We start from the raw sequence: 71332 nt of genomic DNA, 5'->3' as shown, positions 1-71332 counted from the left end.
TCCTTCTTCTTAAAAAATATGTGACACTTCAAATTTTATTTGCTATGCACCAGGATATTCCATTTTTTGCAGCTCTCATAGTTGGAATTACCTGGAAAACATAGTCAAATCTGCATGGGCTTATGAGCTTGATTTAAATCAATACAAGGGTCCCACAAACAGCTTCATGTGTATATCAGTAGAAACCAGCTACCTTACTTTGTTAACACAGATGATGAACATTGTGAGAAAATGCAATTAAAATGTAACTGGTAAGAGTCAGAAGAAACTCCAATCCTTATTTTGCATTTCTGGTCTTTAAAAAACCAGAAGATACATTCCAGAGTCAGACCACGTTTCAATATTTTTGCTTTAAAAAGTGTCATTCACGACAGGAGAGGCTCCAGTACTTAACTACGTTTCAACTGTTGACAAAGAATAATGTTCAGTTAAAATGTTCTTGAGCTTATCTAAACAAGTATGACTGTTTTACATCTGAAATTGATTCAGAGATCATTTGTTTCACATTCTCACAGATGGATAAGACAATTTTATTCTGATGTTACCTATAGATTGTCTAGAATCTAGCTATTTAACAGCTGAAGATATTCAACACAGTTTGTAAAACATGAATAGGACAATAATTGCTGTGCTCTCTGCACTGTCATCAGCACTGATTTCTTACATAGCTTCCAATAAGGAGAGAAAGGGAAGAAAGGTGAGAGGAAAAAATAAGGGAAAACTAGCTAAGATATTTATACTTCAGAGCATAACATCTCACCAGGAAGAGAGCTGATCTTGTTAGAAAAACTCATTTTAGCTTTGACCATAATGTTACATTTGCTTCTGCAAACTGACCCTTCAATTGGATGTCAGTTAACACAATCTTGACTACGCAATTCTGCAGGACAGAGTTACTAAAATTTTCTGTGGTGTTCACAACAAACCTAGCTCTACTTACATACACATGCAGGCAGACAGTGTTCCATGATCCAAAGAGTCTTTAGAGCAACATGTAAAATAGCACATGAAGAGAAAGGCAAAGGGACAATTAAAGTGCTGTGTACTACTGGAGTATATAAGGCTCTATTTGAAAAATGCTTACACATGTTTAAATACTTAAACATGATGGGAGAAAGCTGCTGGCCACTAGACCCTATGGGAGTTGTTCTCATGATGTTAAGGCTCATGGAAGGATAAAAAAAAAAAAAAAAGGAATATACAGTAAAAAGGATGACAGTTTGTACATGACAGATGTAGCTTTCTCATCATTACTACAGTGGTTAGCACTGTAGGAGGTATCATTACATACTGGAAGATTTTTATAACTTATTTCCCTGTCTCCATTGCATGAATAACTCTATTTACAGCTTCAGGAGATGGAGAGAGCTGGTAGCAGGGGTGGGAAGAGAGGGCACACTTCAGGTTTGAGCAGCACACATTCAGCTCTGCCTTTTTGAGGTTTTGTGTGGGTCAGGTTTCATGTGGTTATTTTGGTGCTCTATGGAGGTATTGGGTACCGCAAATTTAGCCCATCTCCAGTGGCTGGCACTCAAAACTTAAGAATAACTTCTTTAGGGTAGTAAAGGAAAATATCAGAAGTGTTTGCTAGCAGACAGGCATAGTGTGCTTAACCAAGAACACAAATATATAGTATGTTCTGCCAAAGTTATTACTGATATCATCTGTACTTGTCTTACTCCAAGCTTTAATCCCTACAAAGCCTTGAACAGAGCCTTTTCAAGATTTACAATTTCCTTCTTTTAAGGAGAATGCAAAGGGAAAAGGAAAAAATCTGCTTACAGGAAACTGCTTTTTAAAGTCCTGCTGTAATATTTTCATGTTTTAATTGATAAACCTTGCAGAAGCACAAAGTTAAAGCAAGAGATATACTCAGTTCCATGCTTCTGAAATAGTGGGAACTTCGGGAAGAAAAAGAATAAAAAGAGGAAGTTACTTTAAGCAAAACTCAGCATAATATTTCTGATTAGCCTTATCTGGTAGGATCAACTTAGATTTTAACTACTAATCAGCAAAATAATCATGTTAATTTTCTTGAAATCATCTCATGATGTTTATTTTCCCTGGAAAGCATTGACTACAATGAAGTTTCTATTTGTTTCATCAGTTTCTTGATCTACATTTTTTTTTTTTCTTTCAAAATGATAAAGCTGCCAAATTAAACAGCAATGTGGTGAAGCAGAGTTCCAGTAAACAAGCAAAAACCAACTTCCACACGTACAAATTAAGAAGCTGAATGGGATTAATGATACCCCAAATAGCAAGGTATTCCTGCTTTCTTCAGTGCCACAAGCCGTCTTCAAACTCAAGACCAAAAAGTAGACTTGCAGAAAAATTGAAAGGGAACTCTAAGGTGTGACACTGATGTAAATATCTTGAGGATTTCCTGTGCTAAGGCAAGGTTGCCAAAAGAACTATTCATTTCATTCAAAAGTCCTTTGTGTTTCCCAATACCTTAGTTATTCAGTTCTGAAGCAAAATATAATTCACGTTCTAACTCCATTCTTTGCTTCACATACCTCTGCAAGTGCTTCCAGCCTTTTCAACCAGACTGGTCCCAGGGAGAGCTGACCACCAACTGGTCCCTCCCTGTGTCAGTAAGTCCTGTTTCTCTGCCAGTATGGGTGGAGCACCTGTATAAAACAATCTTCTCCCTGTGGGAGACTGTACCAGCCTTTGTGAGGGTTGCATGACTGACCCACTTTCTTTGGAAAGACCTCATTACAAGTCCTGCAAGCAAATTCCATCACTCTCTTGGTCCTTGTCTACCCAAGAGGCATTTCTCATCCTGCCCACACTGATCACTTTCTGGGCCCTCAGCACTTGCTGCTACTGAGCCTACTGATGCAGAGGCAGTTCTAAATACTTGGCAGAAACCTAGGGTTTGATTTTCAGCTTTTGTCATGTGTGAGATTAGGCACAAAGCCAGACGTAGTTTTTTCAAGTAATAGCAAAGTATGCCAGATGCATTGTGGAATAGAAGACCAAATAATTTTCCAGATATTCATCAACGGTAACGAAAGCGCCACTGATTATGTAGTTGGTAAGCTCACAATGGCAAAGCTAATTGATGAGAACTCAATGTGGGCCTATCAATATTCCAGCCAATACCATCAGGCACTATAGGGCATCGTGCCCATCCTATGTTTGCTGGTATGTTTACATAGTAATGCGCATCAGTGAACGCCTCCACTCTGTGAATTTAAGAAAATCCATAAGAAGGCCTTGTGTACAAATGCTGTGAGAGAAGAAGATGGGAATTAAAAATAGCAAGTTATAGAAACTTTTGTTTCCTTCAGAAGTTTTTCTGGTGATTATAGTTCACTTTGGATTGAACACCTCAGTGTAATGGCTATAAATATGTATGCTGTTAATTCAAGAAATTTTCAGGACTGAAAATGGAAAAACATTCTCCCCATTTAAGTACAAGACTGCTCGTAAGTCCTGTTGGTTACCCAGTGTAATTGTTTCTCATTTTAATTGCATGAACTGCCTCAATTTTTCTATTTAAGTGTTCTTCAATCAGCTTATGTGTGAACTTGACTTTTTCTAAGTATCAATTTATTCCTGAGAAAAGGGAATCATTCTGTTAATGAAATGGACCAGAAAAGAATGAAGTAGACTAGGACATTCTGGGAATATAATTCAGAACTCGAGATATGTTTAGAGAGGCTTAGGCCTTATAAACAATGGCTGGAAGTGCAGTATGTCAATGGATGCAAAGTCTGAGAATGTAAGCTCCTTAACATAAATCATAACATTTTTCATTCTAGAAAAGCTCTGTTTTCCACTTTGAAGGCTTAATTGAAAGTTGGCAAGGTTTTAGATACAACTTCAGCTTCTGAAGAAGGGTAATGGAAAATACACATCAGAATATGCCCAAAGTTTTTCAAGTCCTTTCTTTTTGCAACCAAGTTCCTTGCAACCAATAATCCTTTTGTCCACTAAATACACCTAGCCATCTCAGTCCTGTTCAGTATACTCTGTTTATCTCTTGATTCATTCATTACTAAAAGAATTAGCCTTGAAATAGTGTAGAAACACTCAAATTCTTGGTAGGTACAGAAAAACTTGCTGTTAATCTCACAGTCACTAGCAGGAACTAAGTCCAGAAGTGAAAAAATGCTAATTTCCAAAACAGTGGAGTCATATATTTCTTGCTTACAGCACGCATCTTTGCAGAGCAATGCAACAGAGCTGTTGCAGTAATCGCTGTAGCTTTTTTAATTTCTGTTGTCTTTGACTCATAAAGGAAGAAAAGTACTGAGCATGAGGGTTTGTTTGCTAGATTCTGCATAGTTATCAAACTGGTTTTCCTGTCTGTGTCATTCAAGTGAACTCTGTTTTTTAAACTGTTGAGTCAATATTCATAATTCTGTGGAATAAGTAGATAGAGTCTCTTAAAAAAAACAAAAACAAACAAAAAAACACAGGGAACATATATAGCCAGATGTAATCAGGGAAAATATATGCTAAAGGATACAGGCTAGGAAAGCAGATGCAAATTCACGGCATAGCATTTTTGCTTTTAGTACAATTAGAAAAGTTTTACTGTTTACGTTATTTTAATTGTTATTTCAAATATCAATGTGGTTTCATCTCCTCCTGACGGTGAGTAAAGTGTATACATGCATACAGAAAACTTAGGAGCAAAAAATGATATCGTATAAGATAATGGTAAATGTGTTTCAAAAGATGGAAACCCTGCATTTTGTCAAAGAGTAAAATTTGGGTGCAAGATAGAAATGCAGACTGGCAATACTGTTAAACTGGCTTTTAGTTAAGCTAATTGATATCATTGTCTTTGCACTTGAGAAAATGTGTTTCTTCATTGATTTTTCAAAAAATGTTAAACATGAATCTGTTCTCTGACACTATGTGGGATTTTTAAAGATCCCTTCCAACTCTAAGAATTCTATGATTCTTATTTATTTATATATTTGCTTGTTTGCTAGTTTGTAGTGGAAGACAAACAATAGGACACTAATTTTCATTATGGTCCAAAGACTTAAAGGGAAGAAAATGCTGAAGCAAGTATTCCCCTGCAATGCTGGGAAATACTTTCATGAAAAGAGTCAATAGACACAAAATGGAGGAACACAAGTTCTGTCAGGAAGCACTTATTCACTGTGTAGGTTTCTGAGCAATGGAACAGTTTTCTAAGATAGATTGTGGACCTTCCCTCCTTAGAGATATTCTAAAGCCACATGGACACACTCATAACTCATAACCATGAGTTGGTGGCCCTACTTTAGCAAGGCAGTTGGACCACATGACCTCCAGAGGGCCCTTACAGCCTAAACCTTTCTGTGATTCCATGAACAACTATTACAAAGCAATCATTTCATAAAACCGAGATCACAGTTGACTATGTGAGAGGCATGTAAGAAACACTGTTATCTCACCTGCCAGTTATTACGTAGCTTATCTCAAAAATGTATATGGTCTCCTGGCTGGTACTTTAGCTTACTGCTTAATGTACCCAGATTGGCTCTCATGAAGTTGTTCAAGTTTGAACTGTTTCATGAGTCTGAGTATTTAAGTAGCCCCTTCTCCTAAAAAAAAAAAAAAAAAAAAAAGCTTAAGCATAATATGCTTTGTAATTCAGTAGGCACATAATGCATAAATTCTCTGAATTTTAGAGGCAAAATAACTCTCAATGCAACTAATAAATAAAAGTAAGTTGTTTATTTTTTTTTATTATTTTTTGTTAACTATGCAACAAAAACGATCTTCCATCACATGAATTTGTGATGCATTCCAATTTAAGAACTGCTGGTTCTGAATATTTACCTCCCATCCGTCAAATCATTTGGGAGGCTTCTGCCATCAAACCATGTTTGGATGTTTGGAGTGAGGGAGATTGCAAATCCAATCTTCTTAAATTCCGTGTGCTTTCTGTAATTAATGTGGGGGTAGTATTCAGCATCCCATTCCTAAATAATCTCAATACACTTCTGTTTTCTAATGTTTTCTAATGCTGCTATAACCAATCAGTTGGAATTAAGCTGGTCTGCTTGTTTTGTTTTTTTTTTTTTTTTTCTGAAATAAGGCCACTAAAGCATGTTTCAAAAGCCTTAATTCATGTTTTAGTTTCAAGTGCCCCCCAGTACACAATCTACTGGCAATGGCTTCCTTTAATTTGTAAATTCTCAAATGGAAGTTCTCACTAAAGAAATCAGGAAAACTTTTATTCCACAACTCGTGATACAACTTAGAGACCTGTCTCCTGAGTTCTGCAGGCCGTGTTGCCCACGCTTGAAAAAAATTGAAAAAGAAGCTGTAGCATGAGCTAAGAGACAAACTGATTAATGCTTCACAGGGCTCCCGTGAGCTGTGGGTCTAGATTGCCTTTTTCTGTCACTAACCAGTTTTGCCAGTGCTTCCATGACAGACTCTGTCTTCACTTTAAAAAATGCTAACAGGCTCCTTGTGGTTGGGATCAAATGACTGCCCTGTTCCCTTCACCTGTGAAATTTCAGAGACTACTTGAAAAGGGCCATTGTTTCACAGGAATGCCAGGCCTAGTCCAGGAAAGAAAGTCTTCATTTCAGCAGGAATTTGGAGTCTGCTTGAGAAGGCCTTGCAGTTTGTAGGTGAAAGCCATGGCACATTCATTAAACATCTGAGCATTTATAGTGACTGGGCCTCACCCTTTCTGGGTTCTTTTGCTTATTCCTGCTGAGTGGGTGGGAAGGAGAAGGAATGGTTCACCACTAAAACCATCGAGTTTGAACTATGATTAGCCCTCCAGACACAGATTTCTCTGTTCTTGTCTCTATCCTAAGCATTTGAAGCACTTGTATGCTTTCATGTGAATGGACTTGTATGTTTAATAAGCATTTTTTAAAAGCACTTCTAGAATATATTTGTACCTCAATACAAGGAAAAGATACAGGGAATGTACTTGAAATCAGACAGATGATTCCTACTTCAACAAATAGGTGAAAACTGATAATACAAACTGTGAGAATATTCTCTTTAAACCATTTAAACACAAGCACACAGGTGAACTGTTTTTACAAAAATCTACTTGGGCTGGCCAACAGTTTTACTGAGAGTCCTACTAGCTAAATCTCTGGGATGTTTTCTACAGAATGAGTTGAGAATGTTGCCAGGATGGATTGATGACTCTAACAAGCTGTATAGCTTTTCATAATCCATGTTAGCAGTACTTAGTCTAGTGTCATGAAACCTTTAATACATTACACAGCAATTACAGAACATGCAAATGTGAAACATAAAGTAAGGATGAATAATTTCAGTAAATTTGTAACCAGATTGGGTGAGGGGAAGAAGGGAGAAGTCTTCAACGGGTTTTTCAACCTGTTTTTCAAAGGAAGGAGAAATCTGACCTGAATATGAACTAATGATAATAAGTACTGTGCTCAGTGAGCTGAAGCTCTGAAATTTTTATTTTTTGTATAAATATATTTATTTATACATACATACATACAGTTTTGGTTTCAGACTTCATTTCATCTCAAAATGGTAACATTTCATTGACATTAAATTTTCAGGATATAATAAACTGACTGTTTTCTCAAAGTATAGACCAGAACGCAGTGCTAAAGCTAATAAATAATGTATCTTGAAAAACTCAGGAATTTTTATGACATTTTAGATGATTTTTTCCCCTTTCTTTTTAAAGATGTTTCCAGTGATCTAGCTAAAAAAAAAAAAAAAAAAAAAAAAAAGTTGCAGCACTGTGTGTCCTTAGACCCTCGTATAGATGGCACACAAAAGGAAGCTTGTCCTTTTGGGACCTGGCTCTGAATCAATTACAGACGACAGAAAAATACTCTTTTGTGGCTGCTAAAGTTCAGGAATGAATTTTGGCAGGCTTAGCCAATTCCCTAATGCAGCATCCATGTTACCAACATCAAATTGGCAGCTTTTGCCTGTCCCACTGGGGATAGAGTAATGAATGGATTTAGTTAAGGTGTCCTGACTCATCTACATAGTGCCTGGAATATGTACCAAAGCTCTCCTGTATAACTTCCAAAAAGCTGTCATTCAGAGAAAAATGAAGTTTAGAAAGTTTGCTGGTTAGCACTAGCATAGCACACGACTGGGTTTCTATCTGTTCTGAGTGCCCTAAGAAAAGCTGCTGCTCATTTTCCTTTTAATTGCTAGATGCTAAAGCACTGTAAGAGAAGTACATCTGTCATAGTCTATGATTTATTTTCTGTGTATTTTATGCGAGATAATTTATTTATGATCTTCCCACTTTCTTCTTTCATTATCTCACCAAAATCATCTAATTAATGCCAAAAGACTGGCCTAATGAAAATTTGAAGTGATTTTTTTCCTAGAATAAGATGCTGTCATTCTTGAGTTCCTGGGAAGTGTGTTTAGAAATTTCTAGAGGACAATATATTTATCTAGGAGAATCTTACCTCTACCCATATGGTGAAGATTGACAAGGGATTGAAAATCAAATGCATCAGAAAACACGAAATCCAGACTGTACAGAAATGACCAACCCGTTATCTTTTTTCCCACGTGTCTTTAGATACCTTCTCTCTCTCTCTTTTTTTTTTTTTTAATGGCCTATTCTTAAAATTTCATAATACTTATTGTTACTTCAAATGCAAATAGATGGGGAAAATTCTTAAATCCACTTTTATTTCATTTTATCAGTCTTTGCTCATGTTCCTAAAATCCATACCAACTCTCAGTGGGGAAAAAAAAGTGATTAAAAGGAGAGTGAGAATTAATTTCCCTATATATATTTTTCTGTTTAGCCTTACATTTGCCTTCACTGAACAAAAATAAAGAGAATAAAATGACCAAGGTAAAGATTTTCCTTTGATTTTCTTTATCTTGGTTGCTTCAGAAAATATTGGTAACATTCCTTAACTGTGAAGGCACATGTGATCAGGTGTAATAAAACAATATATATATATATTTCTATAATAACTTGATACATTAGAATGATCTATTCAACCCTTTCATTTAATATGAAATTGAACTCTAATTTTTTGAAGGGCTTGTGCCAAGCAAATTAATTCTCATCCTCATTCTACAGTAAGTCAGGTTATATTTCACTGCACAAAATTGCATTAGATTGGTGTCATATTAGTAGGGAACTGAGTCCATGCGCACATTATAAATGCATGTACATATGCATGAATAGTTTCTATAGCGTTTGTTTGTTCTTTCAGTACTTTCAAACAAATAGATTTGTTGCTATGCATAAGTCCCTCAAGGAATTACACTAGAGAATAATTTAAAATATTTGCAGAACCTCCCAAGCAGCACATGTAAAAAATGTTAAATGTCCAAAATGATATAGAAGTATCTCCTCGTTTCTAACGCCAACTATGATAAGAAATATGAAAAAAGCAGACAGAAAAAGGTCTCAATAACAGAATCCACATTGAAAAGTTAGGCACTTTGAACTTTCCCATCACCTTACCAGTGTTTCCCCACAGGCTGTCTAAAAGACAACTCAGCAATGTCTGAATGGAACTGCACACAATAGCTCCTTCACAAGTCGGTCTTTAATTGATTACGGCTGTGTTTATAGAAGCAGAAGAGAATTTACACAAAATGACAGATTGCCTTTAGTGTTAAAATAGTTTGGTAATGTTAATGGTAAAGGAGGTCCCTTTTACCTCCTCTTTAGCTGCATGAAGTCTTGAAGATGAGCTTTTTCATACCTCAGCCTTCAGTTGCTTTTTCTTTCCTTCCCCTCCCCACTTTTTATGTCTTCCAAAGCAGTGATATTCTTAACCTACTGAATTGCACGAGCTGTGCAAATTCACAGAGGATAACAACTAACCGGCTGTTTCAATGTTAAAATACTCGAAATTGCAGATTCAATAATCACATATGATAAAGCAGAAGATAAACAATACAAACCTACAGGAATTCATCCTTTCTGCACCCCTGCCTCTGTCAATTTGCTCAGATAATCACAAAGGCAGTGTTTGAAAGTACAGTTGAAAGGTTAATCTAAATCAAATACTGGGAATAAATACTTTTTTTCTTTTTTTTTTTAATTTGCATTAAAATACTCCCACCTAACAAGTTAATGGAGCAGTGGGTGGATGTGGCTCAGAACCCCGGGAGCCCCCTGGCTGCTGGCAGCGCGCCCCGGGAGGGTCCTGCTGGCCCCTCGCAGTCTGATGACTCACTCGCGGCCCAGGGACCAGCCCCCAGATCCGGCTGGCTGCGGCCGGATAGCCCCGCGTTAACCCTGTCTTGCTTTCCTCTGAGGAATCTCTTACATTTCCCTGTTAATAGTGACCTCTATTGGTTACGTGCTTGGGTATCACAGACTTTTAAATACGAAGGATAGAAATGGTTATTGTCCCTTTGTAATACCAGGATACTGGTATAACAAAATAATACTGTCCTTTTGTTTTACCAGGTTTAGTCTTTTTCTTTTTGTGTCTTCTAGTCTTTCTGTGATGTGCATCACAGTGCAGATTTAGAGCAAATCCCCGACGTGTTAAATTATTCTGATTTTACAGAAATTGAGAAGAAAAGGTCTGGGTTCTTCTTAATGACATTTTTAGTACTACTTCTGGGTTTCCAGAAGGGGGTCAGGTATTTATGAAAGGATTTCTTCTCATTAACTAGAGCTATATAAGACTGAAGTATCTGAGAAGCTATTTATTCATATTACACAACAAATTCTCTTTGACTGTGCTCTCAGCCTTTTTGCAACTGCTTCTTGTAATAGAAGCCAAGTGCATTTAATATTCATTCATGGAAGCAGCTGACTTGAAGCGAGTATTAGAGAATACGTGGAGTAGCCAAAATTCTTTGCACAAACAGGTTGAAAGTGAACTTAGGTTATGCAACACCATCAAATTCAAGGTGGAGTGGCAGACTCTCTTCTACTAAATGGACTCAGTTTACTGGAGAATTAATGGACAGCAAAGGGAGAAAATACATTGGAAATGTTATGTAAAAACAAAGCAGCAGTAGGCCAAGGTCTCTTCAATTCGTTTCCATACAATTCTTGGCATGAAGGTGTTACAGAAGGGATGGAGTGCTTGGGAGATACAGACACATCAACAGGAAAGGATGTATGGCTTCTTTTGCCAGAGCACCCTGCCCCTGTAAGATCAAGCCTCACGTGAACTGCCAGCCTAAGTGCTCAAGGAAGCAATTTGGAAATGTGAAATAAACATTGCTAGTAACATAAGAAAAAATTTGTAAGCAACCTTAGTGTTCTGATACTGCCGTACTTAAGCTCCCTTTACATTCAGAGGAGAACTAGGTAGCCCAGAAAGGCCCAGTGAAGAAGCATTACTTATTAATCTTAGGGTAAGGCTGTAAACCAGCATACAAAGGTAAGTTCTCACTTCTCAGCTATGCACTACAACACCCTACAGGAGACATCAGTGGTTATAAAGCCTTCCTACCTCCTGAACCATGGTGCCAAGAAAGCAAATACGAACAGGCTGCGTACAGTCTTGAATCTTGACTCTTACAAGACTGTTCAAGAATGGAACCTTAGTTTTCTCTTTCTTCATACTCCATTAATTTGGCTGAATTTTCTGCAAGGAAATCATACTTCCTATCCCACTTCTGAGACTGCATAATTTTTTTTCTGAAGACTCAACAAAGAATAGACCTAAAATTTTATTTATCTTTTTTTTTTTTTTTTTTTTTTTTTTTAATATTTGCCCTTGCCATTTTCAAAAATACAGATCATCTGATGCTAATAAAATCATGGACCCATTTGATATATGTGAGAATGCCAAAAGGAAACATTGTCAATCAAGAAATATTCTTATTTCAGTCTCATAGAGAGCATGTATTCATGCAAGAAATTTGTTACAGAAACAATGCATCCTATGGAAATTCAGAGCTATAAATATATGTTCTTTTTAAGCCACAGGAAATGTCATACTTGCCATTTCCCCATGCAAAACACATACAGAAATTCTAAAATAACTTCATGCAACATTTGCAAATATACATCGCATTCTGGAGTCAACTGAAGAAAAGTGAGATTAATCCTCCAATCACCAAAAACTGGATAAAGCAGTAAATGAAACATATAGTTGATAAGCTTGCTCCTGAATGTATGAGTTAGTGTGGCTCCATTACTGTGGTTCCATACTGTTGAAATAAAGTAATTCTGTTTCCGTTTTTGAAAAAAACAAACAAAGTTGTCCTTACTTTTACCTGTGGTCAGTGTAGTTAATAGTCCAGAAAAGGACATTGGCCCTTGATTTCTAAACATTTAAAAGGCTACTAAGATTTTGTGTCTAATGTGTAATTAACCTTATTCACCAGAATAAGCTCCTGTTCTGGCAGATGTGGAAGGAGAAAGGTCAAGCTCAAAAGGGATAACACATGCAGTAACATTTGCTAGGACAAAATTTATAATAAGGTCCTATAAGGAATACATTTCTTCCCTTGGGCAGAAATATGGGTGTTTCTTACACCATTACACAATCTGATTCTTACTACTTTTCTTCAAAACTATCATAGCTGGATACAAAATAGTTAAGGAGATGGACAAATTAGTCTGCTTTTTGTTAGACATTTCTTACATTCTTTTGTTGTTAGAAAAAGTGGGGTGAAAGAAGCACTGAGCCTGGGGCCTGTTTTAAAATGCAGTGAAACTGTTTTAAGTCTTCAAATTACTGCAGTGGATGCTAGATCATGTCAAAGCTGAGAACTGTATTTAGAACATTAAACCTTACTTTAATATATTTGGTGTAGTACCTTCTGTGGAGTTTGCTAAGTGCACCAACAGTGTAACAGCTGGTGAGATCTTTCTGAACAACTCTTTCTGTTACATTAAATATATCAAAGGCAGTAAACATCAATATACATGCAAAACACATAATTTCTAAATTTTCCTTATTGTATCTTATTTAAATAAGATAATATCAAACAGATATATCTATGTAAGACATATATTTAAATATTTTAGTAAATTTATCTATAAGTTCTATGGACTTATTTGAATTTCTCTAAGTGAAATTTCTGTTTGACCAGCCAGGTTTGAATGCACCAGTATTTCTGTGGTATTTTCTTTTAAACTGTACTTTGAAAAAAGTATGGATGCATTGTTGTGCTCAGTGCTGTTTGTAGAATATTTAATAAGATTTTAGTAAGAATCTTCAACAGTGAATTGTAAATGTACGTAAATTACAGGCTGTAGATGCAGGAGTAGTTTTACCTAAAGAAAATCTGATATGATATAGAGCATCCATAGCAATTACAGGTAGTTTTTCGTTACAAAATCTGTAAGAACTAGTGAAATCTGAATACTTGCTGTGATCTCAGTTAGCAGGATATGACTAAGCAGAATTTATTTGTAATAGATTGATAACAAAGGTGATCAACTAAATATATTAAAGGTAATGTGCTAACTGTGGAGGTATGTTAGTAAAAACCAGTAAGACAAAACGTATTCAGCAATTATGTACTCACACTATCTTTTTTTCGTTGCAACTTCACATCTCAAGTGCATATGATGGTCAAATCTTCTAAAAAGAAAAAGATGAAAGACAAAATAGACCATAAGTATAGCAGAACTATAGATCAGAAGGCAGTAGTGAGTTGACACAGATTCACGGACAAAACGATGTCAATGCATAACAGTACTGTAAATCAGCTGAGTGCCTAAGATTTTAAATTCAAATCAGTAGAAGAATATAACTGACTTTCTTTATGTTCCTTTCTTACTTTGCTTTGGTTACCAAACATTATAAAATTAACACTCCTGAAGCACAAATGGCAGGCAATATACTTCATGTATTCTATTTTTAATTGATAGCTACTATGCATAAAATTATGTTATTTTTCTGCTGGTTACACAAAGTGGAAACAAAGCAGGAAAGTTATATGTTACACGATGACTGAGTTTGGTTTGCACAATGTGAATAACATAATTTACTAGATTGATACTCATTTTATATCATTAGATCTGGTGATTACATTACATTTGAATTCTGTAGCTGAATGTGTGAAATGATAAATACAACTACATTTGAGTCAAACCACCTAAAAAACATGACACAGGAAAGGCTTTTTCAAAATTAATTAAGTCTTCCCATTCTACAGTCCCAGAAAGTAATAAATGTTCATTTATTAGTGCCTATAGTATCGTTATTATGAATAAGTCTAGGAATTAAAGCTCCTTATTTGAATTAAATATTCAAAAGTGTAGATCTTATGTCACAGACTGCCATACGTAGTAGTAAATTACATTTAGCAGCTAGTTATATTGTCTGGAATAAGCGCAAAAGATAATCAGTGTGATTTCAGCAGAGTTTCATATTTCTGACAGGGCTCCCAACTGCTTTATTTTCCTCACAGTTCTTCCCATCAAAAAGTGGACATAACACTGGAGATACAAACTCCATGGATTATACTGTCAAGACCTCCACTAGGCTAGGATTGAGTCTGGACAGCCAGCTCAAGAGGTAGACACCTATATTTAGCCAGACTGATCCCACTCAAGAAGTCCTAACCTTGCCTCCAATCTTTTGCAGGTGAAGCTTTACCCGAATCTATTGCCCGCTTGGGATTAATTGAGAAATCACATCTCCATTACACATCGATCTTTTCTTTAGGCATTTGACACAATGCAGTTTCAAAATATTCAACCTAGTAGTCACCTGAAGGCAAATGAAAGTTGAATGCAATTCTTAAAGCTTCTAATGCAAAATCTTCCAAAGTTGAAATCAAGACCGGAAGACTAGTCCTGTTTGGATAGAAGGGATTAGTAGGAAGTTCTACCTCCAAACACGGGATTACATCCTGAGCAGAAAAGACTATGAACTTGCTCTTTGGACTTATGGGAACACACAAGGTTTCTGTGCACCTAAACTCTCTCCTTAAGCAGATAAAATGCCCAACAGATGGGTAGGAAAACAAAGAGAAATCAGTGGTTTTTAAAACTTAAGGGATCGTTCTGAAGCAAAAATATGAGAAGGGTCAAACTGTCTGAAACTGAACCTAAAAACTAATACAGATCATATAAAGGTAAGGCATACAGAGCATATAAAGAGGTCATTCAAGGTCAGAAGTTTATTCTCTTATTCTGTGGTCGATAAGATTCTCATTTTTGGATCAGGAGAACCACTTCTGACAGCCTGTCAGTCCAAATAGTCTAGGTAAAGAAATTTGACTTCTTTGTCATTGTGACAGAAATAAATCATTTTCTATTGTCCTCAAAGTCGCACTCTACTAAGTTGAATTGCATAAAATGAGAGCATCATTACATCTTCCCTAACAGGAATCATTGTTCTGCTGCTACTAAACATACATGATAGGACCCTTACTAAGAGGGAGTTGGAATATAAAAATTATAACATACAACACTCTGTGTTTCTCTACAAAAGAAAAAGACTTCATAACAGAAAATAATAATTATTTATTTGTTAAGACAAACGGGCAGAGATAAACATACTTATGCCACCTGCTCAGATAACTGCATGCATGCTGATGTTTAAAATGCATTATGCCAAGTTGATTTTTCTCTCTTAAAACTTTATTGCTCAGTTTTAACAAAAGAAGCTTTCAGCTTTTGGAATATGTGTGAAATCAGAATAGTTGAACTTGAATCATCCATAAAAGTGATTTGTGCATATGTCCTTATGAAAGATTATATAACAGATGCAGACTAATAATGAACCTAAAGAAATAAATGAAGTCAAACAAAGCTAATACAGGATTCTAAAGTGAGTAGAACACAGAGGTGTTGCCAGTTGAGGAAGATACTGGGGAATCTTAAAATCAAGCCATCCTGCTTTAGTCTACTTCTCCTCCACTTTCCGTGCACTCCTCTCCTTTGGATTTTTCACCCCTTGCTGCATTAGACACCACAAATGCCAGAAACTACAGTGTAAGCAGAAGTCTAAGAACCAAGAAATGCAGATGACCCTGTTCAAGGCTTGGACAAGTCAGCAAAGCTGTTACTGTGTGCTGTTCTGCTTGCCTATAATTTGGCACAATATGGAAAACAGGTTTGTGACGTGTTCCAATAATCAAAAATGCTCTGGCATTCCATGAATGACTGTTTTTGCCAGTCTTCCCACTTTTGCAATAGGATACAGTATGCTCTTATGTGCTCTGCAGTATCAGCCATTAGCAGTTAAACTAAGTTTGAGTAAATCAGAGGAAATTTAATTTCATTTTCTACCTCATTTGTTGGCTCAAATGCTGAAGAGATATAATGATAAATATTTAAAAGAAAACTTCACCACTTTACAGAGTGGAATTGCACACAAAAACTGGGAAGATAAGCAAGCCAGAGAGTAGAAGGCCAGGCATGAAGGTGGGCTAGATATGAATAGAATTTACAGGTCAGAGTTATTTTTAAGTTATATGTAAAAGAAATAAACTAGTGATAGCATCAGATTTAGCTACCTGCCTCATGGTACTGATTCCCTGCAAACTTGCTTATAGGTACTTGTCCCAGTGTAAACTGGCTTTAACTATATCGGATTTGACGAATACATTTTACTCGCAGTAGCTGTTTTCAGATTACTGAGACATATTTGATCCTTACTTTTCTGTACCCAGCCAGCAGAAGACAAGCAACAGCAAGACAGAACTTTCTTAGCATACTTTTTAGCTGCTGCCACATTTTAGAAAATGGTATCTGTTATGTCTGGTTTCAATCAAATAACTGCTTCCTGATGCCTTCCCTAGTTCTTAGATCTGACGTTAGTTTAGGCAAGTCCACACACATAATATCCTGTCATTTCTGGATGCCTTCAGCATAAAAGAAGGGAAAAACAGCTTTTTTTCCTGAGTGGAATGAACATAGGAATTAATTGAATTTTTGCTGCAAAAGCAGCAAATTTCAGCGATGATTGAGTTGCATATTAAAACAGGACAAATGCCTACTAGAGAGTTTGTTTTGATGACATTACTGTAGGATGATTTTGTTGAAGAATGGGAACAGAGACTGTTTTCTGAGAGTGTTTTCAAAGTTACATTACAAAAGTACTGACTGTACTAGACACTGTAGAGTAGAACAGCTTAGCACAACCTAATGATCATGCAAAGCATAGCTGTCCAAGATCATTAAGAAAATCCTAGCAGATCTGCAGCGCAGTCAGTCTGCAGGGTGGTCAGGACATTGCAATGCTATGTCTGAGGAGTGATCATGTTCACGCTTCTGCCTTTATACTTTTCAGCTGAACAGTATCCATAATCAAGAAGCAGAACAGATTACCAAAAAGTCTGGAAAGAAATTAATCTTGGATTTACTTTTATGTAAACATAACCATATTGGAGCATAATTATTAAAAACAAAACAAAATAATATAACTATTTTCATTATACTTTAATAAACCAAGCAAACTTATTATATTTACCAAAATTGTGTATTGATGGTAACATTTGTATCTGCAAGTCATTCCTTCTTTTGCACAGAGCAACGGTGTTAAGAGCCAATGGCAGATTTATTTCACACTATAATATACCAGGGCATTGTTCCAGTTCAGTGATATTCACTGCATATTATTCTTTTTCAGTGGTAAAATATTTAAATGTATGTGTATTGTGCCACATTAACTAATAAGATAAGCTTAGTGCTAACTAGTTGATGTCACTGTCTTATTAGTACCGTACCAAGACACTCCTCAAGAAGACAAATGACCTGAATTTGAAGTATAGGGCTTGGATTTAAAAGATGCAAATTATTCTAAGCCTGACAATGTTCACAGTGTAGTGAGTTTTCTCTATTGTTGTTTTATTTGTTTGTTTGTTTTAAATAATGCTAGAATAAAGCCAAATGAGTGGATTCTTAATGGGAGGGCATGAATATATCTGTAGTATAGAGGGGGTTGGCATGAAGTAAAATTATGCCTAACACAGACTCTTCCTTACTTGCATAGTTTGTTGGGGGTTTTTTTGTTTTGTTTTGTTTTTTTTTTTTTTGCTTATGTTGTATATGCATTGCTCTGAGAGAATATTTTTTTTAACTGAAATTAATACAGCTTGTAAAAATATGGCTGGTGTTTCTGTAAACACTTTGAGCGTATCTAGTAAAGGCTATATGGTTATTTTCTGAAGCACTAGTAATCCCTTAAAGCCTACTAGGGTAGCAGAAAACAACAAGAGAAGTAAGTTCACAACTAAATTAAACTTTTCAGTTTCTCTAAGATGAATGACATGCTGTCCTTTAGATAGATATAGAACAAAATCAATGAACAATTATGTGTCATGGTCAAGTACAAGACTGCCAAGTTCATAAGTGGGTCATATCCACAGAATTCCAGCAACAATTTGATCAGTTTTTATTATTTATTGTTTGCCGTTCATTAAAGAACACTTGTAGAGAAGTGGAAGGTTACCTCAGCTTTTTACTTCGGACTGCAGGACATCTTCACCATCTGGGAGACATTAAAGTTTAACAGATGTCTCCCAGATGGTCATCTGATACAATCACACATAGAAGCCCGGTCAGCAACTTTGGAAATGAAATTGAATTCACAGGAAATATTTATTGTTGATTCAGCATGCAGCAATATGGCCTTTATTTATATTTAAGGAAATACAAGAAAAAAGGTTTACATACTAAGAATAGAAAACTTAATCTTAAAAATATCATGGCAACTTTAAGTTTGGCATTCTGAAAGCCTACTCAAAGATAAAAGAAAGAAAAAGTTTATTGTGAACTTTTGGTCAAAATATTAGAGAGATTTTAGTTTGCTACAAAATATAAAAAGAAAAAAAAAAAAAACCACCTAAAAAATACCATATAATGATATCCACTCAAAATAAGCTGAAAAGGATTGTATAAGACTTATGAATTGGAAAACAAAACAAAACAAAAAAACCTTATTTCACATACTCTAGATGCCAGCCTATAGTTACTCTATTATTTCTCAAATAGCCATTCAAGCCCTTTTGTGTTTTGATACTCAGTGACTTGTTATTTCTATCAATTAATACTCCATAGGTAAAGAACTGCCCTTCTTCATGAATGGAATCAGAAATTCAATGCATGAGAAGAGCAAACAACTCATCTATTCAACTTCAGTGGAAAACTGAAACAACTACCAAGGACCAAATGACATCAGCATGAGGTAACTTTATCTTAAAACAGCTTTCTGCTTTTTAACATGTAGCCACCTCACTTAGTCACTTACTATATTCAAAATCAAAATATTAATGTTCACAGTTGGCTGTTTGAGGGATGATTCACAAAGTCTAATGTTATGTTTCCTAAAGTCAAGGTAAAGAAAAGCTCCTAACTTAGATGTTGTCTGCACTATCCTCGGGAGGAGGTGTTTAGGTCTTCACTGGCACTGAGAAGCTCATTTAGCAGCAGAGGCATCTCAGGCATGTGCCTACAGCTAATAACTCCTTTACTATCAGGATAGCTTTCAGTCAGATTAGCAAGCAGAAACATCTAGCAGTACAACCAAATCAACAGTCTGCCAGACCAGGGAAGAAAATGTGGCCTTGAGTGGTGGGAACATCACTTCTGACAGCAGCATTAGTGAGCTTAAGCTGATAATCACACTGTAACTCTTTCTTGCCAGTCTGCCAGACAATCATCCAAACTGTGCTACAGTACTTCTAGGTACTACACTGGAACTTTCAACATTAGAAATCTGGATGTACTTCTTGATATAACATTTCCTTTGCTTTGGATTGTATATGAAATCTCTCTTTTTCTTCTGGCAGTTTGTCACTATTCTATAGAATATTTCATATTATTCATTTTAAACGTTAAAAAAAAAAAATAAATATGGAAAAGATGGGCTGCAAGTGATTTCCAAGGAGGATTCTAATACCAGTTTTTAGTTATTCTGTGCACAGTATAGTTTATTTCAGCCTCCTATGACTGCTCACAAAAGCATTTATTAGAGTACTGCTAATGGTGTAACCTTTTTCTATGAGTAGCATGCCGGTTTGAAGCTGTGCATTGTACTGCAGTGCTTTCCTAGCCACAAAAGCTAGCTGTGCTGGATCTCAACTGGGCACCTTAGAGAAAACGTCTTAGCACTTTCAACACTTTTTAGTTCTAAATTGACCTTAGTCCTTTTTCAGGTTTGAAATCATTTAATGACATTTTTGAATTACAGTAGCTGCTGAGCTGCTTTTAATCAAAAAACTTTAGTATGCTTAATCTGCCTTTATATTGAGGCTAGAACACTTTAGACAGGGAACCAGTTTCACAGTTTATCCTTGTGTATTCTTTACTTGTGTAAAGTGAAGCAATCTGCTTTCTAGGATTCAGATGGAGTCTTCTACCTTCCCAGAGTAGACCATCTGGGTTTTGTGTCATTCTGTAGGTCCTAGAAAACCAGAAAGACAGGCCATGCCTGGGTGATGATATAAGGGAGGTGGTTGTGTCATGACTTCACACATTCTTTTCCCTTATGAAGAACTCAGATTAGAATTACCACAGAGGCTCAAAAATCATTAAGAAATACATGTGCTCTAGATTTATACATTGTAGGTCCAACCCACTAGTATTATACAACTTCAGTGACAATATTGGCTGAGTAAGGAATGAAGTATATAGCTTTCCATGATATGCTTGTAAGGTGATCATGGAAGACACAAAACAAATGACTAAAACTTCCACTTTGGGGCTGTTTCAGTCACTCATTACTTCATTTTAATGACGTCTGGTACGTGCTTAATTTTTTAGGATGTTCTGACGCATTGTTGAACACCATATTAATTTTAAATTGGCTACAGTAGTACACGGATAGTAGCGTCTAATTTAAAAAAAAAATAGTAATTGTAAAGTGGATTTTCATATCCTGAAGATAGATGGGGTAGATGGTACCATTTAAGTGATTTACAAATGTCAAGGTCATTTAAGATTTTGTGTATCAAAGTCGGTTTGGAAGTAGAGCATGTTTTCCTGACGGTGTTACAGTTTTTGAATTGAGATTTATCTTTGATGTTGCAAGGTTGTATAAAATTGAAAGAAAATGAAAAAAAGTTTACTTCTTGACAGCAAAAGCTTGACTCAGGAGCTTTGTTACACTGTCAGTTTCAATTAATTTTTCTTAGCATGGGTGTTCCTTGAAATTTAAAATACAGATTATTATTTTTATATCAATTATGATAATCTTAAGAAAATCTGACATATTCCATAATTAACTAAAGGTAATATTATTTTTGAGACTATTAGCATTAAGTGGCAAAAGAGTTACTTGTATGGCATTCAAGTATAAACATACTTTATAACCAAATAATACTGGTTCTGCATTTCCCTACCGTAAATTGCAGCTTTCTTGGGCTAGTTTATTTCAAGTATCCTTGAGAATCTTGATTTGTGCACTCAAGTAGAAAATATCATCTTCTAAAAAAAATATTATGACTTGTACAAAAAGCATCTTTTCAAATCTGCCTGCCCAGTGCCTCTTCGGTTCATGCAGATGACATGACCATTCTGCAAAACTGAAGTCAGTCTACTATTATCCAGTACAAACCACTCCTCGGTTCTGTTACCCTTGCATTTACGTGTACAGTCCAGTAATGCATGTAAGAATGTAATGGCAACATGTGTTTTACTACATTAAAAGATCCACATATATCTCAGAATAAATGAGTTTAGAGTTACAGACAAAGGCTCAAAATGTGCCTAAAGATGGGTATAATATATTTCTAATCACTGCAGAAATGAAAGAGGATTAACAGCTGCCAAACTTTTCATTTAGAAGTCTAACTGATTTCCACGTACAGCATTGGTAATTGTCTTTGAATGAATACACAAATATACTGAGAAGCTTGAAGTTAGTAACATGCAACGATTCCCCAGTGATCATTGTAAGTACCAACCATGTCAGTTTTTACTTAACAGTTTGGCACTTAAAAAAAACTAATAATCTGTGTCTTAAATCACAAAGTAAGGCTATTTAATAAAGAGTAGATTTACTATGAGAAAGATCCAAGAAAACAAGAAAATGTTATTTAAAATATAGGATTAAGTATGTCTCAGTGAGCAATGTAAGGAATCATACAACAACCACAGTGGGAAAAGACATAGTTGGAAAAGATCACCCAGTCAAACCATCCACTTACAAATAACATTTCCCCATAAACCATGTCCCTTAGTACATTCAAACGTGAAAGTGGCCAAAACAAACTAAGAAACCAGAAAAATCAGACCCAGCCTATGCAGTTTTAGGGCAATAAGCTATCTTACAACCGCGTACATGAAAAATCTAAAAAAAAAGTGGATAAAACTTTTTAGTAGAATACAGAAACGAAATAAATATTCCATCAGAGCAATTCACACAAAAACTAAATAAAAGAACTTCCTTCCTTTAACATTCCTCTTCCACTTCCCTCTTAGACAATATTTTGACAAAGCTTATTGGAGGAAAAAAAAAAAAAGAAATGAATGAGTAAACAAACCCCAACAAATTACAGCATTCTGTGAAATTTTCCCTTGATAGAATTTCTTTCCAAAACTTCATGCATGACACTTGTACTGCATTGACATGAAACTCATGAGATGACATGTAGAAGGTATCCATGCAGCAGTACATTGTCAATAATACTCTCTATTTTCAACTAACCCTTCTGTTATTGGACTGAATTACAGCTTCTCACACTCTCATCACACTCTCTTTAGAGAAAGACAGCCCTGATGGCACTAATGAGGCTTTAAAGGCCCTTACCAGCCTCAGCTCAGGCCTCCGCTCATATCCCTTGCACGTGGACCCAGGAACACTGTCTAAACTCAGATCCCAGCCTCTATGGGTCCTCATGACCCTGGAGGAGGAGTGCCATTTACTATTAGTACTTGCTATACTTGTTTCATATAGTATTTAGTTTCATACAGTATTTAGTATAGTAACTAGTATTAGAACTTGCTATATACATGTGTAGCCATGGAGCTCCTTGTTTCAGGCTGTGACCTACAGACTTCCTGGCTTAACCTTAGAGCGTCATGTTAATGTGGATGTGCATGGCAGCAACTGGACCTGGATTTGTCCTTTGGATTGACTCTCTTCCTTAATTGTAGACCTACCTCATCCCAGTAATTGTGTCCTGTGGTCTAGACTTCGTGTTGGATAGCCACCATCTCTGTAAATGCCCTTCTGACCTTGCTCAGGGCCCTGGCTGGTGATGTTGGTTTTGTTCTGCACTATTTACGTCCCCTCAGTCCCCACAGGCAACAGCTAGTCTGTGCTGCCCTCTTATGCTTACTTCTGTAGAGCTTGTCTGTAGGCTTGGATATGCATTCTCATTATGCAGTGACAAATAATCCTTCTTAAAGTTTTATCTATTTTTTTCTTGCTAGGTTTTCTCTCTTAATTCTTGTTATGCTGGCTCTTCCTTTCACATCCTTATTCTCAGGATCTGATAGATCTGGTTCTCCCTTGTTTTTCACTGGGAAATCTCTATTCAGTAACTTCAGTAGAACTACTGCATGCTATGCTCACAAAAGCCAAATTACATTACTTGATCTGTCCCTCAATCAATAAATATGACTTTATCACAAGATGTATCAGAATCATTTTATGGAAGTGAAAAGTGAGAGAAGGATCTCAAGAATTATAAGAAATAGCTTAGCATAAACTCTTAATGACATCTGAGCTGGCTAAACTATCTTCTAGATAGCATTAGATGTAAGAACTCCAAGCTCTACCTATGAAATTTTATATATAAGCCTTATTATTCTAGTGGCATGATGGTAAAGGGACAGAAAGGAGAATGCCAACATTTTCTTTGGGGTTGAGACAATGGAATGAGTAATGAGCTGAAAGATTGATCTGCAGTAAAGGTAGTGTTTGACAGAAGTAATTTCAGCGCTGACAAAAAGCTTCTTCCACTAACTGAACCTTATGCAAAGTGTAAATCACGATTTGTTTGCCAAATACAGTGGTTTATCTTCCACACTGGTGAAATGATCTGTAAACAAAAAAAATGATGGACTCTGACCGTATTTGGAAAATGCGGGGCTTTACCTTAGCAAAGCTATCAAAAGTAGCAGCTCTGAGCACTAAAGAAGCTTCAGCACATCATTCTTGTCACAGTGGCAGCCATCTTATGAAGAAAATTTTTTTCCCAGTGCTTATGACTTGATTGTTGTATGTTTCTGTTTTGCCAAACACATAGTCACGTTATTCCATTTGATTAGGTAGAGACAGTGAAAATGCTAGGTATTTCAGTTAAAATCCTTTTTCTTCACTGTACAAGGAACAAAAGCACAGCATACATCTTCACTGCTCCAAATCTTTTCAAATTCAGATCCTCAAAATGACTATTTTTCCCCTTGTGATTACTGTGGTCCCCTTGTCCATCACTGTGGTCCCAAGACTGTGCTCAGCAGTGCCTTGTTCCCTTTTGTTCCACTGCTTCTGTTTCCTTCTGACTCCCCACAGCAGACAGGAAGTATAATTCAGTCATAAAGGCAGTATGCCCATTCTTCATCCTAAATTAAGGAGCCAGGTGTAGGAAATTCCAGGAGTTCCTTAAACAAGGTTGTGTTGTGTGCCATGAACACACTCTCCTTCAATGTCTAGTAAGATTTAAATTGTGGTTTGCCCTGTGGATTTTAGGTCTGAGCTATACTGAGTATTTAGATCTTCATCCAGCCAGTAATTAATAAGCTAACATGATTACAGTTTGTGCTGGAAGTGCCTTGTTTGAGGTAGTGCTCACCACCACGCACGTAGAAGCTTTGGCAAAGAGAGCAACCAAGGTGTAAAACTAAAAGCTACTATTCAGTGAAACTGAATGGAATGTTCTTGGCCTAAGGTAGCCTAATTTAAGAAATATTAACCTCACAGGGGAGAAAGGTCTAGAAAGAGAAGCATGAACTGAAAGGAAAATCTGTATGTTTTTTTCACTTCTGCCAGATCATTCTGAAAGCATTCAGATGAAGACACTGTAATGCTTTGCTGTGTGAATTTCATCAAAGTTATGCTACAAAAATGTTATTGTAAATGTATCAAATGCTTTATTTCCTTCCACAGCACTTAATGTGCAAAAAAGTTTGTCTTGAAGGGAGAATACTTAAATATCATCATATAAACAAAAATAATTTGCCGTGCAAATTATTTGCTTTTATTTTTTGCCAGAAAAAATAGATGGATTTATGAGAGTGACTGTGCACTTGAAAGCCTTCCAGAAGAATCATGTTCTTATTCAGTAGATTCAAAACACTAAATAGAAACCCTATTTAGAGAACAAAAAAGAGAACTTAGAGTGAAGTACAGTCTGTTATATTGTCTTACATGAAGCAGAGATGCACAAGAACTTATCTAGATATTCTTTACTGGGAAGAATCTAACTTCTAGTGACTACTCCTTTTATTTTTTTATTCCTTTTATTTTTTGGATCCCAGCATGGCTAGCAAACTCTTTCAGTGAGGGCAAGATAAACTTTATGTAAACTTCTCTCAAAGAACATAATTTTCTTGCTTACATATTGAAAGTAGGATTCAGATCTGACTGCCAGGTGTATATCACATGCATGTCTGGAAAGTGGAAAAGCTGATAATCAAGCTAGTTTAGCATCTCTTATGCTTGAACCGGTGCTGTCATAATTTACAGTGTGAACTGCAAAACTTGATTTGATTCCCATATTGTTTTTCACATGGACATCCAATGAATGGAGATGTGCCTCTAACATTCCTGTATATGGAACAACTGGTTGAATAATTATGCTTTGCATGCTACCAATTTAACTTTGTTGCTGTTAATATTTCTCACAAGATGGAGGAATTAATGAAAAAATCAAACATTTGTAGGACTCGATGAAAATGACGAATAGTTGAAAATGTTTCTCATGAAAAAAACACTCTTATTTTGAGACCACTTTGAGAAGATATCAGTGAAATTGTGCCATCTTGAACAGTCTAATGGAGCTCTTAGCTAAGAAAGCTAAGAGCGGATCAAACCACTGCACTCAGAACTCTGCTAAGGAGATGTGATCTCTGTGGATTTGTATAGAATATAGCTGGTCTATTTAAGGTGCAACTACAGTATATGCCAGATCAAGAAAGAAAACTGACTTTATTTATAAAAGATGTTGCAGGGTTCTACAAAATGAGAGCAACAAAGATTTAGCAGAACAGCATCATCTGCAATTAAGTTACAGCAACATCTAGCGGTCAAATATCAAAAGCAGAATTTATCCATTGTTTTGGTACTTTGTTCAAACAGAAAAACTAAAAGCTACTTACATTTCAGGAAAGAGATTACCCTACTTTTTTTCTTTTCTCTTTTTTTTTCCTTCAGAATCTACTTTCTCATTTCCTTTTCACAGCAATGTAATTTAATAGAACACACAAATAGAGAAGATATGAGGGTCTCCTATGCACTCTAACTGTACTCAGATATACTTGGAATGGAAATAAAATCATCTACATTACATGCAAGTTAAGTTAAATGACATGTAGCAGTCATTGTGGCCTCTGATGTTATATGAATGTGTAAACAATATCTAAGAAAATAGAGCTCTTGCCCATGACTGAATCTTCTGCAGCTCTTAATAGCTATTACTACCAGCAATATGTTTATCTTAACAGTGGTGTTCTTGTCCTTCTATTAACTTTTAATTTCTAAGGCTACTTTTTGACATTACACTATTCATCTTAATGTGAAGGAAATTACAGGATTCCTACCATGAAAATCAATTTTTCCCCCAGCAGTTTTGTCATTGGTGTACCAAAGCTGTTCTTGTGGCTTTCTTTTTTTCCTTAGTTGCCTTAGGAAAAGTGTTTTAATTATTAAAACTCTTGACAAATATCTTGCCAGCCTTGTCTAGCTCACAGGCAATTAGATGGAAAAATTATCTTTTCAGGAACTGATTTTGTTTTTTTTTTTTTTAATTATTTAATTTTTTTGATTATATGTAATACCACGTACTTCTTCCATGTAGGATGTAGCCCATTAAATCCAGTACTGTTCTTGCTAATAACAAGACATAGATTTTCATTGTTTGTAAAGCCTCGGCACTGAGGCATGTCAGACATACTTTGAATTTATCTGGATTGTTGGGAGCTTTGTTGTAGCCTGCTTAGATGTAACAGCAATTTTTCTTATCAGTTGGCTAATAATTTAATTTTGAATTGAAAAATAGATTTGATGTAAACTGCAGCAAAAAGCACTTATTCTATATAGAGCAAAGATTGTCCACTCTGATGTAATGCAGGAACACAGGCCTTGTAAGATAGCAGAAGCCCTGAAATCAATGAGTTGTATGGAGTAATTATTAACCTTTTCACTCATCTGTAATTTTATGCAAAATATAAATGGAGTAGAAGCTATGTAGACACTGGTATGCTACACAGTAGGGATTTGTAATCTATAGTTTGAAACTATAAAGAAAAATAAAAATAAGCTTCAATCAGAAAGAAAACCAGTGAAACAGTATTTCTGGCTGCAGATTTTATAGTTCTGAAAGTCACCGTGTGTACAGTTAGAAATTAACCGTTCCATCTGGAGTTTGAGTCCTAAAATCTAGTCTGTACTTTGAAATTTGAACTTTGTATTAGCCTCTTTGACAGTCATTCAAAGAATAAAGTCAAGCACTCTAACTTTAGATATGGCTTGCTACACGGATTTCTACTTGTGATGAAGGCATGCTAGACAACTATAAGGTTTATTTTCCTGTAAAGCAGTTCTGCTCATCTTCAGCCAATAGGCAGTATCTACTCTGCATCAAAACCCACAAACTGAGAAGTTCTGCTTTGAGGATGCAATCACAGAAACAACAAAATCATCACAGACATGAGGACACTTCCCATTTTATTACGTTGGCCCATTATATCAGAGATGGATCTTGGTGGTATGGAATTAGAGGATGAACTTTCCCACCAATGTTTTGTTATGTTTTGTTGCCATATGACAGATGTCAGCAGAGGTGGTCTGACAAAATGGTGTCTGACATGGAAGTGCATATAAAGGAAAGGTGTGTCACTGAATTGCTCGAGGTGGAAAAATTCACACCCACAGACACTCATTGACATTTGCTGAACATTTATGGAGACCAAGCAGTGGATTGTCAGCATGGTGAGGCAGTGGATTGTCAGCACGGTGAGGCAGTGGGTGCTGCATTTCAGCAGTGGCAATGGCTAACAGCATAACAGGTCAAAGTTTTTCACATACTGAGAAAACTACATATCCACACACAACTGGGATGTAATGAAATTTATTATGTATCACTTTTAATGCTTTAATTCTTGTCTCAAACACTTGGCATAGAAATATTAAAATTAATATATACTTAACACTGAGGTCAGAACAACGATGTCACTAAATTCTCCATGCTAAATTAGCTCTGAATCACGGGTAAGAATGTCCTATACTAGACAGTCTTTTATGAAATGTGTGACTTCTGATGACTTTTCAAATAAGGCAGAAAATATATGAATTAAAACAAACAAACAAACAAAAATATAGCAGCTTGAGAGTAAACTAATGAATCCTGGAAAGTGCCAAATTAGCAACTCTGGAGAAATAAAATGGCATTTTTGTTAGTTTTGTCTTTCTAAAAGCCACTTGCTTATAATGCTTTCTTCTTTCTGAGGGAAAACAAAGAAAATCAGCTCTCAACCAACTATTTTTGTTGTTGTTGTTGTTGTTGTTGCCTATATCTGTTTCTGGCATAACTATAGATATTACACAAGGAAGAAGGGAGAGAAAGCAGAAATTACAGATTGCAGTTTCCAGATCACAGAATCACAGAATCATAGTGATTGCAAGGGAGCTCTAGAAATCACCTGGCCCAATCCTCTGGTAAAGCAGGCTCTTAGGAAAGCATCTAGGCAGATTTTAAATATCTCCAGAGAAGGGGACTCCACAACTTTCTTTAGAAATTCCCTGTCTTTCTTGAACTGGAGAGCACAGAACTGAACACAGCACCCCAGATGTGGCCTCTCCAGGGCAGACTAGAGGGGGAGATCACCCCCTCAGTGTGTTGACCATGCTCTTTTTAATGCGCCCTGGGATATCATCAGCCTTCTTGGCCACAAGGGTACACTGCTGACTCACTGTCAACTTGTTGTCCACCGGGATGCCCAGGTCCTTCTCTGCAGAGCCCCTTTCCACTTGGTGAGGCAATAACTTATACCAGCGCATTTGGTTAGTTCTTCCCAGGAGTAGAACTCCACATTTGCCATTTTTTAACCTCATAAGGCTCCCCTCTGTCCAAACCTCCAGTTTGTTCTGGTCAGATCTTGTGGTGTCATATAGCTTGTAGACAGTTTCTCTTAAAAATAATGACAATAACTTGCAGCTGAGGCTGCTTGGTGTGCAGAGACAGCTCTTTCCTCATTCTGATAATGGAACTCCAATTGTTGGAGTCTAAATAAGGTATAGAATATGTATAGAGTATCAAGTCCTTCATGTTTTTGTTTTTCACTGAATGCAGAAAAAACAAAAGCAATCGTATAGTTTAAATAAGAAACTGAAGGAAACATTTTTCTTTCCTTAAGTGCAGAGACTGTTTGGTTTGTTTTTATTTTTATTTTTTTAAGTCTTTTCTGTCTCTCTTTTTAAAGCCTTTTCAGCCTCTCAAATTGTATTAGAAGTAATAGTGACTATTTTTGGGAGGAACAGAACTTGAATTAAGATCGCACTGCTTTTGTAATCTGAAGCCTTATCTTGTCAGTGAATGGCAAAAACAAACCCAGAAGATCCAGTAAATACAATGCATATTTTTTCTCTAGTGCCAACTCTAGCATGCAGTTTTTTTCCTGAAAGGACATGTCCTCAATTTGCATGGTCATTTAGTCTGTGCATTGTGCAAACTGGTTCTGGGGTCATTTAAAACTGGCCCTCCCAATCCTGGCTGTATAGGAGTTCCAGGATGATAGACTGCTCTTGGAGAGTCTTTATGTATATGGGCATACACTGTTTTGTAGACAAGGAAAGATAAGGCACACTACCTTGAGCTTAGCGCCATGCTAACACAGCGACTTGCCTTCTCACTTTGCTTGCTCATATCCAGTCAACTGGAATATGTTTTCTTCTTCTTCTGGAGACATAAAAAATACCTAGAGGCATTAAAAAACCAACCAACCAAACAAAAAAACAACAACAAAAAAAGACAACCAATATTGAAAACAGTAGGGTCCTGAAATCCCACAGTGCAACTATTAAACTTTTACTGAGCATTTAAAAATTGTTCTGGACATATTTCACTAGGATAAATATCTAAAAGCACCTTTATACGTCTTAGTGCTCCAATAAACAACATTTCTGCTTTCATAATCTCTTTTTTTTTTTTTTTTTTTTTTTAACTTGAGGATGCAAATAAGTGCTTTTCAAGGAATTGGGAGCCCATTAACTCATACCATTAAAAGCAAACTACAGCATTTCTAGTGGAGTCCTGCATTTTTATCATTCTACCTGTCACTGACATTTGTTGGCTTCATAAACAACTGTAACTGACAGGCTGAGTTGGACTTTCACTACATAGGACAATGGCATCTTCCTCCGGCCACTGCTGATTTGTCATCAGTAGACAACTTTATGGCGTCAGTAATGAATGAATAGCGTCCAAAATATCAGGAAATTCTGCAAAACTTATTTTCTTGATTTTTAAAAAACTTTACAAAATTTTAGTGACATTTTTACATTTTTCTTGCCACTTTTAGTGTTCAGTGTCACTGGAAAACACTTTTTTTTTTTCCCTCCCCTGACTAGAGCTCAATCACATTTCTCAGTTCTGAGAGAAAAAAAATGTATTTTGAATTATGTAATCATTTCACAGTCTGGTGAGTGATCCACAGATGAAGGACTGGAGTGCATTAGAGAGCTACAAATGGAAGTGAAAAATTTGCTTTGCTAAAAAATGCACATCTGCATAAAATGTCCTTCTGTCTCCTTACCCAGGAGTGCACCTAAAGGTCTAATTTACACAGAACAGAGCAACAAAGCTGCCGCTGATTAGCTTTTGCAATGCCAAGGCTCCTACCTGGTGCAAGTAACTGTGGCCAACGTTTGAGAGTCTCCTGAATTTATAAAACAATAGGCCACAGTTCACAAAGCTGGTCGGTGTTAAAATTTCAACATCAGAACACACGGTATTGCTGGTGTCACAGGGAAAGTACACTGTAGTATTTTCCTCTGTGCCAATTTTTCCACTTGTCTTTGAATTCACAATGTTTCCTAGCGTATGTGAACGGGATCAACAAAAATGCAGCAGCTGATCCTTTAAGAAATCGCTGCTAAATTTTTGCTTTGCTACTTGATGTGTTTCCAAACGCTGCATTTCCCCAGCTTTTTCTCCCAAGTGGCAGAGGGGCCGAGCAGGCCGCCAGCCAGTCACACAGAACAGACGCCGCCAGGCGGACAGCCGCAGCCGCTTCCCGCCCAAACGCGCCCCGGCTCCACCCCAATGGCTGAGGCGTCTCGCGCCAACAGCCCGCCCGCCGAGGTGCAGGAGGCAGCCTCTGCTCTCGCGCGACTTGTGGGAGTGCCGCCGCTTCCGGCCTCGCGCTGCGATGGCGGCGTCGGGCAGCGAGGAGGAGCGGGCGGGTGGCGCGGCGCTGGGCGCGGGGCAGTGTCACCCCGGCGTGGCGCGACGGCGTGGGCGGACGCTCCTGGTGCGGCACCTGCCCGCCGAGCTGACCGCGGCGGAGAAGGAGGACCTGCTGCAGCACTTCGGGGCAGTGGCCGTGCGCGTCGTGTCGGACCACGGGCGGCTGGTGAGGGCGCGGGCGTGAGGAGGCCCTGGCCGTGGCTTCGGTGCGGCTCGGAGGGCTTCGGCCTGGGCCGTCCTTTGGAAAAAGGAGCGGGGCAGCGTGGGGTGCTCGCTGTGGGAGGCAGAGATCCACCCCGCAGCTCTGCCTCTTAGAATCATAGAGTCGTTTGACTTGGAGGCAACCTTTAATGGTCTTCGCTCCCCTGTAATGCAGAAACTTCTTATTCTGATTTCTTACAAAGAATGTGCCCTAAGCCTTTGCCACACGCTGCAGTTATAAGAGTGATAACTGGAAATTTTCTTACCTTTCTGATTTGAACTCAGTGCGGCATTTTGTTTGTTTTCCAGAAACATACTGCTTTTGCTACTTTTCCTAGTGAAAATGCTGCTGTAAAGGTTTGTATTCAAATTTGTTACTGTTTTAGCAAAGGACTTCTCTATATTGCTATTTGTTCCATAACGTTTTACGTGTGATCTCGTGTGGAGCAACATAAAATATTACTGTTTCAGGAGCATCCTGTTTTTACCTGGGACAGAACTGACTTCCTTCCTGGTGTCTGATATGATGCTGTGTTTTGGCTTTAGGAGAAAACCAATGTTGATAACACACAGATGTTTTGGTAGTTATTGAACAGCGGTGTACAGAACCAAGGATGTTTCAGGTTCTCAGGTTCTCATACTGTCCTGCCAGCATGGGGTCTGGGGAGCACGAGGAGCTGGGAGGGGACAGAACCAGGACAGCTGACCTAAACTGGCCAAAGAATATTTCATAGCGTATGACATCGTGCAGAAAAAAAAACCTTGAAAAATGGAGGGGAGTTGGCCAGACAGGCATTGGTCAGCAGGTGGTGAGCGATTGCTTGCACATCAATTGGTTTGCAAATACACATATGTATAAATTTTCTATCTACCTATGTCTATGACTACCGTTATTTCTCTCTTCCATCTTTGTAAATAGTTCTTATCTCAACCTGTGAGTTGTAACTTTTTTTCTGACTCTCCCCCATATCACTGGGAGAGAGGTTACTGGTACCCTAGGGTTAGGGTACTGGGAGAGAGCTGTGAGCAAAAGGCTGCATGGTGTTTGGCTGCTTTCAGGGTTAAACCACAAGGAGAAGGATTTGCAAAAAAAAAAAACCACTTGCATAGTCATAGGAAAGATGGGTTTGGTCTTTGAAAGTCATCTGGTCCGACGTGTGACTTAGAGCAAGGCAAAGTCACTTGAGATGATGCTGATGGTGTTTTGTCTAGGATGCTTGTGCATTCTTGTATAAGCTGTAAAACAAACCTAAGTTGCTTGTCTCGTGCGCAATTGGGTATGTGACAAAATTTAGACATAGTGAAGTAAACAATTCAAAGCTGCCTTGTGTGCCAGCCTCAATAATAGTAAGAAAAATGTCATGTTAATGGAAGACATGCATGTAAACTGATATTACTAGTGATGCCTTTTAAATCTGACTGGTGAAAAGCCTCTGCCCTCAATGCCACTCTTATATTCTAGATCGTTTATTAAGTCGTGCTATAAAATAATATTGAAAGAAGGCGCAAAGATTTTGTGAGATAAACAGTGATGAATTTAGGTTGCTTTGTGTCTGTTGCTGGTAGACTATCAAGACTTGCAGAGAACTAGAGCTTCACCATGTAACAACTAGGCAATTTGCAATTTACAGATTCTGAGATAGTACTGGTAGACTACACCATGTGTGTAGTTTGTAAGTGAGGCATTTTTTTCTTGAAATCAGAGATTTACTAGTGTGTGTAATAAGTGTTGTTGAGGCTGCAGTCCCATGGCTATGTTCAGATTTAAAATTTGAAGTCTTGCTTTGAAACAATCTGATATTTTTCCTCTTCTGTTTCTTTCCTTTCTCTGTTACAATAATTTGAAGGCTTTGTCAAGACTGCATCAGCTGAAACTTTTAGGGCACACATTAGTTGTTGAATTTGCAAAGGAGCAAGATAGCGTGCAGGTACTTAACCAGCCTTCACTGTCAGACAAATGTAAAAGGTATGTGGATAATAATTCAATATGTGTGTGTTCAAGGAAGTGTAATTCTGTATTCATAACATTCTCCTGGTACTGTTAAGTAAAAGGGTAAATCATAGCCTTTTAGTAATGTTAATAGGTGTGTTCAAATCTGTAGATGAGCGATTTCATTCCTCCTATTAGTATTGTCCTGTTCAGTATAATCTTGAAACGGTCCCCATCCTTATTCCTGTAAGGTATCCTTCACCAGAGATAGTCCTGCTAATTTTCATGTAGAGCAAGACTCCAGTCTGTGTAAGATGACCTCTATGATACCCAGGTTCCTTGTGCTTAGGAGTCTCTTCTGCTTCTTTTTTGTGTCAGAGCTGTAGTGTCATTTTGCCATCAGAAAGTACGTACAGTGTTTTCGTGGTGTTTCTTTCTAATCTAATTGAGTCAGGCAAAATTGACACCTGTAGGTATGATTGCATAAGACTGTACTATCTAAGTTTGCATCAAACATGAAACAGAATCTCTCTTCAAATGTATAAAGAAATATATAAATAAAAATACAAAAATAAATCCTAATTATAGTGTCATCAAGGATTATGATAGTTTGGATTTCAAATATTTGTTGAATATGTAATTTAAAAAAAAAAACAAATTGTGTAGCTAAGCTTTTAGATTTACCTGTGCAGTATGCAACAAAGCAATAAAAGCTACGTCATTGTGCCTCATTAAAATCAGCTGTAGAGCTTTTAAAAGTTAATTAGTCTGCTCTGAATATGAACAAATCAATAACAACATTTTTATCTTATAACCTTTGAACAAAGAGTAGCACAAATAGTTTCGGTTCTTTTCTTGTGAGTAGATTTAAATGAGAAATGTATAAATACGGGGAGACCCTCTGTAATATGGATAAATATTTATTTGCATAGACCTGTCTTACAAATATAAAGTTCTTAAAAATACTACACTGATCTATTTGTAATATTTTTTGAAATTGAAAGTGAGAGATAGGTTGTCTGGAAGGCAGTGAACTTTTTACCTGTTTTAATTAATGTTATTTTTTAGTTCAGAAGAGCCGGTGAAAGAAGAAGAGAAGAGAGAACCAAGCTGTCTTAAAATAGAGAATGGAATTGCACCTAGCCATGGGTTAATATTTTCAACTTTTTTAACTTATTTGTTCTGTTAAGGTCTATTTTGTAGTAAGTGTTATATTCTGTTGAACAAGAGAGAATGTAGTAGTAGTAGTTTTGTTTTATAGAGTACTGCTTTTCTACATGTGTAGCTGTAGGCATTTTTTTCGTAAAGATAAAATTCATAGTTCTTCAAATTTAGGAGTCTTATGGTTGAATAATGACCGATAATTTGAGACGTGAAGCTACAGGTTGCCTCCAAGTCTTCTAGTGCGGTTTGTTGCTTTCTCAGGAGTTTAAGAGCTGAGTGGGCTCTCTTAATGTTAACTGCAGAGTACTCCTGATGTTTGGGTTTTAGACAGTTTGGTCTTTTTTTTTTTCTCTGTTTGTATTTTTGCCTACTTGAAGAATAATTTTCTTTTGGGGCTGATTAATCCAGTGCTTGGAGTTTTGGGTTTATGATGTTGGAAGGTGTTGGTTATGTCCTGTGTTTGTTAGACTTTCTGTATGTGTAGTTACTTACTTTCCTTGTGTCCAAGCCCAGTAAATCTGGTATATGATAGGGGACGTTCTATTCCCCAGTGCTAAAAGCGTAATGTGGGTGGCCCAGCCAGTCAAAATGGTACGTAACTGTTCTAGGGAGAATGGTAATATGTCAGTGATATTTCAGATTTAACTAACAGCTAAAATTTTTAGTAACCATTAATAGTTATCAGCTATTTTATGGCAATGCAGCTAAGATTCATTGTTTTTATTATTTTTCCTCAGCCTCACATTTCCCATCAATTCTTGCCTCAAGTATCTGTATCCACCACCTTCAAGCACAATTCTAGCAAATATAGCAAATGCCTTGGCAAGTGTGCCCAAGTTTTATGTCCAGGTAAGTGGGGGGGGGGGGGGGCAAAAAAACAGCAAAAAAAGGAAGTATAAAAATAATAACATGTCCTTTTTCCTCTTCTAGTTATTTGTAGAAATATTTTTTTACATACTAAATAAAAGTTAGCTGTCCTGTGATACTTTTAAACAGTGTTAGTTCTTGGCTATGTTGAGACTTCATTGACCAGAACTATCGGTTACTTTGCTGATGTGGAAGTCTTAAGCGGATCTGATCTTCTGAATTATGAGCACTTGTAATTTCATACTGAGATGTTTTATGTACTTCTTACTAGCCTTTTCAGGGTATTGCTTGTATTTACTCGTATTGTTGCATCTCATTTGCTGGCTTTCACCTTTTTTGGTAACCTGTGTGGTTGTACTGTCGTTAGAACTACTGATTTCTACCTGTCAGAAGTAATCAGCTGTGATATCTAGCAAGGAACTGTATTTATTTCTCTAATGGAGGTATTTCTTACCTTGAATCATTTCAGGTACTTCATCTGATGAATAAAATGAATCTTCCTCCGCCTTTTGGACCAATTACTGCTCGCCCTCCCATGGTAACTTTTAAAATATATGTATTTAGGTACTGGAAAAAGGATTCACAATTTAAAATATAAGAAGTGTGGTAAGAGATCCGAAGTTCAAACTTGTAAAAGTGATTTTGTATGTAGGTATTTCCTTGTAATATGTGGTTTCCACACTCTTAGTGAAAAATCAGATTCCTTTCATGAAATCCTCGCTGCTTATAGAAATGGTGTAGTTTTGATAGCTGTTGGAAAGTTCAGTGTATAAACTGAAATTGTTTAGTAGCTCAGGGCTCCTTTTCTGTGTTCTGGAAAAAAGTCCTTAGGACTACACGCAGTGTTAAAAATCCAAAGAAACAAAACAAAAAAAACCATAAACCCCTGCAATAGAAAAGCTTAAATGTGCTGTAAAAAGCCATTTCTTACTATCTTGTAATGTATCGCCTTGGCTTTTTATTATATATACAAAGGAAAACAAGATGCACAAAATCTTTACTTAAAAATCTTTCGTCGCTTTTTTTTTTTACATTCTGCTTATTACCAGTATGAAGAGTATTTACCAGTGCCTGTGCCACCCCCACCAATTCCACCTTTGCCTCCTGAGGAGCCTCCTTTGCCCGAAGAGGAAGAAGAGCAAGTCTCTAGTGGAGATGAATCAGAATATGAAAGTGATAACGCGGAGGAAAAAGAGAGGTGTGCATTTTACAGTCTTAATACATACTTTTTACTTCTCTGGATACTTGTTCAGCCACTGGTTAAATCTCTGAACACTTGCAGCCTATAGATAGTCTTCCTGATGTGTTACGAAGCTCCATAGTAAGTGAAAAATGGAGGGATAGTGCTGTTTTGAATGACAGTAGGAGGGTGAGTGTGGCCATGTGTGCACAGAAGTTAGAATTTCTTACTTTGAAGAAAAAAAAAAAAAAATCCAAAAACTCATAATGAAAAGAGAGTGCAGTATAATGAATGAAGCAATGAATTGTTTTCTGGTTTTCTTCAGTTTTCCACATTTTTAGAGAGTAAATTACTCAGCCTAAATAATTTTGCCTGACTTCCAAAATGTACAAAAATTGTACAAAAATGTACAAAGATTGTACATTGAGTGTATATTGCTAGGACAAACAATAATGGGAGGAGGTTGTGATTCTCTCGCAGGCTTGGGAATAAATTACATTAGAGCTGTTTTTAAGCCTTAAAACAATACTCAATGAAGAAATTGTTGTCTTCATCTGCTACTAAAACTGAAATATATGAGTTATGTTCAGAAAAATACATGCATTGACAAATAAATTCTGAAAAGTTGCATTTCAGGGGCTTAGCAAGTGAGCATTCTCAAATAAAATGTAAACCAATTTGGATCTTTTTTAACTTCGTTTTATTTATAATAGAATGACCAAATTGATGGAATTAGCGACCCTTCAACCTAAAAGACCAATAAACACGAAGAAGCGTGGTGTTAGAAAAAGGCAAAGAATTAAGGACTTACTGAATGTTCCCACATGTACTCCCCACAGGTTTGTATTATTTTTCTGCTTGCATATTTTCAGAAAAATTATTCTTTTTGCTCAGTGTCTTTCCCTGCATCATGTTTTCTATAGTGTTGTTTTAATGAAAGTATTCTCTGGTATGTAAGTTGGGCCTAATTGCTAGCAAGGTAGCGTTGTTGTGTAGTATGAACTGAAGTCTGTTTAACAACCACAGTATTAAAGTTCTATCTCTTTCTCTTGCTATCAAAAGAACATTTTTCATAAAAAAATAAAAACAATTTCATGTTACAGTGCTGATAGAAGTGATCTGTACGTATTGCTTGAGGCAATTCTGAAAAACAAAAAATGCGGGGGGGGAGGAGGAGAAAAAGAGCTGATTTTGTTTAGATCATCTTGATTTTTGAAATTGCAGTACTGTGGCAGAGTAGCCACCAGAGTTTCTATCTAGTGATAATCAGTTGTGATACACGATTTTCTTGTAACATTTTTCTTTCTGCAATTGGGTTGGAATATTTTTCACACTGTGAGAGCAACATCAATGCCACTTACGAAAAGTTATCAGTAACCTAAATAAGAAAAATAAGTGCCTGCCTGAATGTTTAACACGTTGTTGTTTTAAACAGTAATTTGCACCCTACCCTGTCGCCTTCAGATGTCTTTGAGCAACCACAGCATGTAGGTCTTAAAAAGATTGAGTTCCATATTACTACTGACATCCCATCTGTTCTTCAGATAAATTCGGAAAGAGAAGAAAAAAATGGTAAGCATGTGTACTCCAGATTTATCTAATGTCAACTTCATGTGGTTTCAGTATGCTGATGGCTGCTAAAATTCAGACCAGACAATCCTGTTCTTCTTTTGTATTGGAGAAGATTCCATAGATAGTATACATCAGAGTTTAAGAACACCACCTTGCATCTTGTCTGCATTTGTTGCTTTTCATGTGTTAAAGAGAGCTCAGTGCTTCCATGTAATGCAGGATGTGGAGCATTTTAAAGTCTTTCTGTCCTTGTAGTATGTATGTTTATGGTGAGTTACACCTTTTCTTAAAAGTTTTTAAACTTTATGCTGCCTGTAGCAAGTACAGTACAAATGTATTCTCACTATTATATATCTTGTAATTGAATGGATCAAGCTAATCTTAGGTGTTCTTTTTCCAGCTCTTAGAGAGTAGTATTAAGATGGTTGCCAGCTTCTTCTCTGTGTTACACTGATAATCTGCAGTAAAAATGCGGGACAGTGCCAGCAGTGAGGGTGTGGTGGTTTCTTATAGGGCTATGGTTTGTCTGTGTATTTCAGTATTTTATAGCTTCTTTAAATGAAAATACAGGCTTTGAATAGCAGGGCTAGTTTTAATTTAACAGGCACGTGCTGTGACTTGTCTTGGTACTGCAGTTGATTTTGTAGAACAAATTATATTTGTCCAGTCTGGAATTAATAGAACTTTCCTTAAGGATGTGTTCAGATTTCTTTACAGAGTCTGCTATAATTAAATATAAATAAAAGGAATATACTCTTTTTGCTTGCTCTTTCCTCTTGTGAATAATCATACGACCTTCTTGTATAATGTGTTCAAATCACAGATCTTTGTGCTACCACAGAAGAAATCAATAATACAGGATTTGGAAGAATTTTCCCAACTCCTAGCTCAAATGATAAAATGGAAATAGAGGAAGAAGATGATGAAATACCATCAGAGTTTATTTCTAGAAGAGAACTAGAGAAAAACAGACTTTCTAGAGAAGGTACAACTGTGACAATAAATTATGTAATAGAAGCTGTTTACTTTGTTGTAATAAAAAGTTTAAGTATTTTCTGCATTAATTTGCTATATGTACTTTAATAATTTGTTTTATTCTTAGCAAAAAAAAATAACTGTCTATTTTTCTGTCTTCAAGAAATGGAAAAATTTTCTGTTTTTAAAAACTATGAGCCAGGTGAACCAAATTGCCGCATATACGTGAAGAATTTGGCTAAACAAGTGCAAGAAAAGGTATGTAAAGAAGAAAAAATAAATATTTCTCATAAAGGCTTTTCAGCAGCTTTCTTAAATCAGCCCTTTAATTCCAGGATCTCAAGTTCATTTTTGGAAGATATGTTGACTTTGAGTCTGAACTGGAACGAAATATGTAAGTTAAAATGAAGTCTTTGATGTTAACTTTTTCATATTGGTGAGAATTGTAATTTGAAAACTAGTTATTTCTACTTTTCTTTCTGGTGCTGCTTCTTTATTGGTTGAGGAAACAATGCTTCACATGTGAAGACATTGTCACAAGTACAGAAATAGGATTATTGTCCAGTTTCTAAAGACTACTATTTTGCCTTTATATTTTAGTTACTAAATATACTATTTTGTTGAGCAATGCGTAATGAATACAGCATGAACGATTGTGTGAATCTAGTGATTTAGCATATGTGATATTTACTACAGTTGGACACAGATTTACCATCCTGCAGTTTAGTGCAGCCTTTACTAAACAGCATCTCCTAGGCAAAATGTAAGTGGTCTTCAGTGGCATAATTCCTGCATGTAGGTATTGCATCCATATCGGCTATTTCAGCTTGAAGTAGGAGCATTGTATCAGAGTTTTGAAATATGAAGGCGTTAGAAAAAACAAACCATATAGTAGGAGTTAAATCCATCTGGTGTTCACAAGTGGTATGCCCCAGAGGTTGCTATTGGACCCTCCCTGGTCAGATGGGATGAAGATCAACAAGGCCAGGTGCCAGTTTCTGCTCTTTGGTCACAACGAGCCCCGGCAATGCCTGGGGCAGAGTGGCTGGAAGACTGCATGGAAGAAATGAACCTGGGGGTGTTGGTTGATCTTGGCTGAAGATGAGCCAGCAGCGTGCCCAGGTGGCTGAGAGGGCCAGTGCCATCCTGGCTTCTATCAGAAATGGTGGTGCCAGCAGGAGCAGGGAAGTGATCTTTCATCCCTCTGTAGTCAGCCCTGGTGAGGCCACATCTCAAGTACTGTGTTCAGTTCTGGACCCCTTGCTACAGAAAGACATTGAGGCCCTGGGGTGTGTCCAGAGAAGGGCTACAAAGCCGGTGAGGTGTCTGGAGCACAAGCCTTAGGAATGGCTGACAGAACTGGGATTTTTTAGTCTGGAGAAGAGGAGGCTCAGGGATGATCTTATCACTCTCTATGACTCCCTGAAAAGAGGTGGTGGTGAGATGGGGGGTCGACATCTTCTCTGTGGACGAGAGGGAATGGCCTCAAGTTGCGCCAGGTGAGATTCAGGTTGGACACTAGGAAAAAGTTTTCTCCAAAAGAATGTTGAAGCACTGGAATGGGCTGCCCAGGAGAGTGGTGGAGTCATTGTCTTTGGAGGTGTTCAAGTAACGCTTAAATGTTGTAATGAGGGACATGGTTTAGTGGGGAAATATTGGGTGAATGATCGGACTGGATGATTTTTGGGGTTGTTTCCAACCTTAGTGATTCTGTGATTCTATTCTATGACTTCCTAATTCTCTGTTTTTTCCTCTAGGTTCGATATACGTTTAATGAAAGAAGGCCGTATGAAGGGTCAGGCTTTCATTGGACTTCCTAATGAAAAAGCAGCTGCTAAAGCTTTAAAAGAAGCAAATGGATACGTCTTATTTGAAAAACCCATGGTCGTTGTATCTTTTTCTTCAAATGTTTACATCACATTCTTTTTGAGTTGTCTGTCAGTATCTAGTTTTGCCTTCTTAGAGGCTTTTGTTAGAAATCTGCAGGAAGAAGAGAGATGTTACAAAAACTAGACAGAAGAACCTAGTGTACTATTGTAAAATTTATATCTTAAAAATGTATAGGGACACCATTTGTGAAATAGGAAAGTAAATAGCCTTACTTAAGATTTAATTATTTTTCTGTTCTTTGCGCTTTGATACCGCAAGCCCAATCCAAAAGACAGTTTAAGGTGTATAGCCATTGCATTTAAATTATGTAGGGCTTTTGAATTGTTTAAACCTGTGTTTGCAGAATTGGGAGATGAAGTGTTTGTTTTGTTTTCTTGGTTGGCTGTTGTTTTTGTTTTTTTTTATAACTGCATACAAATTAGTTACTTTGGGGTCATATGTATCATGTTGGGGTTTCTACACTTCTTTGATTGGATTGCCCTGTTGTTTCAGTTTGAAATCTTCGCATCCTTTCTAATTGCTGAATTTAAATGTTCCAAATGTTCCAGTTTTTTATGAGCTCTAGGATATGCTCTCTTGAAGCGTGCTGCAGATCAGTGAGGTCCTATCTTTGACTAGGATTGTGTTACTTCTTGATTGACTTGTGTTTATCGTTGACACTTGTAGTCCTTAACAGAACCTCAGCAATTTGCTCGTTCAGCTAGACCAAAGCAGGATTCCAGTGAAGTGAAAAGAAAAAAGTAGAACATAGCAAAAGGTATGGATTCTTTGCCTAAAAATTACAGGGTTTTGTATTTCATTTTGTTGCCTTTTTTTTGTTTTATTTTTTATAATTGCTTTAGGAATAGTGACAGTGAAAGAGAAATACTCCATACAGTGTTCTTTTCTTAAATGAGCTCTTCTGTCAGGAAACCAGTTTGCAGGATGTGCAGTTGGTTTAAGATTAAAGATTGCTTCTTTCTCTGTTTAGAAACCTGGAGTCTATTATTTTCCTTATCTTGAGATCCTAGGATAGTTGTCTGTATTTTCTGATCCTTAATCCTGGGAGACTGGAATTTAGGGACAATGACTTCATGGAATTTGAGCACTTACATTTTTAGTAGTGTTCTGGGATTTTGGCTTCAAAAGGAGTGGCAGCTTTGCCCTTTCCTGTCCTTACTCAGCTGTAAAGCTGTTTCAGATATCAGTTTCCAGCAGTAAACTTGCTTCTGCCACCTCTGTCAATGAGATCTTAGTACTACTACTGCAGCATCTCTAAAGCTTGTTTGATTTAGGAAATGTTTGTGTTTCTGAAAGTATTACTTAATAATGCAGTAATTGAGACTTGCTTTGCTACGGAGTGCACAAGTGCTGGTATTTTTAACATTTGTCTAAATTGATGAGAAATTAACTTTCTGCTAAAAGTAATCACTTCATATCGTACATCTTTACTTCACTAGCGCTTACTCTTAAGTATTTGGTTTATGCTAAAGTAACTGAAGCAAAATTGTGGGAATTTTTGTGGCCTCCAAAAATTTGGGTTGTGAACTGTCTCAGATTTGCACCAGTTACTTCAGATGCTACCACAGAAATGCTCAGTTCTCAGCCTGCACTCTGATAAAGTAGCAAGCTCAAATTTGAAGAGCATTTTATCTGAATTACATGTTATGATTGAATGTCACTCTGGTTATCCATCTCCTTACCTCAGAACTTAAAGCTTCGGTTGAGTGCTTTAGAAAAGTACTGCTTACTCCTTTACGTTTCTTAATCTGAATGTCTTGGTCATTATTTAGAAAAAAAAAAAAAAAGATAATTAAAAAAACAAAAACAATTCTGAAGTTTGAAATGTGAACGACTGATTTTAATTTTAAAAAATTGTTTTCATTCCCTTGGTATTGTTATTGTGAGGGTAGTATTTCTATTAGTAATAGCTATCTTTTATTTCATAAAAGATGACTTGTTCTTACGGGTGTTTTTCTGTACTGTTTATTGAAAGCAGACGAATGAGCTTTGATTTTGAGCTGTGAGGAACAAGGGTGTGCAGAAGTGTTTCATTTTTTTTCTTATTCCTTCCTAGTTAAATAAAAAGTACTAGTTACATTTTCTCCAGGATGTGATAAGAATGTTATTAAAGTTGTTTTAAATGGAAAAAGGAAACTTGAAGTATTTTTAACTAGTGGGAAAGCTTTATATGTGAACTCTGAACTGTAATTCTGGCATGTCTTGTATTTCCAACCAGCTTAATGCATTAAATTTGATTCTGACTTTACCAAACATGCTAAATAATACTTGAATAGTGGAAAGAAAATAACCAGGTACTTACTATGTTATTAATCATATTGATGATCAACTCAGAAGCTTTTTTTTAAAATGTGCAAACGCTCAAGACATACCTGAACATCTGAAAGCCTGCGTGGGTTGCTTCAGTTTCGTGGCTTTAGTAAATGGTGCACAGGACTTCTTCCACATCTTCACTGTTTATATGTGACAGTCACATCGTGCACCACAGACTAATTGAAATCCCTAAGAATCCTAGGCTAAGTACAAATCACAAATTACTTGCACGCTAATGATGAGGCAGAACCCTTTTTCTGCATTGAATGTGTTTTCCTGTGTCTGCTGGAATAATCTGATAAATGCTAATTTGTGATGCAGAATTCCATTATATAAATCCGAAATCCATGCAGATACCTGGGGAACTTGAAGTACGATTTGTATCACAGTGTTTTTTTTCTTCTGTAAGAAAATTGAATTAAGAATTTGTTGATTAATTCATAAACATTATTTATTACTTTCTCTACAAATATTGTTTCTTTGGTAGAGAAAGCAACACACAATGGTTTATAAAAACACTGTGTGACTTACTGCTAACTGAAATGCCATTTTCTTGATGAACGACAAAAATGTCAGTTAGCATTTGGAGTGACTGTTTTTCTGTGGGTAAAATATAGTTTTTTGGTATAAGGATTATGTAAAAGAAACTGATGCTGAGAGGTCATCAGCTTTGTAGAGAAGAAGTGACCTGAAAGCCTGCATTGAGTGGAAGCGTGTTTGGGTTTTGGATCTGATGGAGAAAGTGAGTCTGTAAAATGTCAAAGACCTGAGGAAGAATTAATAAAACAAGAATCTGCTGTTGTCAAGTATAGTTAAAGTTATCAAAAGATGGATTTACTTTTGAATACAGAGTTACTGATGGTGGGTTCACCAGACTGGGTCAAAAGTATATTTATGAAGTTATACCTTTTTGTTTATGATAGGCAGCATAAATTTAATGTGTGTGCAATTTTGAGAATTAAATAAAATTAAACAACATTCTGCTGTTCTTCTTTAGAAACATTCCTGCGTATATACTGCAATAATACTGTCATGCAGAGTGTATCCTTTCTTGTTGTATCCTTTTATGTGCAATGTTTCCTATAGCACTCAACCACCTCTAATTTCTCAGCTAGAATAGGTTTGGGGAGGAGCTTATGCATTTTAAAGCCTGAATTAATCTAGCAATTTAAAAGTAGAACTTTTTCAGGGGGGGGAAAAAGAAGAGTTATCTCTTTTTATCTGTTATCTGTTGGGTGAATAGTTGAAGTGAACTTTCCTAATCTTAAAAGGTGGCTTTCACCTTTCTCTTCAAAGGTCATATCATTTATTTCATTTCTGATACAGTTCCTTAGCTTGTCTGAGCTAGAAGTGTTTCACTGGTGTGTGTGGAGCTGTGCTGGGCTCACAGCTGAGGATGTTGTTCTTAAATAAATCACTAGGTTTAAAGTATGTCACAAGGCCACGATTAATGTTATCGGAGGGTTGATGTGTTCTTAGAACATTTGATTACTGTTGTCCTACTGTATGAGAAACTGTTGATTTTCAGTTTGTACATTTGTCTTTTGTTTTTGAACAGCAAAATCCAACAGTGTCTCACAATGCAGTTACAGAGTTCAGAATTGAATTATTAGTCATGGTTAACATTTTTGTTGTTTCTTTGATTGTTCTCTTCAATGAGGTGGTGTTGGTGATGGTGATTTTTTTTATTATTATCATTTTGTATTTGCATTATCATTTTTCATTTACTGTAATACAAAACTAATACATCCTGTACCTGCTAAGTCAGTTTTTTTCAGATACTCAGAAGTCTTACAATCTCAACCATCTTTCAATTTAGTTGTCAAAAGAAAGCATGTCACTGCTAGGATCTAGTTGTTCACGCTGTTAACACACCTTTGTGATGTTCCAGGTTCCTTTTGCATTCCATCCCATCCACGAGTTCTCAAGCCTGGCAAGGAAGCAGTACAACCATCGGGACTCTGGAACTGTGCGTAGAGCATTTCTAAAGTACTTGAGGCAGAGTATAAACTTCCTCATCTTAAAGATTCCAAGTATGTTTGTCAGAAGGCTTACATGATAAATGCATGTTAGTTTGCTTTTGAAGTCTCTAATAAATTATTTCTTTTCTCTCAATGTTATGTTTTTCTTTTGTTGGGAGGTTTGTGAATGGGAAGGAGGAGCAAGACGCAAATATTTTATTGCTATTCTTTAAGCTTTGGGATTTTTTTGTTTACCTTTTGCCCAAACTTTGTTGTCATTGTGTACAACGTGTTCAACATGATTTGGGGTGTATGTTCATAGGCACCACTATGAACTTCCTTAAGTCTGATGTTCAGCTCTTAATGAATGGTTCAGGGTAAAACAGCAAGTACATCCAAGGCTAATCTCATTTCAGTGTAAATGCTTTTATTTTTCTTGGAGACCAAACAGTACTAGTGGCGTGAATTCATGCTGTCTGATTACCGGTTTCCTCTGCAGTTACCACCGTGGTTTACTCAGGACCACGTTCCAAGGTCACAGCCCTTCTTTGCGGGGCAGCCCGGAGCAGCGCGCTGCCAGAGCTTGGGTTGGGGCGCCGTGCTGGGTGTTACTGACGGGTCGGTGTGGTACATGAAGGGCACTTACATTACATTTCGGGTAGCCGGCGCTCCGAAGGTCGCCTTTCCGCTGTCCCCGAGCAGGAAATAGTTTAGTCTGTCACGTCCTTGGTCACGGGCTCCTTTGCGTAAGCCGCTTGTGTGAGCGTGCTGCGCGAGCCTTCCCGCTGACGCGCGCCCTACCTGCGGGAAGGAGCGCCGGAACGGGATAAAAAGGCGGTGCTGCGCGCCTCCAAAGGCGAAGTACTTCATTTAAATTAAAAAAGAAAAACAACAAAAAGAACGCGCAGATGACCCGTTCTTCAGACTCGTCCGTTGCCAACCCGTTCCCACCGCGGCGCAGCTCCTCAGGCACGCGCACGGCTGCGGGGCGGCTCGGCGCTGCGGCCGCTCGGAGAGGCGCGTGGGGGGGGGCGGCGCCGCGAGCCGAGCGGGAGCGCGCGTGGGAGCGGCGTCCGGCACTGCACGGCCCTGCGGAGCTGCGGCGACCCGACTGTACGGCCCGGTAAGCACTGCGGGGGGGGCTGGGAGGTCGGTGCTGTTTCTCCGGCTGGCTGGTTTTGGTGTTTATCTGTTTGTTCCTTAATTTTTTCGCGGTCTGAAAATATTTTTGGCTTCAACGTATTGTTTTTCTCACCGCAAATAAATAAATAAACAAAAGCCCTGAACCAAAACCAATGCCACTCGATTCGGGAATAAATGAATATCTCGTGAAAGGTAAAAATGTGCAGTTTCTGTGGCACGTCTGCTGTTACCGATCAGATAACGCCGTGCTGGCACGTGGCCGGTACGGAGCTGGCGAGGTTCGCTGCGGCGAAGCTGCGCCGACTCCTCCGCGCTGAGCTCCGGGCGCAGCGCGGGACGCTCCTGCTGGGGCTGCTGAAGAAACGGTGCTCAAACGGAGCCTTGCTTTGAACTTGGGAGCAAGCACAGTGCTTAAAGATAAGCGTAGCGCTGCGGTAACTTCTGTAACGCCGACGTACCCCTGTTTTAAACTGTAGGAACGTCCTGGCTGCTGAGAAATTGGCTTTGATTGTGTCACGTGTGGCATTATTTACTGAATGGGTGACGCCAGGTGTGAAAGACAGCGATTAAAACGTGAAGTGCTCATTTAATATTCTCCCTATTCTTTTTACTATTCTCTTTATAAGCTAATTTTTGGTTGTTAGCGTTTGTGTTATTTTGGAGAATAACAGTTCGGTTTTGTACTGCAGACTTGAGCTGAGCAGGGAACCAGGTGTGGGCAGCGAAGTGGGAAGTGATGCCTTGAGTGGGATCAGCTCCCTCCGTGTTCTCTGAATTGCAGTCAGCTCTGCTCTCCTTTCCACCGGCAATGCGGACCTTTTGAATTGTAGAAAACAGACGTTTTGAAGCTAGAGCGTTCCGAGTGTGCTGGAGATTTCAGCGTGGCCCTTGTCTTAGTGTGCTGAAGCTGGAGCAGCTGTAAGTCTTATTTCAAAGAAATGAGTCCCTGTATTTTGTCTTCTTAAGCGCTAGGCCTGATGCTGTTTGAGTCAAAATACGTTGTTCTGACTGCTATGTGTAATTTATCTGACACTTGATTTTCTTATTTACTTTGAGCAACCAAAGGCGTGGATCTGTTTCCCTCCTGGTAATACTCAGTGGCTATTTTGTTGGTTACAATTTAGGTGTGCTCAAGCAGAAAGCATGAAAGCACAGAGCTGTGAACTTATGACCTGGTTGTTTTGTGTAAAAGTGTAGCAACACTGTTGTGATCAGGATGTGCTCTGATGTAGAAAACAACAAAAATATCAAAGCATGTGGCAAGGGGATAAAATCCTGCTCAAAAACCCTGTAACAAAACTGTGACTGGGACATATTTCTGCAAGCATACACCACCAATCTGGTAAATGGCATTTCTCATCAGAGAAGACCAAACTTTCCTGGCGTATTTTCAGTTAATGTATGCACTGGGACAAAGGAAACAACACAGAACTGCTTATGGCTGGAACTTACCTGCATACTCTATCAAAGAACTGTAAATAAACAATTCATTTACAAGCAGCAGATCAAGCTAAATTTCTCGATCTGAAATAACTCTGGCTGCCTGCAGGGTACAGTGACAGCTGATAGCAAGAAGATATTTTGTGCTTGAATGTGCTCCAAAGAGTGCAGCTCTGCTGAGAGCTGTGTATCTTCCTTTCCGTGAAATAAGAATATGAGAGAGAAAGGTGGGGTTTTTTTGGTTGGTTGCTTGGTTGATTTTTTGTTGTTGTTGTTTGCTTGTTATTTTTGTTTGTTTGTTTTAGAGATAGTATAAGATTTTTTTATTAAATGTTGTTTAGGTATCTTATATTGTTGTAGGTCAAAGTTTTCAGGGGTGCATTCTCAAACGTGTATTAAATTAGGAAAAAAAGCATGCGGCAACCCAGAGGGCCATGTGTTCATGTTTAAGCATTCACTGAAGTGTTTGGTTTCCACGTGGAAGTGATCAGGAATCTCCTTACTCCCTCCTTGCCTTAAATTGTTTCTGAGTTGCATGGTAACTCAGTCATGGCTTGAAGAACTGATTGAGCACCTGAGGAAAGGACCTGTGCCTGAGAGCACAGGTGAAGGCAGTTCACATGTGCAACGGTAAGGGGGTGGAGCCTGGCTGCACCTCCCTTAAGCCTCATTTAAGGGCTGACTGCCACTGTGGAAGGAGCTCTTTCTGGAGATTCCTCCTTTGTGGAGTTCTCTCTTATGAACGTAGATCTTCCAAAATGGGTGAGCAGTCCTTTTCCTTTCCTTTCTATCCTTTCTTACATCTTTCTATTGCTTTAGAACCTCTGTTATTAAACCTCTTGTATCACCTTTCCATCGTGTTGAACTTTTGGATTGCTATGTTTGGTGAACCAGTCATGCTAAAAATGTTGAAATGTCCTTTCTATGGAGTGTCTTTAAATGGGGAGAACATTACCCCCCTAGAGAAAACTATATCAGGACACATCCCAGGATTTCTGGGATCACCATATCACAAGCTCGTGGTCATACCTGACAAATGGGGTCCCCTGCAGTTTTGTGGAAATGTTTCTTCCCCATCCCACATAGCAGATAATTTCTGTGGATTAGATAAAGACATTGTGATCACAAAAGAGCGACAGCTAGATGCATCCTCCATGACATGGGCATTAAATTAATCAGAACTTCAAATAACACATTAGAGAATGAAAATTAATTGCTACGTGGTAATATTGAGAAGTTAGAACAGCAGCTTGGTATGTTAATGGGAAAGAAATCAAGCTTGACTTTCCCTATAAAGCAAGTCCTGAATGTTGCATTAAAAAATACCCAGGCTCAATGGACCTAGACTATTCAAAAGGTAAAGTTTCAAGATCTTATCTCAGAGCTCCACCTGAGAAGGACTGCTTTGAGATCCAACCTATAATAACACAAAAAAGAACAAAGAAAGCACGAGATAGACTGGCAGGGGTGCCCCTGACGAGTGGCCCACTGCTCCAACTCATCTGCGTGTGACAGCCCACCACTAAACAGCATCTGAATTAATGTGCTTAGTACAGCATAGGGAAAGTATACCAACTTAGCTTTTAAGATGATGGGACTTGGGGGCAGAAAGTGGTGTAGTTAATGGACCAGAAATTTCTAAACTGATATTTATCACCTCACACCATGCCCTTAGACTGAGATTATATGTCGCCATACAACACCAGGACCAAAATCATTTGTTGGTAGGTTGGTTAATGGCAGCATGCTGTGTTACTTGGCCTGATAAGGTCGATGTACCATTGCATATGGGCTTATGGCCTCTAGGGAGGACCTTCAAATATATATCTGTGAATTGGTCACGAGGGACGCAGTACACAAGGAGACGTTTGAAAGCCCAGATTTGGCAAAGTTGTCAGCAAGGGTGAGGGATTTGATTTTACAACCAGCCCCCTCCCACTCTTATGGGCGGGATGCGTTAGTATCTGTATTGAACCCCTGTGGTCTCGGAGGCCATCGTCCAACAGGCTGTCCAGTTGGCAGCCGATCTGGGGGAGACACAGCAGCTAAGAACGTAATGTTAGGGCTGTAGAAGCTGAGGTACTCCCAGTCGTTAAGACCAGGAAGGCTTCCCCACGGACACCCCGATCGGGCCCCATACGGGTGTCCCAGAAACAAATATTCATTGATCTTACGTGGGCTGGGGTACCCCTGCCGGTTTGACCGGCAGCCTAATCATACTTTATTTCAATTATGGAAACAGTTATGAAACAATCAGAAATTTCAAAGTACTCTCAAGAGAGCAGGGTTACAAATAATTTAACAAATACCAACAAGAACTTGGAACCTAGAGGACTTTGTGGTCCCTAATAGGGGGGAAAAGTCTCCTCAGATGACTTGAGCTACAATACCAGCGCCACCTGAGGAAAAAGACCTGGCTGTCAGGTGGTTTATGGCGTGACAGGGAATGTTAGTTCCCCTGTAACGAGGGCCTCCAAACCGGACTGGAGGCCATATGTCAAATTAATTATTTCTTGGTCCTGAAGAAGCGTACAACAGGTTATGGCACTGGTTGACATGAGCGTGGAAACTTCAGTCATTTGTGGTGATCTGACTAAATTCCAAGGAAACAGAGTAAGGATCAGAGGTTTTGGGGGACAGACTATTCCTGTCACCTAAATGTGGTTGAAATCGAGGGTTGGGCATCTCCCACCCCAAGAATATAAAGTGTCTGTTGCCCCACTCCCAGAGAGCGTCTTGAGCATAGATACGCTGTGGGGTATGACGCTCCAGACAACTGGAGAAACTCAAAAATATCTGGGTTTTCTTGGCAACTCTAAGGAACTTATCTCTCATGTCCTTTCTAAATAAGCACAGTGGGAAAAAAAGATACCTTACAAGAGTAAATAGTGATACAGAATACTATACAATAAAATATAAAATGAAATGCTAATTTCAGTCCACGTAAGCTATTCCCTTCCCAGTTGTGGTTGGTTTCAGCTTTGTACTATTAGAAATCCGTTGCACACTGGAGACGGCTTATATCAGACAGTATTTAAATTTTATCTTCAGAAAAATGAAGTTACCATTAAACATGTGAAATTGATACTAAATCAAAGAAATTGATGCATAGAAACTTAGCAGCAAAGTTTTATTACCACTGAGTCAGGTATTCCTTTTTAGCAGCTCTGGAAAGCACTGGGGATATTTGCACTGTAAGTGCTTCGAAGATTACGTGATTCAGACTTAATTATATTTCCACAGATAGTATATATTCATCAATTATACGTGAGACAGTTAACATATACGTGCCTATCTCAGGTAGTGATTTGTGCAGTTTCCAGTCTTCTATTCCATGGTCTTGTTTAGCATCCTATTAGCATCGTGACGGTCCAGCCCGACAGCCTTTTACTTCATTCGGTGATCTTCCTTGCTTGTTTCTTAGATTAACTTTCTTCATTGACGTATGCTCAGTAGGAGAATGCCTATTATAAGTAAACTGTAGGTACCAAAATTGTAACATTTGCTCACTCGGCTTGCTTCTGGACTTGTCCCTGGATAGAGATAAATTTGGCAACCTGTCTTTTATGATACATAGTTATTAATGATGTATACTGGGGTGTTAACCTGTCTTTTAGCTATGTATATAAGATAAGGAGGATAGAGGGGTGCATCTTGATATCTGCCTGTTGCATCTCAACCCAATCCCAGAGTGAAACAATTCAGCCTTGCATGGAGGTCCTGGCTTTCATTATTGTGTTTCATTCGCTGAGGGTCTCTTGTCAAAATAGAACAGCCTTACAACATGCTTTCTAGTCTATAATTCGTTCACAACTGAATTCACATTCATAACTGGTTGCAACATGTAAAAGCTATTATGGTTTTGCAAGCAAGAATTGATCACATATGGCAACGATTCAACAACTATATTTCTAAAAATTCACTATTAAAATTTTTGATATTTCTACTTTTTCAAATCAGCTATTTCTAAAAATGTTTTACAAAATATATTGTGGCCTACTTCTTTAAATCAGTATGGCTTAGGCAAAACCAGTTTTCAAACAGAATTAAAAGTAAAAATAAAAACGATGCCAGAGTTTACCACTGAAAAGTAAACGTCTGTTTTGTAATGTGCACTTTACCCTCTTACAGGAAAATAAATATGCTGCAAGAAGAGCTTAGCTGATCACAGAACACACCATGGGCGTCTATTTTCTTGCATTCATTGTGGGGCTTTGCTGGGCACAGTACAATCCCAACACTCAGCCCGGGAGAACGTCTATCGTGCATCTCTTTGAATGGCGCTGGGCCGATATTGCTCTGGAGTGTGAGCGCTATTTAGCTCCTAATGGGTTTGGAGGAGTTCAGGTATGTATATTCCTATCCGTAGGTAGTGAGATTGTTTTGTAGATGAATGCTTCTCAGATTAAAATGTTCAGTTCACCCAAGGACAGATGATAAGGAAGAAAAATAGAGATTGTTAATTGTAAATGCTGACGGGTATATTCCTCGGCTGCCATCATTTAAGAGTAAATTTGTTTAATCACTCCAAAGCACGCATTTTGCTCTCTATGCTATTACATTTGGATGAATTAGAATTCCTTACTGCTGACTAAATCTTTTTTTATTGTTTTGAATAATGTATATTTATCTGCTTGATGTTATATAAATCAAGGGAAGTCCCTTAAGAACTGGACAAACAGTCTACTAGAAAGTATGATATACAAAAAGCGTTCCTGAAGAGAGTACCAGAGTGGTGAAGGTTAGAAATAAACAGATAAGCACAAAAGGCTGCTAACTGGGTTCACCCGGACTGCCAGGTTTCTCTCTGTAAAGCACGTCAGAGCGAGTCATTAAAAGACCATGCTTGGCAGGAACTTGGGTGAGCAAGCGGAAATGAACCGAGCACAAGTTCTGGTGGAGGTGTGTTGACGAGAATCTGTGACGTCTGAAGAACAGACGCGTGCTCCTGTGGAACTAGTACCGCTGTATTGATGGGGTATTACGGCTGGAGAGTAGCCGGTTATTAAACTGCTTCTGTTTGTTTGATCGGTGAGAGAATGCTGCAAAAGTCTGCTAATTTCTGGTAGCCCAAGAACTTGAGAACTGGCCTGAGTGAGAAATTTCACGTAATTTTAAAATAATGCAACCTTCTTTCCAGACACATGGATCTAATTGATTTTAAACTGATTTCTCAGGCTGTAATATATATTTGGATATCTTTTCCATCCATACTGTGGCAGGATCTCAGAATGAAAGGTTTATTCAGATTCAGACTTGCAAGTAAAGTCCAATGAATTTTAGTGGAGCGATGTTACCAGATATTCTGCAGTCTGTTCCTTCCTGGTTTTGGACTTTCTCCACTGTCCCGATCCATCGTGTTTTACATGATTCTTTTGATCCGTGAGGTCGGCATTCTCAAAAATGATTAGGATCTGTCGATATCCATGGACATCATTTTTAGAGAATGTTTTCAACTACTGAATGTCTGGGCCTAAGTCTTTTAATTGTAGCCTGCTACAGTTTAAGTACAGTATACTAAGGATCTATGTAGGTTGTGTATTGCGATTAGTTTTCATTAAAGGGACTGATCTGTTTTTTGTTTTTCACGTTCTTGCTCTAACAATACTGTGAAAACATATCGAAAACATTACTGGTACCATCTTATTCACAGATTTCACCTCCAAATGAAAATCTTGTCATTGCTGATCCCTCACGTCCATGGTGGGAAAGATACCAGCCAGTCAGCTACAAACTCTGCACGCGATCGGGAAACGAAACTGAATTTAGAGACATGGTGGCCAGGTGCAACAGTGTTGGTGTAAGCGCATAGAAAACATTCTGGTGTTAGCAGAAAGGATTAGTGAAAGGATATAGACACCGGGTAATTTAGAAGGTGTGGTAGCAGCGGACTAAAGATTTTTTTCAGTTCACTGAGGTGCGTGTTGTATCGCCGTTGCTGTAAATAAAAGTATATTACAATGTTGGGGGAGGAGGCCAGCGGAAGTAGAGAGATATGGCAGGAGACAAGAGGAAGAGAATGTTATTCAGATAGTGGTGCTGTGAGAAGGAATGTTCTTAAATTGAAATTCGAGTATTATTCTCTAGGTATATGTTTATGCAGATGCAGTAATAAACCACATGTGTGGAAGTAATGCTGGTACTGGCAATCATTCTACTTGTGGAAGCTATTTCAATGCTGAGAAGGAAGATTTTCCAGCTGTGCCATATTCTGCCTGGGATTTTAATGATGCTAAATGTAAATCCAGAAGTGGAGACATTGAGGATTATCAAGATGCACCTCAGGTAAACTTAGTAACACATTTTTACATCTGTGTGTTCTTGGGCTATTCTTTGTTCCTCTTTACTGACAGATGTTGTATAGAAGAATAAAACTGAGCTCACAGAAAGCCATCCTAATTGATGATAATAGAGGTTAGCATTACTGACATGAATTCCACTTTATCCAGAGCTAGGGGATAGTTCTACTTGAGGCAGTTTAGGCGTGCTTTCAGATTTAAATTATGTGCTTAGGTACTTTATAAAGACAGTTTTAAAGATCATAAGATCTATTTAGGAATTCTTTTGTTTATTACGTTTTTTAAAAAGTAGGAGTTACTGTTTACCTCTTGCTCTAATTTGGAAGTTTTATTTGGTCTCAATTTCAGAAGAAAGAGATTAGCATTTCTTAATGCAATTTTACAAATAACTGGGTGTTTTTGTTCTCGTTTTCGTTGTTTTTTGTTTGTTTGTTTACAACAGTGTCTTCTGCCTTTCCAGTGTACTTTATTATTCCTGAATCTAAGTTTAGGGTCGAGGGTGGTTGAAGAAACTGCAGGAGGATGGGAGGCATTGAACATCCCTATAGTCTTGAGCAGCTCCAAAGGATCATCTGTATTGCCGGTTCTTTAGTACAGGTTGCAACGTAGGCTGATGAACCTCGCTGTCTCCAGACAGATGTACGCATAGCTATGGAAATCCAGCATGAAATTTACTGAATACACATTGAATATACAGAAATGCTTCTCTAAACTATTAGTTTGATGAAAATCTATGCCTATCATTTTTTATTTACAGGAAATCAAAGCAGAAAGGGTGTGAGAAAACAAGTTGTTTTTTTTTTTTGTATGGCTTTATAGTTCAGTATACTTCCGAGTTTTGAAGTATCATTTCTAGAAATCCTTCCTGTATCACAGAATTAATGAGTGCACTTGAAATAGTAATGAATCTGCACGTTAATATACTGGAGCAAAAATAATATATCTTTGCCCTAATCTAGCATTAAGAAATTAATTAAGGTTTTAGTATTTGCCTCTCTGATACGTTCCTTTATCACTTACCCACGTGTTGGGCAATTGAGGATTTCTTAAATGCTCTTTATATGTAGAAAACTGTCCAAAACAACTGTGTGTGTTACCGTCGAAGGTGTAAGATGTGCATTGCGAATGATGACTAGTGAGGGTTTTCTTTTGGCATTATAATGTAGACAAAGAAATTCAAAGAGAAGTATGCAGAATAATCCGTTTAGTTTACTATGGAAAAATGTTTAATTTTATAATTTTTATACAGGTCCGAAACTGCCGCTTAGTCAGTCTTCTTGATTTGGCCCTGGAAAAGAACTACGTGCGCTCCAAAATTGCAGAGTACATGAATTACCTCATTGACATCGGTGTAGCTGGGTTCCGGATTGATGCCGCCAAGCATATGTGGCCAGGGGATGTGAAGGCAGTTTTGGATGAGCTGAAAGATCTAAATACGAAATGGTTTTCTGCAGGAGCTAAGCCTTTCATTTATCAGGAAGTAATCTTTATTTTCTTAATTTTACTTTATGTGCTTGTTTATATAGCAGCAGCATACTCTCAGTTTAGCAACTTAAGGGTGTTTTGCTTCTGATAGTTCTGAGTACCCTTCAGCTTCGATATAAAATGATGTCAATGTTTAATAATCATAATTTTAAATATCTAATGTGACTGCAAGTCCTTGTTGACATGAAAAATGCATCAATTGTTTTGGACCTCCTGGCGCTAATTAACTGGGAAATTTCATTTGGGATGTAATTTACAGCACTGAAGTAAACGTAAAAATTGAGTTGATTTAAAAAAAAAAAAAAAATTAAATTCTGAATTTTAAATTCCGAGTGCCTAAATTGTAACAGAAGGTATAAATGATGATGATGGTCTGAAACCGCATAGGCAGCATGATCTGGGCAATCCCAGTTTTTTTTTAATTATGTTTGAGTAACTAAAAGTAGTATGAAGAGCTAAGGTAAAGGTCTGCAGAAGCTAAAGTTGTCCATAAATGTTATTAAAAGTGTGTGACCTATAAGATCTAATGCCACTAGTGAAATGTTGTTTAGCTACATTAAGTAAACAAGAAATGGGCTTGCCTGCAATTCTATGTGCTGAAATCAGAGGCATTGGTGAAAGATGAATGGTTATACTGCCTAGGCTGTAATAATTCAGTACTGATTCATCACAGAAAGGAAACTGAGGAGGAAAATGAGAAAAAGCTCACAGTTATGCTGAGAGAACATAAAAAAGGCTAAAATGCAATTTTGAAAGGAAATGAAGTAATATTCTTATCTCGCATACTGACTTTTCCTTAAAACAATGTCTAGGACAGTGTTTTTTACCCATTAGTGTTTTAGCAGCAAGGAATGTTCTTTTATGTACCAGGTAATTGACATGGGAGGAGAGCCAATCACAGGCAGTCAATACTTTGAAAATGGCCGAGTGACAGAGTTCAAGTACGGTGCAAAACTGGGGACGGTGATCCGCAAGTGGGATGGAGAGAAGATGGCCTACTTAAAGTAAGGGCGAACGTCCGAGTGACCGATGTGAGATAAGCTGGATGCGTGACATGAGGGGGGAGAATCAAGTCCTTGTGTTTTTCTCTAGGAACTGGGGAGAAGGCTGGGGCTTTGTGCCTTCTGACAGAGCCCTGGTCTTTGTGGATAACCACGACAACCAGCGGGGGCACGGGGCAGGCGGAGCTTCCATTCTTACCTTCTGGGATTCCAGGTGAGGAATGGCGGTGTCTGGATGATGACGCTTACTATTCTCTTTTTTGGTCTGTCGCTTCTTTGGCGTCGTTTCTCTTCCACGTTCTGTTACATTTTTTGTCCAACAGGCTTTATAAAATGGCAGTTGGTTTCATGCTCGCTCATCCGTACGGGTTCACGCGGGTGATGTCAAGTTATCGTTGGCCAAGATATTTTGAGAACGGAGAGGTGAGTTTGTAGCGCTGAAGATTCTGGGGTGTCAAACGTAAATGATTTCTCTGTCCTGTGCTGGATCTGCCAGATGGACTTTAGAAACCGAATTTATCTTCTCTCTCGGGATACTCTCTGTGCGTTTTCCAGTAAGGACTTTAAAAAGTTTTTTTTTTTGCTTAAGGATGTCAACGACTGGGTTGGACCACCGAGTAACTCGGATGGATCGACGAAGTCCGTGACAATCAATGCTGACACTACCTGTGGCAACGACTGGGTCTGTGAACATCGCTGGCGACAAATAAGGTGGGAGGAAAACGTAGGAAAAGCAGTGACTCTTGGGTCACGCGCCTCGTGGCCGTAGAAGTCCTACAACTACAGCTCTTTTTTGCATTTTCAGGAACATGGTTGTCTTCCGTAACGTGGTAGACGGTCAGCCTTTCTCAAACTGGTGGGACAACGGGAGCAATCAAGTAGCTTTCGGTCGTGGCAACAGAGGCTTCATTGTCTTTAATAATGATAACTGGTGAGTTGGTGGGATAGACTGTGTCCCTGGAGAGAAGTGCGGCTCCTCAGCCGCGACTCTGAAAGAGCTTATGTGTTAGGAAGAGGGATTGTCCTTCACATGGAGCGCAGAAAAGTGAATGGAGAATGTCAAAAGTGGGGGTGAGGTGTCTGATGTGAGTGTGTGAAGATGTAAGAACTGCTTCTTAGCATTTTAAGCATTCTATTTCTGTGGTCTCCCTTGTGTATTTTGTGATTTCCAGGACAGCTACGTATGAGTTCACAGTAGAGAAGATGAGGCTGTGGGCAGGATACAGCCCGGGGGTCTAAGCAATAGCAGTTGAAGTTATGGTGGTTATGGGCAGAGAGGGTAGTTTATCACTTCCCTCATCTGGCCCTAGCCAATCTAGTCGTGCCAATGCAACCGTAATGGTGTGAATGATCCCAGTTAGGGGGTTAATTACTTCTGTTTGACCGCATGCATCCTGCTGAAGGAGCTGCCTGTATGCTTTGATTTTCTCCTGTCCTTTCCGGACAGCGAGACCAACTGCTACAGCCTGAGCTAGATTCACACGGTTGCGTTCTAGTTGTGAGGGGCTACAAAGGGAGTTTAGAGAAGCAGGGCCCTCAGACTGAGAAATCCCTTGCGATGCGTCATCCTCACAAGTAGCGGAATTGCATCGGGCTCAGCAGTCCTTTGCCTGCTTTGAAATTCCTCTTTTGAAAGCCATGCTTTAAGCAGTGTACTTTTTGCGTAGGTATATGAACGTCGATTTGCAAACGGGGCTGCCTGCCGGTACCTACTGCGATGTTATTTCTGGAGATAAGGAAGGCAGTGCGTGTACTGGAAAGCAGGTGTATGTTTCTTCGGATGGAATGGCCAATTTCCAGATTAGTAACACTGACGAAGATCCATTTGTTGCAGTTCACGTTGATGCCAAGTTATAATTTTTTTTTTTTTTTTTTTTTTTATTCTTTTTTTTTTTTTTTTTTTCTGATGTGTGGAAGATGAAGAGCTTGACTCAACATTGTTCAAAGTCGACTTGCTGGTAATAAGGTGCTGGGAAAGAGAGATGGACAGAGTAAACGGGTGTTTGTTGCTAGCTATAAGCTAAGCTCTGTGCTGTTACGAAGACTTGTTATGACTTGCTTTCTAGCCAATGGATTGTTAGTCTAAATGTATACTGAACGTGCGTGTTGGAATACAAAAGGCTTGCTTAGGAAAATAAAAGTGAATCTTCCTTGCACGAGAACAGTGTGTTGTGTTGCTAACTTGCGACACTGTTGCTCTGTATGTATACTGTTTGTGCCAGGCTTGTTTCCCCGATGTTGGGTGATTCTCTGTAACCCTTGAAAATAAATATCAACGGAATTGAAGACCAAAGATTTTCACCCCTCGGTATTCTGGATCATAGCATTATCATGTAACTAGCAGCAAAAGCATTGGTAGCCTTTAAGGCAATACAGCACTGTTTTTCTGAAATCACAGAATCGCAAGAGTAAAGAAGGAATAGGAGGAGAAGAATCCAAGTACATGTTGAATTTGGAACATTGTATTTCCAAGGCTGATGCATACTGTGGAGCAGACACTTTGCTGTAGTCAGCCGGAAGCGTTGCGTCATGTGACGTTGGCAGTGAGCGCTAAGACAATGCGGTAAGAATGCCTGAGTATAGGTTTTGGTCAAGCCACATTTGCGTGTCCAGCAGATGATGTAGTGTTTCTTCCTCAGAGCAAAGCAGTTGTCCTAGTCTTGTTTGCTAAGCAATTCAACTGAAAGGCATAGGCATGTCTCCAAAGTACCTTTTGTAGCAAATGATTGACTTCAGCTAAGCATCCTGCAGTACTCAGTCCTTGTCTCCCTGCTTTTGATAAGAGAATGTTTGCCATCTTCTGTAGTTTCAGCAGTGTGAAGAAATGAAATGTCTTTGTTAGAGGGTTTTTTCTTGCTGATCAGCTGCAATATTGTGAATACCGTAGACCAATTTTAACGTGCCCTTTGTTAATAAAGGAATCTTAAGGCTTTGCACTGATTTTGAGAGAAAAGATGTGTTCTTAAAAATGAAATGATTGCTGTAGAGCTCAGATTTTAGCAGTGTCCTATTCAATAATGAAGCCGCATCAACTTGTTCTTTAGCAGCAAGTTATGGAAGCAAAGCATGAGAGAAGTACGTGGAAGCAGAACTGCTGCAACTGTCAGTAGGTAATGTATCTGTGATGTTATATATGTCTGTGTGAAAGCACAGTTGGAACAAGCGTGCAGAAACCATTCCTAACATGACTCCCTCATATATTGCACCAACTAACACCTCGGTGTATTTCTCTTGTAAGCAAATGAGGGTGTCAGAGTGATGGTTGCTTACTGTCAATTCTTTATTGCTGAGGAGTGGAAATATTTGTCTAATGTTTTCAAGAAGTTAACATTCAATATGTTTGATTACTGTCAGTAATATCTAGGATTTGCATGGAGTGGACTAGTTTTTAATGAATGTCCATATAGGGAAGCAGAAGAGCATTTTAGGTTTGCGGTGTGAGAACTTGCAAACCAAAATGTCTTTTTTCAGTGCCTGGAAACACAGTACTCTATCGTTTCACATAAATGTGTTTTCATCCCAGTGCTTAAATTCTCCTGAATTTGCTGTCAGTCAAAGTAGAGAATATTTTTACTTTTTGTATTGGCAAATTGGGTCTGTGATAGGAAAATGAGGAGATGAACAAATTGGACTAGCTTCTGAATTTTGTCCTTGAACATAAATTCCTGGAAATAAAAGGACAGTGATGAACATCCTATTAAAAATAATAATTAAAAAAAAAAGCGTAGGTTTATACTTTCTGGTGAGATTCAGATTTTAAAGACTTACGGTGTGTTGTGTAATACATTAGGAAGGACATTAGAAAGTATTACTTTTTGGAAAGGGTGGTCAGGCACTGGAATGCACTGCCCAGGGAGGCGGTGGAGTCACCGACCCTGGGGGTGTTCAAGGAAAGACTGGATGTTGTGTTGAGGGACATGGTTTATTGGGAGCTATTGGGAATAGGTGAAGGGTTGGACCGGATGATCTTTTAGGTCTTTTCCAACCTTGGTGATTCTATGATTCTGTGAAATTCAGCTGTGGGTTCAGCATAACCTTTTAATAACCAGAATCACAGAATCATAGAATGGCCAGGGTTGGAGGGGACCTCAAGGATCACGAATCTCCAACCTCCCTGCCACAGGCAGGGCCACCAATCTCTACGCTTAATACTAGACCAGGCTGCCCCAGGGCCCTATCCAATCTGGTCTCGAAAACCTCTAGGGACCAGCTGAAGCCAAGCCCAGGCATTCAGGTGAATTCCTCACCCTGCATTTTGATGCTGATTTCCTCACGAGGATTTCTCTTGCCTGGGGAATGGCACAGGAGGGTTGTTAGGATAATATGGTCAGGTTTTGGTTGGACTTGATGATCTTTAAGGTCTTTTCCAACCTAAGCAATCCTATGATTCCTATGATCTAATAATGAACAAGAATGATTGAAATCATACATGGGTTTGAGCTCATCTTTATTTCCTTTCACCTTCCAGAGTCCCAATTTTCATAAAGTCTTTGTTTACGTGACAGCAAAGAATATAATCCCCAATTTGGGAGTGCTGCTCAGGCACTGCTTGGTGTATTATAAGGTATAAACATTGGGAGAAGGTATTTTATCTTCAGCTGCAGGGCAGTTCAAGATAAAATAAATGGGAATATGGATATCTAGCTAGCTAGACCAACAGTAACAGAACTCTGTGAAATCTGTCAGCTACAGTAGAAATTTTGTCATCCTCCAGGAGTATAAATGGCCAGTGGAAAGACCACAGCCTTAAGCTGGCAGCACCGTGTAAGGTGTCCTCCTCCTCGCAGCTGTAGGGCTTTGCTGGGCACAGTTACGACCCTGACACTCAGGCTGGGAGGATGTCTATTGTGCATCTCTTTGAATGGCACTGGGCCAATATTGCTGTGGAGTGTGAACACGATGTAGCTCTATTGGGTTTGGTGGAGTTCAGGTATGCAATTTCCTGCCCAGAGGCAATAAAACCGCTTTGCAGCATTTGGTTAACAAGCAAAACAGCCAGAACTGCTGACAGTGAGCTCCAAGTAACTTTCTTGTTGAAAGCATGGATGGAAGTGCTGAGTTGCTGTCTCGCTCCAATTTATAGGAGGGAGATGAGGTTCTTTAATATCTGTATACCCGGTGTGAGATTAAGAAACAATGGTTCATATGTTGTTGCATCCAGTTTATTACTAAGACCTAATCAGGGAGACGGGGAAGGGAAGGAGGGCGATAGAAAAGATGGAAAAGAAGCAGGAGTTGCGTAAAGCGGGGATAGTCACCAGCAGGATCCAGCAGCAGTCCCGTTGCACGGTGTTCGAAGGTCCCAGGCAGAACGCAGCAGAAGACGGGGAGCAGCAGCGAGGCCGGCCTTGAGCAGCAGGCAGGTAGACGAGGAAGTCGAGGAGCCAATTCTTGAAGCAGCAACAGCGGTCAGGCAGCAGGTTCAGGAGAGTTCGACAGTATGCAGGAATCACCTCAATCTTCAGGAATCCCTCTATCTTCCGGAATTCCTCTCTCCCAGTCTTCTTCATGAGGGATCTCTTGTCAGAAAACCCTCCCGTTCTTCATGAGGAATCTGTTGTCAGAAACCTAACCTCATGGTTTTCAGTTCCTCTTTTATCCTCCTTGTTCTCCTGCCTACGTGACAAGGATGGGCCTCGAGCAAGAGTCATTGAGTACCTCCTGAGATGGCCATCATCCGGAGATAAGCCCACACAAAGGAGCACTTCACAGCTATTCAGCTGCAGTTCATCTCGCTCTCGTTGCCCCTGGCCTTGCCCATCTGCGTTTCCCCAGACAAAGGATTTCACAACCTTTGCCTAGGGCTTGCCTGGACTTGAACATCTGTCTCCTTAAGACAAAGGTTTTCACCGTCCTTGCTCGGGACTTGTCTGGACTTGAACAAGCCCATTGGTGTCCCTAGCAAACTTTGAGACACAGAAGTTAACAGTATAGTCTCTTACAGTTGCGACAGGCAGATCTGGAGATCCTGCCAGCTTGATACGAGTGTATGTTTAGCTGCAGGTCACCTGCAAGGGGGCTGTCACGCGTCATGTATGACACTGTCTTTTACCTTTCGCTGCCCAAAGGATGTCCAGACTATTCCAGACAAAAATAACTAACGTGGCTTCAGCCCTCCCGTACACATGTCCTTGGACGGTGGATACAGGCAGCTCACAGCAACAAAAGACAATTTTTTTGTCAGTCTACAAGATGGGTATCTTGCAGACCTAAGCTTGTACTGCAGAGAGTACTGCAGAGAATGGGTTTGGCACAAAGCCTGTCTCATGGAAATGACAGACTAATCTCAGCACTGAGCACACCTTATTGCACTTAAAACGTGAAATAGGAACTACAGATTTCTGACTGAAGTATGTCCTTTCGCCTGCAGGTTTCTCCTCCAAATGAAAACATTGTCATTACTAATCCGAACCGGCCCTGGTGGGAAAGATACCAGCCCGTCAGCTACAAGATCTGCAGTCGATCAGGCACTGAAGATGAATTCAGAGACATGGCGACCAGATGCAACAACGTTGGAGTAAGTGCCTTGAAAACGCATAGCCGATACGCTGAGAAGGGCGGTTTCTGTGGAGCAAAGTTGCCGCTCCTATTCTCGAAGGAGGGCTAAACGGAGAGTAAAGGGAGGTGGATGAAAGGTCACGCTGACAGCGGTGTGGTAAATCTCCGGCTGATGCTTCAACAGCATCACAACACAGACTGAATCGCAGTCGCTCCTTTTCCAGGTTCGCATTTATGTGGATGCTGTTGTCAATCACATGTGCGGATCTATGGGTGGCACAGGCACCCACTCCACGTGCGGGAGCTATTTCGACACCGGGACTAGAGATTTTCCTGCGGTGCCATACTCTGCCTGGGATTTCAACGATGGCAAATGTCAGACCGCCAGTGGAGACATTGAAAATTATGGGGACATCTATCAGGTAACTTCTGTTGATTTCGATTTTGATATTTTTTCTTGTTTAAATCTTGTTGTGTACAGTAAAGCCAAAGAAAGGGAGTAGTTTATCTCGGGTTGAATGCTTAGTCCCCTTACTAGTGAATACAGTGGTGTACATCATAGGCTTCTCTTCCAGTAACGCACCTGTGCTGCCCAGTACTGTAGGCACTGAGAAGTCACAAACCCTACCCATGTTTCACGTGGGCATGTGAAGGAGCATGCGTCTGAACCGACTGAGCCCAAGCCTCTCAGTTTTGCCAGCGGGCACTTTCTTAGGACTTTGGAAATCAACTACCCTTGTTAAGGGAGCCCAGGAAAATTGGGAGCTGTGCAGGATGCTACCCTGCTTATGTCGGTCGGTCCGTTTGTCCGTTCTTCCATTTGGATGTGGCATGGGTTGTCAGTTCTTTATGAAGGTTACAGCTCAGCATCATTTAGCTGTAACGTTCTTCCAGTCACGGGGGGCTTGCTTGATAGCTGCGACTTACCAGTCACCATGGAGGGTGGCACTGTAATCACATCAGGCAGTGACCTCAGGACACCGGGGTGCAGATTATCAGGTCCCATAGACTTGTACACATTCAGAGTCTTCAAGAGGTGTTAGACTTGCTCTTCTGTTACAGCGGGAGGGAATTTTGCTCTCCCAGCCTTTCCCTAGATGTTTAAGGACATAAGAGATATGGGAAGCCTGACTGCCAGCAGAGAATTTGGTTACCACGTCAGCCTTCGCTGTGTCTGTTGTTGCCTTTTCTTGCTTTTCATATATCAGAGAGAGTATGCTTTCCTTGGCCTTTGTCCTCTGCCCAGCGTACCTGTAGAAATCCCATGTTGTTGCTTCTTAAGTCATGTGTGAAGTTCACTTTCATCTTTGTGTCAGTTTACCTATGTCTGCGTGCCTGGAAAGCATCCCTGTATTTTCCGCAGGTTACACGTCCCTTTACGTTTTCCTTCTTTTCCCTTTTTTTTTTTTTTTCCCCAGCGTGTCATTACTCTGTCACACACTGGTTTCCTGCCTTCTCCACTGTGTTTCACATGTTGGGGGCTGGAGATCTCTTGTGCTCTCAGAAAGGCATCCTTTATGAGCTCCGTTATAACTCAGCGTATGAGAGCATAGTCTTCATTTCCTTCTGTAAATGGAGAGCTGTAGTAGTTTCTATTGGAATTTCATAATTAGCCTTCTTTGTCTGAATTAACTGAAAGCTGTGAAACATACTAAGTGTTGCGGAATTAGAACCTGTCCAAAAGACCACGGTTTGGCTGGCGTTGTTCCTTCTTGGTATGGGGGGAAAAAAAAACAACCAAGGAGTGTTTGATCTGTTTTCAGCAGATTTCATAATGATGGGGCTTTTAAAAATGGAAATCATTTTCTACACAAGGGTTTTTGATTGTTTATTGTGTTGATGATTCTATATGCTGTTCAGAAAGAATTGCTCAGAGATAAGTATCTTACAGAGAACCAGTTTCATTCACTGTCAAGTCTTGGCAGATAAGAAGTGCAGGGGTACCTGATCTCTTGGTAGAGACATCCAATTTCTACACAGTTTGCGATTTAGCGGAATGCCATACGTACCTCTTTATGGTTAAAGACAGTTAGAAGCCTAAGAATCATTCTCCAAATGGTTCTCTTTTGCCACTTGGCTGAAATTTCTCATAGTTTCTAGCAAGTTGGATGAGGTATTCTTCTAGACAGGGAGAATGCAGATCAGTCTGGCTGTAGCTTATAGAAGAAATTGGCTAATGCAGTAATGCAGCGTTAGGAAGGCCGTTCTTGTCAAAGTGCTAAATTTTTTTTCCCCCCCATCTTGCAGAAGTCTAGAACAGACTTAAGGCTTTGCTTCTGAGACACAGAGAGTAAGTACAAGTACATTAGTTTATGCGCACCATTGAAACCGCCTCATTTTTTTCACTGTTTTCTTGTCAGATTTGATTTGTAGCTGCCTAGTTGGCCAGTTGTCCATTCATATAGTTAACTGGGGCCCATGGAGAGCATGTGGTGAATACGACAGTAAGTTCTGACCATCTAGGATGTACATATGGAATCACAATTATAGTGGTCTGAGGAGGAAGAAAAACATTGGCAGTGTGAGGGCTGTTTTGCACCGCATAGAGAAGCTAAGCACTCTAATATGGGATCTCTGAATCTAATAACCTAAGAGCTCAACTGTCCTGCAGAAGTTCTCGAGAGAGCAAGGAGCTGAAGCTTCTCTTCAGCAGTTAATCCCTTAGCTGCTAGACATAAGAGTTTATGTTCAATTACATTTAGTAGTTTCTTTTCCCAAATGATTATTTCTGTTCAAATTCTTCTCATCTTAAAAGGTAGAATCTTCCTTTTTTCCTGTAGGGAAATAAATGGTGCCCAAAGAAGGTGGTGAATGCTTTGCGGAGTATAGAAAAAAATCATACGATAGTGTGATGATGGCACAATGATGTTGTTAAATCCTTATCTGAGCGCATGGTTTTTGACAATTTTGTAGGAGAGCGTCAGTCTAAGCCAGTCCATCAAATAGATAGGGGAAATACTTGAAAACATCTGCAAATTCTTGACTGTGGCTGCAGGTGGGCCATTGTAATGGCATGAATTCTCGCTGCGGTAATTAAAACTAAGAGTTTTCCTAGCAAAGAATGTATTATCGCGTTACTGATTTGGACTGCCCAAAAGGATTTTTCCTAAGCATTTTTTGTTTTAAATAAGTAAAACACACAATACGAGTTGGAGGGGAGAACTGCAACTACAAACTTATATCTGGAAATCAGCTTTGTGGGATGCCAGCTAGTAAGTTCTTAAGGATGAGGCAATTAAGTGTCATTTATGAGGTTGGTAATTGCACCATCTTAGAATCAAGCATCTTCTTCCAGCAGCTTTCCTAAATAAAACCTCTGAAGTGATCCCCGATCTCGCCAAGTAAGAGAAGAGGGTTCCACGTGTCAGTGACTTCAGGTAAGCACTCTTGTGTTTGATGACCTTATTTTATCAGGCTTTTGTTGAAAACAAAACAGTAAGAAAGTCTGTCAGTCTGGCTAACTCCAGAGCTGTCTTCCCCAGCAGTACTGACTAGCAAGCTTATTTTGCTTCCCTGGAAGTCACTTGACACATTCTTACACTTTGTAGCCGGGCTTGTAAAGTTGCTGGGATTTTGGCTGCTGGGAAATACAGTTAGAAGGATAAGCCAGTCTGCTCCACTCCAGGAAGCAGCTATGCCTGACTTTCCTGAGGCCAGCACTTATAGCTAGCATGAATGGCTTCCACTCTAAGCCATGTGACATTCCTTCCTTTTCCTACTTCTTACACTGCTTTCTCTTCTGTCAAGTAAATAAGAGTCTGAGAACCACTGAGACCTGAGAAGTGTAAAAAAGCCTCCCCTTGTTCTTTCTGTTTATTTTTAAATAAAAAACACTGCTGTTACTTGCATGCACAGTGCAGACTTGGAGGAGGGATTTGTCTCCCCAGCTTGTTAACTGAATTTGATGCAGAAGTGAGACTGCTACGCACATAAGTACCACAGTTGAGTATAAAATGTGGAGAAGGGGAAAGCTAGCTGCCTTGCATGCCAGCAGTGAGAAATCGGTACTCAGTACCAAAGAAAGCAGAAAGGTATGACATTTCAAAAAGCTCACAGTCATATGCCGGTCATTGTCACCAGGCCCACATAAATTAAGGACTTGAGCTCTTTTTGATTTGTCAGAGAAGTTAATTGTCATAAAGTTAAACCTATCAAAAAAGGACATCCTTGTATTCACTGATTAAAAAAAAAAAAATGCACTTACTCATGCAAATTACAGTGCAAGGGCAGAATCCCAATGGTGTTTATTTCCTTTCTTAGAAAGGAAAAAATGCAGAATAGGATTCATTTTTATTCTTTGTGTTATCATTTGGTCTCACTTTAGGATGAAGGTTCACAGGAACTTAGTTGCAAAGATTTGACACAAAGGCTTTTGCTGAGAAGCACTTCTTGAAGTTACCTAGCTGGAAACCAGAAATTGCAGGGAACTCATTTGTTTAAATACATTTAAGTACTTGAATGAAACCAGAAGTATTTTTTGTGAGAGAGTCAGTGCTGGTCTGCTCTTAGGATAGCATGCTTGTGTTTAAGCTGGAGAAGCTCTACGAAGTAGAAGAGACGCTGCTATTCAGAAATTCAGCTTTATTGATACAAACACGGGAAACACAGTGCTTTCAGTTGTTAAATAAAGCAAGTCTGTTGAATTACATTACTATCATCTACCTCAAAACTATTTGTTTTTTTATTAAGTCTTGCTTGAATCTCTTACAGAACATCCAACACAAAACAGCCGATTACAGAAGCAGTAGTTTTTCTCCTCATTCTCATTTCCTGAGATGAGTAAGCTAATGTCAGCAGCCAAGGGAACAAGGCCAGAGTGCAGAAATAGGCAGCGCATCCTTCTGTGTGGTAAGTGAGGATTTTCTTTGTTTTAAGTAAAGTTGAAGACAGACAGGTATCCACTCCACTCTAAAGAACTTCAGCTAGCTAAGCCTAGTAATTCCATTTCAGTACAGATATTTTTTTAAGCATACTCATTGTTAAATGTAAGAGAGCATTTATGCCTTTAATAGAAACAGTCTTTCCAAAAAAACTGCACCAAGATGATAATTCTTCAGTGAAATAGATATGTTGTCATCTGCTTCCCACCATGCAAATTGCAAGCAAAGTTGCTACTGGAATTTTTGAGGCATGCCTGGAAAGGAGATCTGAGTTAGCCATGAGTCTTCCTACACAGTTTTGCTTAAGCTAGAAGGTAATTAAGTTGAAAGACCTGCCTCTTCTAACCAAGACCTAGTTTTTTACTAATTCAATTCTGAAATGTGAAATTGGTCAAGTTGTCTTTCCACCAATTCAGTGTATTGTTTGAGTTGCTGCCTTAAATACAAGTAAAATCTTATCCCCACAAGGAGAGAATAGTCTGCGTTTCTAGGAAAGCAAAGCCTGTTTTGGCCTCATTCTAGATCTCAGGAAAGGATTCCTAAGCATTTTTACTTTTTAGTTTTCTATTAGACTTCTTTTACCCAGGAATAGCTTGCAAAATAGTCTCCAAGAACTCCAACTCACTCCTTTCTAACCACCTGAGTCTCTTCAGGTTGCTAATATTGCGAAACAGCCCTAGCAATATACAGGACATATACTTAGATGGATACTCACCACAGGATTATTTTACCTCCAGCCTATCACCCAAGCCCTTTCAAAAGGCTAAACCTCCTGCACTCCCCAGAGTGCATTAAGCGACCACACATAGTGACTCAGGTCACAGACCAAGACCTCATTCAAGAAGGCTGTTCCTGAAATTAAGTCAGCTGAACTTTATCCTCAGGCAGAACCAGGCCAGAAAGAGCTGGCTTCTATCTCCTTACTTACAGCCTAGAAGGAGCATCACCATACAGGAACCACACCAGCACCCAGGTACAGTATTCCCCCACACCCCCACCCAGGGGAGCCCCTATAGCCAGGTGGGGCTCCCCCCACACTCCCACCCAGTTGGAGCCCCACCAGCTGAGGGGCTCTCCCACGGCCCAGCAGGGCTGCCTCTTCCAAAAAATTTCCAATGCCAACCAGAGCACCCTACCCACCACCCAAAAAAAAAAATATATATCTCTTTAGAGATGGTGCAAACCCTGTTCTCTATCGCAAAAAAAAAAAAAAAGGCACACAAGCTACTTCAATCCCACACATAAGCTAGAGCCAACTTGTACAACAAAAAAGAGGAAAAACTACAACAAACAATACCAACTTCAACCACAACAACAACAAAAAACCCAGAGGCAAACAAACTAAGACACATAAAAATACACCAAGTTCAACCAGTAACACAGCACAACTCACCACCACCTTAACCTGAGACAAATAATCCAAGCAACACCCCACTACCATCCAACTTCAACCACCACCACAAAAAAAAAAAAAAAAAGAAAAAGAAAAACACCCAAAGGCAAATAAACTAAGCTGACACATAATTCCAACTCATCACAACACCTACAACCTAACAGAGAACAAAATAAAAAGGAACAAAAACACTCAGAAAGACCCCAGGAAACACTGAACACAAGCCAGCCTGGGGGGATTCAGCAGTCAGCCAACAGAACACCTACAGGACACACCGTAACACCCCATGCCTACCTCTGCAGTCAGCTCTGCCACCTCCTCCTTTACAGCTTTCAGAAGAGCTCAGCTCACAGCCACTGTTGATGTTCTCCTCATAAGAGTAGCTGAACAACAACCTGAGGAAAGAGAAAAGCTCTAAGTTGTTGGACCAACAACATAGCACCGGGAACCCAAAGCACCTCACAAAAGGCCTGCTGGAGCTCCACCACAGGTAATACTCCTTACCTCTCACTCCATCAATTCCACACCTTTAGGACCAAAATGAAAGCACAGTGAAGCCTCACCTCAAGGAAGGACCCAAGCATCACACATGCAGGCAGCCAGTCCTAGCCCCTAACTGCATCCCAGGAACAGCACATACCTATCAGGGGGAAATGCCGACGAGGCGCGGCTGGGTCTCGTTAGGGCCGATCGGGTGCCTGACAGTTCGACACGTGGGCTCCGCTCCGGATCTGAATTACGGACTTAAAGCACACTTCAAGTTAAAGTTTGTTACGCGCTTCTCCTTCTCGCCTCGTTGTTGGGTTCGTTGACAAGTTAAATAACTGTACCCGATTCAAAAGGATCGCTTCGCTTTGCATTTGAAGTGAATGGAATGACAGACAGTCACGCTGCCTGAGAACATCCCCGGCCCTGACGGTTTCGAGAGACCACCAACCCCCCTTCCCCCCTCCGCCGCGCGCTTCCTCCAAATAAATAAGTAAATAAATACGTTTGAGAAACAGGTAAAAAAATTTAATCTCAGAAAACATGTGACTAAAGACGGCAGTGGAAATATGGCAGTGGCAATGTGACCGGTGGCCAAATGGGCTGCTGATACACGCCAGAAAATTGCATAGTGGTGAAATTGGAAGCGGAGCTTTGCGAACAGTTCCGTGCGGCGTTGCTCTGGGTTACGTTCCCGTGTCCTATAAATCAGTAGGATGACTTTCTCTAAGATTTTAATTATTTCTATTCGTGGACACAGGCACTACAAGACTTCAGTGATAACGTTCACCTCAGATAGCAGTTTCATTCCTCATTTAAAATTCTGACAGTTGGTCTGTGCTCAATTCTATTTTTTATAATTGTATAACTGTGAATGTTTGTACTGCACATCCTACGCACTAGATGGTTTCCCAGAGGATGGCCTAAATTGCAAATAGTGTGTTTCACGAGCAATTGTAGGCCATGGTTCTAAATGATTACAACAAGCTCTTTCTCCCAACATTTCCAGCTTGACGAGAGAAAGAAAAACGATTACAAAGAGTTTCCCTCATAAAAGTGGTTTTGAGAACAGCTAGCGAGAACGTGTTCCTACTGCTTTTCTCCAAAAGCTGTCTAGTTCATCTGTATTTCTGAATGACACCAATCGGTTCCTGTCTCACACAACTAGTGGCTTACACATCAATTATCTACATACAGCATCTCTCACTTTTGGAACCTACTGTCTGTGAAGGGTCGTGTCCTTT

General features: G+C 38.9%; 2 protein-coding genes and 1 long non-coding RNA gene across 8 annotated transcripts in view; 2 read left to right on the top strand and 1 right to left on the bottom strand.

The window, feature by feature from the left end:
• The first annotated feature begins 31372 nt into the window (after nt 1–31372).
• On the top strand, nt 31373–45617 carry RNPC3 (RNA binding region (RNP1, RRM) containing 3). 2 transcript variants are annotated; one of them, XM_042873904.1, is made up of 15 exons: nt 31373–31576; nt 31921–31968; nt 33459–33577; nt 34610–34690; nt 35443–35554; nt 36042–36110; nt 36622–36770; nt 37466–37591; nt 38188–38324; nt 39148–39309; nt 39463–39557; nt 39635–39693; nt 41057–41189; nt 41874–41946; nt 45394–45617. In XM_042873904.1, the coding sequence occupies exons 1-14, from the start codon at nt 31373–31375 to the stop codon at nt 41931–41933; spliced, it is 1554 nt and encodes a 517-aa protein (XP_042729838.1). In that variant the 3' UTR covers nt 41934–41946; nt 45394–45617. The 2 variants fall into 2 exon arrangements, with proteins under 2 accessions (XP_042729838.1, XP_042729837.1); XM_042873903.1 differs by having other exon boundaries at nt 44500–45617.
• Nucleotides 45618–46514: 897 nt separating this feature from the next.
• Nucleotides 46515–58993, top strand: LOC122181517 (pancreatic alpha-amylase-like). 2 transcript variants are annotated; one of them, XM_042874051.1, is made up of 12 exons: nt 46529–46586; nt 47296–47524; nt 52178–52393; nt 53700–53846; nt 54134–54331; nt 55595–55825; nt 56701–56834; nt 56923–57045; nt 57155–57254; nt 57421–57542; nt 57637–57762; nt 58499–58993. In XM_042874051.1, the coding sequence occupies exons 3-12, from the start codon at nt 52226–52228 to the stop codon at nt 58686–58688; spliced, it is 1539 nt and encodes a 512-aa protein (XP_042729985.1). In that variant the 5' UTR covers nt 46529–46586; nt 47296–47524; nt 52178–52225; the 3' UTR covers nt 58689–58993. The 2 variants fall into 2 exon arrangements, with proteins under 2 accessions (XP_042729986.1, XP_042729985.1); XM_042874052.1 differs by lacking the exon at nt 47296–47524 and having other exon boundaries at nt 46515–46586.
• Nucleotides 58994–67911: 8918 nt separating this feature from the next.
• The window catches only part of LOC122181520, a 7436-nt gene continuing 4015 nt past the window's right edge, over nt 67912–71332 (bottom strand). For 3 of the 4 annotated variants that reach the window (XR_006179457.1, XR_006179459.1, XR_006179455.1), the window contains 3 exons: nt 70243–71332; nt 69897–69997; nt 67912–68463 (listed from right to left, as the gene is read on the bottom strand). The exon at nt 70243–71332 is cut by the window's right edge. This is a non-coding gene — a long non-coding RNA (uncharacterized LOC122181520). The remainder of the gene's footprint in view (nt 68464–69896; nt 69998–70242) is intronic. The other variant, XR_006179458.1, reaches the window with a different exon arrangement.

The sequence above is a fragment of the Lagopus leucura genome, unplaced genomic scaffold, assembly GCF_019238085.1.
Source record: "Lagopus leucura isolate 7727_CA_CO unplaced genomic scaffold, USGS_WTPT01 Super-Scaffold_100009, whole genome shotgun sequence".
Taxonomy (NCBI): domain Eukaryota; kingdom Metazoa; phylum Chordata; class Aves; order Galliformes; family Phasianidae; genus Lagopus; species Lagopus leucura.
This window is presented reverse-complemented; position numbering and strand designations above follow the sequence as displayed.

Bases quoted from the DNA above. Each gene is read 5' to 3' on its own strand.
- RNPC3 (XM_042873904.1), top strand. From the start codon at position 31,373: ATGGCGGCGTCGGGCAGCGAGGAGGAGCGGGCGGGTGGCGCGGCGCTG. The intron at 36,771-37,465 runs GTGTGCATTTTA...TATTTATAATAG, and splicing joins AACGCGGAGGAAAAAGAGAG to AATGACCAAATTGATGGAAT. The intron at 39,558-39,634 runs GTATGTAAAGAA...CTTTAATTCCAG, and splicing joins CTAAACAAGTGCAAGAAAAG to GATCTCAAGTTCATTTTTGG.
- LOC122181517 (XM_042874052.1), top strand. From the start codon at position 52,226: ATGGGCGTCTATTTTCTTGCATTCATTGTGGGGCTTTGCTGGGCACAG. The intron at 56,835-56,922 runs GTAAGGGCGAAC...GTTTTTCTCTAG, and splicing joins GAGAAGATGGCCTACTTAAA to GAACTGGGGAGAAGGCTGGG. The intron at 57,763-58,498 runs GTGAGTTGGTGG...CTTTTTGCGTAG, and splicing joins GTCTTTAATAATGATAACTG to GTATATGAACGTCGATTTGC.